Source organism: Nelumbo nucifera, chromosome 4 (genome assembly GCF_055504915.1).
Source record: "Nelumbo nucifera cultivar China Antique chromosome 4, China Antique-T2T, whole genome shotgun sequence".
Lineage (NCBI taxonomy): Eukaryota > Viridiplantae > Streptophyta > Magnoliopsida > Proteales > Nelumbonaceae > Nelumbo > Nelumbo nucifera.
This window is the reverse complement of record NC_142652.1, coordinates 54,704,596-54,776,684: the sequence shown is the minus strand read 5'-3', so window position 1 is coordinate 54,776,684 and position 72,089 is coordinate 54,704,596. Positions and strand designations below refer to the sequence as shown.

Below are 72,089 nucleotides of genomic sequence, written 5' to 3'. Positions count from 1 at the left end.
ACATTAAATATTTGGAATGCATTATGCATAAACATGGGCCATCTTTTTAATTGACTAAATCTAATCATATTGAAGATGGGTCAATGAGCTTGCCTTGATATTGTTTGTTTTAGAAACAAAATGTGGTCACACCAAATTACAACATATTATTAGGTCCCTACATATGGATAACAATTATATTTATCCTTCAAGATGGAGGACCAATTAAAAGGCTTCATAGAACATGTTCTTCATGCAAGTGAAGGACTCTAAGGCACATAGGTATCCTGGTACTGAGTTCATACGTGGAGATACTAATGTGAATAATAAGAGGGAGATTTGGGAGGAAATTATTGCTTTTAATAGAGTAGAGGGATCACCTTGGTACCTAATGGGCAATTTTTAGAAGAAAAATTGAAAGTAACTTGGCGTTTAGGCAGATGGGTAAAAGACTTAAACTTTCATTGAGGTTTGTCATAAGTACTGAAACCTACTGAAACCTCCCCTCAATTTTCAAATTGGAATAAGGCCTCCCCTGTTAAAACTATGTTTAATAGAATCATCAAAACTGTCACCGGTACACACTCTAATTTCAACATCAAGGTATTTGCAAATACACCTGTTCATGGGCTAGGCTTGGGTAAGGCTTTCGACAAAATTTAAATGGAGCTTAGCCCAAGTGGTTAAAATGTTCATGGGCCAAAACCCAAGTGGTGTAAAATGTTCATGGGCCAAAGCCTGAAGTTTGGCCCATGAACAAGTGTATTTGCAAATCAACTTGACCTTTGCACTTTGGTGAAAATTGTTTACTATCAATGTTGAGAGGTAGTCTACAAGCAAGAAACGTTGGGGGCAGGTTGTATTGTTGTTTTGAGTAGTCTTTTATCTTATCATATGGGAAATGGTATGTGGGTATCTAAGGTAGGGGCTATCTATGAGTCTTGTTGTGTTTTTACTTGGTATGAAAGATCTTGGATTAAGCTGTTGAGGAGAGTCTCTATTAATATGCTTCTGGTTTGTGAGAAGATTTTGGTGGGATGGGAAAGGGAAAATGGGTGGAAAATTTTCATGTTCCATTCATTGCAGAAGAGAAAATATTGGGAGAATCAACCCTAGTAACAATTATTAATTAATTAATTAGTAATGTTTTTATTATTTTATATTTTACTATGATTAATTGTTAATATTTTAATAAAATAAATTTAAAATTAATTAATATTGATAATTATCTAATTAATCATTAATTAATAATTAATGCTTTAAAATTTATTTTTTAATATTTACTATGAATTATAAATTTATTTTCATTATTAATTATTTTTATTTTTTTACATTTTTATTATTTAATTATATTTATTGAATCATTAATTAGATTGATATCCTTATTTATTTATTAATTAATTAATTACTTAGTTAATTAATTATTAACTATTTTTTGGTAATCGTTAATTAATTAATAATACTTTTTTATTATTAATTAGTTAAAATCCATAATTAGTTAATTAATATTTTACATCTTATTAGCTTATAAGATATTATTAATACTCATGACTTAATTAAAATTTTGTTATTTTTAATATTAATTATTCATAAATTATTTAATTATTATTTTTGTTATGAAACCCTTGAAGATCTTTCAAACATGCTTATTCTCGTATCTTTCTGTTAAGTGATTGCCATTGTAACAGAGCATATATTTTGAGTCATATATCTAATGTGAATATTGATCATTTTACTATCTGTTAAGTGCATTCTCTGCACAACACGCATGTAAGATTGATCACCTCTCTCTCTTTCTGATTCTCTTATTCTTTATCTTCTTCCTCCTCCTCCTCCTCCTCCTCCTCATCATCATCATCTTCTTCACTTTTAAAGTCGATTCATTGATGTTTTTTTTTGCGATTTTAGGGCATTAATGGCGAAAGGAAACAAACACAGTTGAGGTACAACCGATCTCATTTGTTTTGTTAGGTTTTATTTTGTTTTGTTAAGCTTTGTTCAAAATCATCAAGGGTTTTGTTTTGCTCTGTTTATATAGATAGTGAAGCAAACCTTCCCCGTTCAAAACCATTTGGAGCTTCAACTTGGTCACGGGCCCTATTTTGTTCAAATCTGATATGAACTGTTTTGTTCAAGAAGAATGTCCTTCCTAACAGATACGAGAGGCCCAGTATGGCATTTTTAGACATACCAAGAGAATTTGAACTTCAGCCTTACAGATTAAGTGGTGGAACATGATTAGGTCTTAATAATAGATCTTGGGCTGACAAACATGCCAAATGCAAAGATCACAGTGTTTACAATCCTCACTAGAAGAACCTAGAGTTAGGGGTGGCAATGTTGACCCCAACCCATCTGACCCATCCATTACAACAGTGGGTCAAGATGGGTCAAATGACCCGGGAAGAGGGTCAGGGTGGGGTGGGGTAAAGGGTACCCAGGAGGGTTAGATGGGTTCGGTCGAGGTTTCTTACTTTCATTAGAGGGTCTATACTCTTTTGGGTTCAAAATTTCTAATGTTTCTCAACCAGCCATTCTCAAACGTCTAGGGTTTTGACGTTTTCTCTCTTCTCCCTACCTTTGTTAGTTCTCACTTCTCAGGCTTAGCTTCAGTCAATTGTTGCCTCTCTTCTGCTCACCTTCATCAGTTCTCCTTGAAGCATTATTCGATCGTTGCCTTTCTTCTCCTCTCTTCTACTCGCCTTCGTTAGTTAGGGATTGATCAAGGATTGAAGTTGTTAAGGGTTAGGATTTGGATGCTCGAAGCTTTACGCTACCCCCTGTTCACCTCTTCTGCCCCTCAGACTTTGGTACACAGCTCTAAAAGATTGAATCTCTCTGCTTTGACCCTTATTTTGAAAGCTTCACGCCGCCCCCTATTCTGCTCCAACCAAGAGAAGATTGAATCTCTCTCCCCATGTATTTGCAGAGAAGACAAGAAATTAGGGTTTGCAAGTTCGAAGCTTCACCAATCACCACCGATGCTTCATCTGCTCTCCTTTTCCACCTTTGTTCACCAATCACCACCAATGTTCGATCACCAATCCATGCTCCGTCTGGTTTCTTTGTAATTTAATTTTTTGTTTTCTCTTTGTTCATTATTCAAAAATTTGAGAAAATAAGTGTATGTGGTTATAGAATTAAGGCTTTTCCATTCTCTGTAATTAAGGCCTTTCAATAGTGGATTTTTGCTTAATAGAAGAACGTCCTCCTCCTCCTCCTCCTCCTCCCAATTTTGTATTTTCTAATTTTTTTTTGCAAACATTTATGCATTTTCTATTTTTTGCATTTCTTAATTTTTGTAATTTTTTACATTTGTGCATTCTTATATTTTTTACTAATTTCTAATAACTTTTTTTCATTTTTTGCCATTTATTTTGCATTTTCTGATTTTTGGCTCAAATATATATTTTTGAATTTTTTATCATTTTATGTTTTTTGCAATTCTAATTTTTATTAGTTTTTTTGTGTATTTTTCTGCAATTTGTGCATCTTTAGATGAAATAAATATATATTTTTTATCTTTTATCATTATGAAATTTTTGATTTTTGGCTGAAATATATATATTTTGATTTTTTTATAATTTTATGTGTTTTCTCAATTTTTATCATTTAATGTATTTTCTGTAATTTCTACTTTTTTGTTATATATAATAAATTTTTATCATTATGTATTTTAGTTAAAATATATAATTTTTTGAGTTTTTATCATTTTATGTACTTTTTGTAATTTCTTTTTTTTTGACTGAAATACATTTAAAAAAAAATGCATTTATAGGTGAGGGTATGGGTGAGTGTCAGTAAGGGTCATAATGGATGGGTAAGTGGGTCAATATGGGTGGGTAAGGGTGGGCTAGGGTCAAGGTGGGTTCTGACCCATAAACAAGGATTAGTGATGAGTCATGGTGGGTTGGTGGGCCAATATTGGTGGATTGGTATTCAACCCTTACCCAACCCAACCCAATCAACCCATTTGCCACCCCTACCTAGAGTGCAATTCTCAAGAGATTTCTTACTCCTTCAATATCCTTTCTGTTCAAAGTTTCAACAGCAGGAATCATAATGTGAGCCATGATTGCTTTGTCAAGCAACATTAGATGGATTTTCCTTCTTGAAGTAGCAAGAAATGATTTTTAGTTGTTGTTTTGATTGCATTTTTCTGGGTTAATTCTTAGTAGAGATTGTATGTTATATCAAAAATCATTTTTTGTTTTGATAAAATTTTCCTTGTCAAAAAAAAAAACAAAAAACATGGAGGATACATATTTTTATAGACATAAAAGTATGCCCTTGTTTTGACTAGGAATGTACCTAGTTTATGGAAAGTAGGATGTGCTATAGTCATTCCCTTAACAGAACTCCATTTATCATAATTTGAATGTTAACTAGAAGTAGAATAAGAGTTATGGCCTATTGGTTTACACCATGTATGACTTTGAATTGTGATTTCTCTATTGTCCAAGAGTCAGGCTTTACTTTGCAAACTGTGCTGATTGATTATCATATCAAATAAATCACCTCTCTTGGATTCAGATAAAAAACTTAAGGCTTTGATTCACCACCTTTGCAAACCATACATGACTGTGTAGGTACCATAATCAACACTTGAATGACTAGAAACAGATATGAGAATGCCTACTAGATGCCACCAAAGGGCCAGAATGACCACAATCCACCAAAGGGCCAGTAGCCAGATACAAGAAGCTTGATTCCCGTAAGTGTACATTAAATTTGTTTGTATTTGTGTTTTATTGGTGTGGGTCTTGCATGATTTCATGATATATATTTACTATTGATTGTTGTATGTATACACTTTATTTTAATTAATGAAAACAATGACGAGAATGAAATTTGTAACCAAATAGTTTAAAATTTTCTTTCATTCTTGCTACAAAAAGAATTCATTTTCTAGGAAAAAAAGCATTTGGTTCATAGCAATATTTTTTAGTTCTTTCCCATTATTCTCATTCTCTTTTATCTTAGAATTTTATCTTGTATAAGAATGAGAGAAAAAATGAAAGTTGAACCAAACATAGCCTTACCATCCTTACTCATCTTTGTGCCTTCTCTCTATGCAAGTTTCAAAACCCTCTTTGAGCAGTGCAATTTGAATGAACCCTCATCTCTTCTATAAGAGGTCCATAACATATTGAGATCTGTTGCAGAGTGATAGGGACTATAATTTCAACCATGCTACTCCATTCGAGCAATCTTCCATCGAGTACCGATCAATGAGTACCAGTTCTATAGACTGTAGCACCTCTACGTGATCAATCATAGCTAGTTAACATAGATTATGAGTAGATTCCATCTTAGATTATTATAGTATTTGATTCATACAGCTGGAGTGTCTAATGTTGTGATTTATGAATCCTATTGGACCAAGAAAGGATCACTTGAATTATTATTCAAATATTTTACCTTGAAAATCCAGCAAAGCAACATTCAAATGGATTCATAGATGCGCTTGTTAATAGATAGTCTTGATAGAAATAGGGTCGGTAGGAGTCAATTGTGTAACTTATATATGAATCTTTTCTGATGAGTGGTGATTTGGCCTGACCTAATAAGTAAAGGACACGTGGATGCGGCCTCCCAGCCAGATGACAAATCAGCATGTGCTGCCACGTCAATAGATCGGGGGACCTTGGGTGCTCGGTCACTTAGGAGTCAGAGCATCTTGGTACCCATGTACGCTGATGTGCCACATAACCAGACCTAGAAACTTGGTAGTTGTCTCCGAACTTCTCGAGATCACGTTGCGTAATTGTAGGCCTTATCCTCACTCTGCTCGAATCAAGGGAAACGGTAAGCCTTATTAACTGGTACATTACCCTCCTTTCAAAGCGGAACGGATTCCTATGTCACGGATCGAGGATTCTAGGAGCATTTCACGAGACCCACAACAGCCTTGTTATAGTCCCGCACGTAGGATCCCGTCACGAGTCGGTCCATGGTGCGAAAGCCCTGCTTCCCCTGGCGTGCAGACCCTATTGCGGAAGCTGAATGGGTGATTTGTCCAAGAGACCACCCGAACTCTCCTTTGGGGTGATTTGTCCAAGAGACCACCCGAACTCTCCTCATTCTTTTCTTGGCTGGAAAACTGAATGCTTTATTTCAATTCGTGGCTCCTTAAATAGGAGCTTACAGAAGGAAATTCCTAATTAAACTCAAACTCCAACTTGAACTCAAACTCCTAATTACCTACTCCTATTGGTAACTCACTCTTACTTAAGATAAGATAAGGATGAGATTAAGATAAAGCTAAGGGATAAGGGATAAGATAATGATAAGGTAAGCTGGCGGCGAGTTGGCTTGATGTGTCCAGATAAGGGTGGGTCCACCCCCATGAGCTGTCGTGTGGGCCCCGCTCTAATGCTGTTGCCGGGTGCGTGCGCGCGGCTCATGGTGCCACTGCCGCGCGGTGCGTGCGCGCAGTGCTATTGCCGCGCAGTGCGTGCGGACGCCTTAGGGTGCCGCTGCCGTGCACATGCCTCATGGTGCTGCTACCGTGCTGTTGCTTGGCGGTGCGTGCTGCGCCATGGTGCTGCTGCCGTGCGGTGCCGGGCGTGTGCATGGTGCGTGCTGCCGTGCGGTGCGTGCGGTGTGCGCTGCTGCCTGGCGATGCGTGCTGCGCGCTATCGGCGGTGCATGCTGCAGTGCTGCCAGGCGGTGCCCACTGTTGTGCGGGCTGCTGCCTATGACTGCGCCGCGGTGCCTTGCCGGATGGTGTGACCATAACAAGCCTAGCTATATAAGGGCATCAACCCCTAAGACTCAGATACGCGCGATTACTTTCTCACTATCTTACTTACGTTCAAGCTTTTAACTCGCAACTAGAATATAATACTAACTTAAGCATCGGAGTGACCTCACCGGGTTAGCCACCCCAGGTTCCAGATCGTACACCATCACTTTCTTAGAAACTTCATTTCTTTCTAATGTTTTGCTCTTATCCTATACATCTTGTCCTCTTGTTTCATTGGTTAAAATTGTTAGCCATGGATCAATTTGATGGCCGAATCCACCTGCCATTAAATTCCATTTTCAAGTACTAGACATGGCGATAAGATGTTTTTCAACAAATCAAATATTGTGCTTTTAGTTGTGTATGGAGAAGAAAGGATAAGAAAGGATTAAGGTGGTACTTGAGTTTAATAAGACAGGTCCTCAAGGTGTTTGTCTGATCTAAGAAAGTAACCATGCGTGCTCATTTGGCCAAGAGTGCATGACTCAAGGAAAGTATTGATCTTATGAATCAAGTTAAGGGAACAAGCAACACCCATGAATCATACAACATATTGGTCAATGTTATTCTATTGAGCAGATAGTGATTGATCATAGACAGATTTTAGTGTTGGTAAAGGTTGGCTCAAGAGACCATGTATCAAAAGCATTTGCAATTGCTTTATATAAATTGTTGACTCATCACATCAAATTGGCCAGGCTGAATGGGTTGGTTTGTGAGCCACCAATTTGAGTCCATGTACAACACTTAATAAGCTTATAAAGTTTGATTTGGTAAAATCTTACAAATGAACAGATTCACAAGTTCCCGATCTATAGTATACAAGGGTATTAAGTTTACATAAGATTTTATCTAATTACTGTATTAATGTTTTATAATATGGAGATTAGGCATCTTATTTAATTACAATATTAATTTTTTATTTATGGCCCCGTTCGTTTTTTGTTAAGTTACTTACTCGGGTAAATGTAGTTATCTGGGTAAGTTTTTCCTAGTAAACACTTACCCGGGTAAGTGAATTTACCCATATTCTTTTATTTCCCTGGTCCTCACATAAATATGAAAAAAGAACATGGGATTCTTGGTCAATAGGAACCAAAATCCCATTGACCAACTTTCCCCCCTCTCAAAATCTAAAAAAAGAACATGCCCTATATGTTATAATATGGACATTAAGCATTTGTATCCTCCAATTTTACTTATATTTTTCTTTTTGTCTTTTCCCCACCGCATAACCATTCATTATAGTCCCCTTTTATCCTCTCTCAATTCTAATTCCTAAACCCACTTTCTCTTCTCCAGCCCAAAATCATAATCCATTGATGCGGCACGATCCGGGCACTCCTAGATGGCTGCTAACTGGCTCCTTGCTGGCAACGAGCGGCACCTGAGAAGATGAAATGAAGGATTCCCGGGGATTTGCCCGGTGGGAATACTCTGATGCTTAAGTTAGTACTGTGTATGGGAAGTAAAGAGAGAAACGAAGGCTAAGAGTGGAGGTCGCGCTTTATCACTATACTCGAGAGATTAGAAGTCTCAAGAAGAAGTTTCTCCTCTGCCCTGAGGGCTTTTATAGGAACGCTCTTGCGAGATCGGGCATAACCGCCACTGGGTCCCTGCCACAGCCGTTACCTGCTAGGGCTGCGCAGGTGGCCGTTGGGACGTACTCCTTACTTGGGCGAGTGACACGTCATCAAAGTGACAGGCACGCCTCCGCCTACTGAGAGACGTGGGTGCAGACTGTTGAAAGGACAGGGACTGCGCCGTCAGTTAAGGACGTGGCCCAGTTTGACTGGTACGACTTGTTAAATAGAAGCTTCTTGAGGAATGCTCGTGCGGCCCATTCGCGAGCCACTTTGCAACGAGCTTCAAATACTTTAGAAGTACCCCTAGTAGAATTGGTCCTCGGGATTACTTGTCTTGTTCGGGAGCTCGGGCGAGCTGGTTTTCGTAGCTCGCAAGTTAAAGTTTGCCTCAGAATATCCCTTTAGAGGTAGCTCGGGGAACCCGGAGCTCGCGTTGTGGCGAACCCCTCCTTAAGCCCGCTACCATGTAGCGAGCTGCTTTATGGGCCCACCACTTAGCTGTACTGGACCACAATGCTGAGCTGCCGCTTACGTTGGGTCAGCATCCACGTGTCGCCGTTTCATAGGTCGGGTCAAATCATCCTTCATCAATTGCCCCCCACTCCTCGGGCTAAGAGTACCGCCTTAGCGCGGGGAGTTTATGAAGCGTGATGGACTGATTTGACCAAAATTCAAACTTGATTGACTATCCCCGTTAAATGCATTTGCGGGAATCAAGAGATCTTCTGACTTCTCTGACTTTTCGGATTCCGAAAACGTGCTGAGGTGGCCTTTAATTCCGAATGTCGTGCGGCTGCGACTACCTTGATCGTGGAAGATGTGCCGCCAATCGCCTTCAGTTTTCAGAAGGCATGCGGTCAGGGCGCCCACGGACCGTTGGATCTGCTTTGATCCGGGCCATCGGTTTGAAAGGGTGAGGGCTATAAATAGGGAGCCCCCTCGGCCCTATCTCCTTCCACACCATCTTGCTTTGGACTCTGAGGTCACGTACTTTGCCTAGTCTACTCGAGTTTCTCAGTCCGCTCCGTTTCGTCTACTCTGGTGAGTCACAATCGTCGTCAGCCATGTCTGGGTACCACGCCATTCCTATCACAGGGGCGATAGCCGGGATGATGATGCTCCCTCAAGTTCGGGGGGAGCTTGGGAGCAGATCCTGGTGGCTCGGGAGGCCTTTGGCGACATGGCGTCCACTTCTAGGGGGAGGGAGCCTGATACCTTTGGTCCTTCCTTAATGACAACGGAGAGACTCAGGTCTCTGATCCGCTACTTTCGCCTTCCTGGGGACCTGGTTTACAGCCTCCTTACTGGCAACTTCCCCTGGGAATATGGTCCCAATGACATAGTAATCTTTCAGGAACAGCTCGAGGCTGGCCTGCGTCTTCCCTTGCACCCTTTGATAGTGGAGGTGCTCAATCACTTCAACGTCACTATTGACCAGCTTCATCCCAACGCTGTTCGAAACATGGTTGGGACTATATCCCTGTGCCACAAGTACTGCCTCCCTTTGGACCTTGACATTTTCGTCTCTATCCTTTGTATAAAGAATGCTGCTCCTGGTGTTCCTCCGGAGAGGCACTTTTATTACCTCTCTCCCCGTTGTGGCTATAAGCTCCTGTACGAGCTGCCGAATAAGATTCCCGCCTGGAAGCGGGACTACTTTGTGGTCTGTAACCCCGAGGGGTGGCCCTTTCCCACCACTTGGAGGGGCGCCATCCAGGACCCCGGGGCTGAGCTGAACCCTGAGATTCAGAAGACGATGCTGTCCTGGGCATCGGTGGGCTTCCTTTGCTCGGACTACTTGGTCGAGGAGAAGTTCGTGCAGGCAGGCTTGAGCCCGGGTAGGTCGGCCTTTTAGGTCGCGTAGTGTCTTGTGACTATTGTGTACACATGCATTTTGCTTCCTGTTGGACTAATATCTTGTGGTCTTTTGGCAGCCATCATGTCTAGTGCCGATTCGTGCCGCCTTCTCTCGGGTAGCCAGAGACGCCAGGTGAAGAGGACGTGCCCCAACCGGACCCCTCCTTCGGGAAGCACTGAGTTCGGGTCTGTCGAGCCAGTCCTGCCCTCTCCTCCGCCCGAGGTTCCGATGCCCCCTCCTAAGGGGACTAGTGGGGTTAACCCAGGGGGAAGCGAGCCCCCTCAACCCGGGGAGGCCCCCTTTAACCCCCTTCAGCCCCGTCCTTACCCCCGGTTCCCAGTGGGAAACTGGGAAGGGGTAAACGATTATTTGGTAGCCCATCGGAGGAGTCGGAAGGCAATCAATAACGACGAGATCGCTTAGTGGGGAAACATGGAGCCCGGGGATCTCTCTACGTTTGCCTTTGCCCACTGCATGGTGGTAAGTGGCCTTTGCCCACTACCAAAGGAGTGTTTGCGGGCTTCATGTCGCTTCTCTGCAACTGAAGCTGGTCAAACGCAGCTTTGAAGAGTATGTCGGCCGAGTTGCCTGAGTCGAAAAGTATGCGCCTGACCTCAAAGTCGTTGATTCTGAGTTTTATTACGAGCGCATCGTCGTGGGGGTAATGAACCCCTCGCGCATCGTCTTCTGTGAAGAAAATTGGCTCTTCCGTTCTCGACTGCTTTGGGGGGTTCTGCTCCTCCCGGGTGACCTCGCGAACCGACGTCCGAACTGCTGCTGAGGTGCAACCCGCAACGATCGAACCTCCCACTATCATGTGGATGGTCCTCCAAACTGGCCTCTCCTCCGGAGGCTGCCTCTGCGGTTGTTCGGCCAGCCTGCTACTGGACTCGGGAGCGTCTTTACCATGCTCCCTTTGCCGACCTGTTCTATTACTATTATTATTGTTATTATTATTTTGTACAAAGTTTCTCAAATATCCGCGACGGATGAGCTCCTCTATCTCGTCGCGGAGGTTTTTACAACTCTCGGTACTGTGACCGTGGTCTTGGTGAAAACTGCAGTATAGACTCTTATTCCTTTCATTGGGATTCCCCCTTAGACGGGGTGGCCACTTCACGTATGGAGCGTCCTTGATTGCCATCAGGATTTCGGCCCGCTTTGCCTTCAGTGGGGTGTAATCAGCTCGGTCTGGTGCAGGAGCTCGGAACAACTGACCCGGCTTTACACCCCGAGCTGTTTCCTTTTTTCTTCGGGTGTCCTCTTGACTGGAAGTCTCTCCTTCTCTCTTTCTTTTTTCGGGTGCGCCCTCACCCTTCTGGTTGATCTCCTCTTCCGTGGCTATGAACTTATCTGCAAGCTTTAGAAATTCCGTTATGGTCGCAGGTTGGTTGACGACCATGTGCCACTTGAACTCTTTGTGTTTCACGCCCTTCTTGGCTGCTACAAGGCGTACGGCGGGGTCCAGGCGTGGTATCTGCATACAAGCGTCATTGAACCGCTTGATATAGCTTCGGATGGACTCTCCCTCTCTTTGTGCTACATTGAAGATGCTTTCTTTAGTCCGCGGGCACCGTTTGCTGGTGACAAAGTGGGACGTGAAGGCTTGTGCGAACTGCGCCCAACTTCTTATCGACCCGGGTGCCAAGTTTCGGTACCACGTGCAGGCTGCTCCCCTAAAAGTAGTGGAGAAGGCCACGCACATGCACAACTCACTGGCTCGCGCCAGGTGCATCTGTGACTGAAAGGCATCTACATGATCATTCGGGTCGAACAACCCGTCATACTTGTCAAGAGGGGGGGAGCTTGAAATCCTTGGGCATCGGGGCTGCCAAGAGTTTGGAAGACAGGGGGGACGGAACCGAGAGGAGTGGAGCCTTGGCTTCGGCCGAGCCTACCTCTTCTTTGCCCATGAGCTCGGGCAAATCGCGGGTGACAGATCGGCGAGCTTGGCGGCGGCGTCTCTGCTTCTTGGTGGGCTCGGCGTTCATGCTGCTCACCTCCGCGCTGTCCAGAATGGTTTGCGCCGGGAGTAGCCCGGTCTGCTGGTGATGGCTACGGATAGAAGGGGCCTGTTTGGAGTCTGCTACCCGGATCTCGAATCGGTTTTCAAGGATTGGGGTTCCGAACTTCGACTATCGAGGCAACGTTGACCTGCCGAGACGGGGTCCTCCCGACCTGTCCACCCGCGGCGAGATCTGGGTAGCCGGTCTCTCCCGTCTGCCGTGGGGGGAGGTCTGGTTTTTTGGGAGATTTTGGGGGGCCTCTCCTCGGCTGGAGTGCTCGCTCTGGCGGCGAGATTTGGCTTGCTGCGAGGCCAGGTGCTGAGGTTAGAGCTGAGGCTGTTGAAGCTGGGGTTGGGGCAGCTAGGGGAACTGCTGCTGATACTGGTACTGGGAGACCTGGTGCCGCACGTGCTGTTGATAGAGCTGAAGTTGTTGGAACTGTTGCATTTGGGCCTGCATGGCCTTCATGCACTGCATCAGGTCCTCCAGCTGGTTCGGGCTGGCCGCTGGGGGCACGACCGAGGGTTCGGTGAACGTCGTTCCGACTGTAGCGGGGAATGGGGCGATGACAGGTGCCATTGTGAGAGGCACATTCAAGCTGGGGATTCCGTCCGCTGAGAGGGGGACGGTGAACTGTCCGATACAGACAGTAGGAAGCTGGGGTTGTTCCCTGGAGTTACCCATTTCCGTGCTTCGTCCGACGTTGCTAGAGGAAGCCATGAGCGTTGGATTGTTTCTAGGAAGAAGAAGGAACTGAAAGAGTTTAGAGGGAAAGGCCTTTTGAAGCATTCCCACAGACGGCGCCAAATGATGCGGCACGATCCGGGCACTCCTAGATGGCTGCTAACTGGCTCCTTGCTGGCAACGAGCGGCACCTGAGAAGATGAAATGAAGGATTCCCGGGGATTTGTCCGGTGGGAATACTCTGATGCTTAAGTTAGTACTGTGTATGGGAAGTAAAGAGAGAAACGAAGGCTAAGAGTGGAGGTCGCACTTTATCACTATACTCGAGAGATTAGAAGTCTCAAGAAGAAGTTTCTCCTCTGCCCTGAGGGCTTTTATAGGAGCGCTTTTGCGAGATCGGGCATAACCGCCACTGGGTCCCTGCCACAGCCGTTACCTGCCAGGTTTGCGTAGGTGGCCGTTGGGACGTACTCCTTACTCGGGCGAGTGACATGTCCTCAAAGTGACAGGCACGCCTCCGCCTACGGAGAGACGTGGGCGCAGACTGTCGAAAGGACAGGGATTGCGTTGTCAGTTAAGGACGTGGCCTAGTCTGACTGGTACGACTTGTTAAATAGAAGCTTCCTGAGGAATGCTCGTGCGGCCCATTCGCGAGCCACTTTGCAACGAGCTTCGAATACTTTAGAAGTACCCCTAGTAGAATTGGTCCTCGGGATTACTTGTCTTGTTCGGGAGCTCGGGCGAGCTGGTTTTCTTAGCTCGCAAGTTAAAGTTTGCCTCGGAATATCCCTTTAGAGGTAGCTCGGGGAACCCGAAGCTCGCGTTGTGGCAAACCCCTCCTTAAGCCCGCTACCATGTAGCGAGCTGCTTTATGGGCCCATCACTTAGCTGTACTGGACCACAATGCTGAGTTGTCGCTTACATTGGGTCAGCATCCACGTGTCACCGTTTCATAAGTCGGGTCAAATCATCCTTCATCGTCCACTATGTATCTTAAATCAAGCATTTCCTCTAGTGGAACATGAGTATTAATTTATACAATTGAACCAAGGTTTACAATTTTTGATGCCCTTATTCAAATACAATAGACCAAAATACCCTTGTAAGAACATTGCATGGACAAATGTAATTATTTGCTCAATTGAATGCCCCCTTTCTGTGTTGTATACTCATCTTTCTTAATACAAAATATTCTTTATGCAATATATATGCTCTATATTAATAAAGTTACATTTTGACTATAAAATAAATTAACTTCAATTACAAAACTAAAAGTGGGGATTAAGTATGTCTTTAAGAAGTAGTTGGGAGGGGTGGATCTAACATGTTTTGGGATTTTGATGTGAATGGGCAGGCAAGTTATGGTTTGGAAATTTTGTTTTTTATATAATGGTTTGGATAGGTTAATGAATTGTCATGTTGTTATTACTTCATATATAGTGAATATGAATGGAGAAGTTTCTCATTGAATTGCTTTTTCTATAATGAATCGATGGGTAGGTTATATTGGTTGATTTTTTTAATGAATGGACTTGTTAGCAGCTCTTGGAACCCACCTGAACAAGTAGTTCAAATTTGTAGCCAAAACTCTTGCTTCCCTAATAAAAAATCTTAGTACAATAGTGTTTCTTCCCTTGAAATAGTCCAATTAATCATAATTTGACAGTCCCCTTCAACCTGTAAATCTAATCTGCCTTCATAGAATTTTCATTACCAAAAATCCTTAAGAAATTAAGCAAGATATTTCCCCTATCATCCCTAACTAAACCATCAATACTTGAACCCCCCTCCCCCCCCTCCCCAACCAAACAAAGTTGCCTAAGTTACACCCATCAAAATTTCATTTACTTCTTCCTTATAGTTCGGAGTTCCTTAATCTACTATTCCTTGTTGTCTTGTATTAGAGTATCACCAACCTTGCTTTAACATGTAAGGGTGAAGACCATAAGAACATCAACAAAGGGCCACTAGAAGAGAAAGGGTATTTGCTCTAGAGTCCCTTGACCAAGCTGGTCCTCGAAACATCAGATGTACAACTTACCTAACATATGCTCATGTTTCCCTCTTGAGAACATTTGTCTCATCATTGGTTCAAACATGGTTTTGAAAAATGGACCTAAAATAGAACTGTTTTGACCATCGGTTCCTAGGTTAAATGATCCAACCTCCAATCCAAACCCCAATCAGGAATTTTGGAGTCCAAAACTGGACCCAAAACCATAACCATTCCTGAGTCAACCAATCCGATCATCCAGTTTTCAAAACTATGGTTTGATATGTGTTTAAGAGTACTGGAATGCAAGTTAAGAGTTGTATTCAAATTAAACAAACTAGTGAATCAGGTAGTCATAGTAGAGATTCGAATGGTTCAATTTGACCACACTTCTGTTGGTCCAAGTGCATGTAGAATCGAACGGCTGAAGTCTCTAGCGGTTTTACCTGCATGCAAATAGAATGAGAGCAGCTTCACAGTATCGGACCCGAGACACCATCCTCTCAGACAATATGTAAGAGAGAGTAGCTTAATCTGATTAGAGCTAAAGCTGAGAGGATAATTTTCCTTTCTCAGTAAATGGCTTTTCTCATTGGGTTGAAGCACTTGGGAGAGATCCCTTAAATAGTTGCTCCTCCAACGTTAAATTCCTTGACATTAGGAACAACATTTACCAGAATAACCAAGAGATAAGCATTAGAATTTATGCTCCATCAGATTTGAGACAAGTGTCTCAAGTTGACCAAGGATCTAACCACTTGGTCACTCAGTCTACACTGGGTCAAATGAATATCCATTGACCCAATAAGAGCTGGAATATGGATCCAAATAATCCAACAACATTGGTATCTCCATGCATAAAAATGTTTTCAAATAAACAATCAAATAAATTTGTTTTTATAGAAAATAAATAAATAAGTAATTATTTAAAATGAATGATTGTGTGTGAGAGTGTTGCATGTAGACAACCATCAACCATCAACCATCAACATGTGGCTTGTCACATGGCCATTGGATATTCCAACATGTTGATGATTAAATGAGGGCCTATGGCCACTCTACCATCATCTCCCACTTGGCCAGTTAGGCCCGAGATGAATGGGTGTCGACCAACCCCATTGCTTCAATGTGCCTTACATAATCTATAATTGCAATGGGTTTAGTCAAAGGGTCAGCAATCATATCTTTTATAGGCACATATTCTACTAGGATCTCACTCCATTGGTAGACATCATACAAATACCGGTAATGGAGATCTATGTGTTTCCCTTTAGGGCCGATCTCACCATTTTTAATTGTCTTAATGGTAGCTTGGTTGTCATTGAAAATCTTCACAGCTCCTATTGGTACATCAGGAATTCGAAGTTTTTCCAAGAATCTCCTAATCCAAACTGCTTCAGATGCCACGGAGCTACAAGAGATGTACTCAGCTTCCATGGTGAATTTGGCTACACAGCTTTGTTTCTTGCTTGTCCATGAGACAACACCTCCTCCTAAGAGGAATAAGTACCCGATTGTGGATTTTCTATCATCCGGGTCACCTGCAAAATCAGCATCACAATAACCCAGTAACTCCAGATCGTTTGCATGATAGGTTAATTTGAAGTGTTTTGTTAAATTCAAATATCTAAATATTCTTTTAACAGTCTTCCAACGTATTTTACCTGGGTTACTTTGGTATCTATTAACAAGACCTACTGCATATGAGATATCTGGTCTTGTGCAAAGCATGGCATACATCAAGCTACCAATAGCTTGAGCATAGGGTCTATACTTCATTTTCTCTATTTCTTCATCATTAGTGGGTGCCATATCTCTACTTAATTTGGTTCCTTTACAAATTGGAGTTCCAACTCCATTACAATCTTTCATATTAAATTTCTTTAGGATTTTCTCTAAATAATGCTCTTGTGAAAGAGTTAAGGTTTTAGTGTTCCTATCTCTTTCTATTTTAATTCCAAGTACATAACTTGCATCACCCATGTCTTTCATTTCAAAGTTGGTTTTTAACCAATCTTTGGTGTCATTAATCATGGATACATTATTTCCAGTAATAAGAATATCATCTACATATAATGAAAAAACAACAAAACTGCTCCCACTATTCGAAGAGTAAACACAATGATCAAATGGATTAGGTATAAATCTAAGTTTAGAGATTGCTTCATGGAAGGTATGGTACCACATCCTAGAGGACTGTTTTAAACCATATAATGATTTCTTTCATTTATACACCTTATTTTCTTGTCCCTCTATTACATAACCTTTGGGTTGAGTCTTGTATATTTCTTCATTCAGCTTTTCATTAAAAAAAGCTGTTTTGACATCTAACTGGCATAACTCCAAGTCCAAAAAGGCAACTAAGGACATTATGATTCTAATAGAGGTAAACTTGGCAACTAGAGAGTAAGTCTCCTCATAATCAATCCCTTCTACTTGGGTGTATCCTTTTGCTACTAATCTTGCCTTATATTTTTCTATAGACCCATCAGCATTGAATTTTTTCTTTAATATCCATTTACACCCTATGGGTTTCCTATTCTTGGGTAAATCAACTAATTCCCAAACCTGATTTTTGTTTATTGAGTCTAACTCATCTTATATAGCTTCACACCACTTTTCTTTATCAGGTGCATCCATAGCATCTTCAAAGTCAATTGGATCATCAAGAGACTCTTCATTCAAGTAGGTATAATAATCTTTTAATCTTGATGAAGGGAATCTTTCTCTTTGAATTCTACCTAAGGTGTCATTATTAGGTGAAGCTTGTCTATCAGGTGCAGTCTCGGCTTTTATAATTTCTCTGTTTAATTCAAATAAGCTAGGTAAATGTTTATTATCTTTAATTTGATCTTCTTGAAAAACAGCATCCCTGCTCTCTATTAATTCAACTGTTCCATCAGATTTATGATTAACAAACCTATACCCTTTGCTATTATCACTATACCCTATAAAGGTATATCTTAGACTCTTGTTATCTAACTTGCTTCTTTGCTGATTTGGCACTCTTACATAGGCACTTGCCCCCCAAATTTTGATGTCAGTCAGGTTCGGTTTTTTCCAGCCCACATTTCATGGGGTGTTAAGCTATTAGCTTTAGTTGGAACCTTATTTAGGATATACACAGCAATACCTAAGGCCTCTCCCCAAAAGTGTGTTCCTAGACTTGAATGAGACAACATTGATCTCACCATATCCAACAAAGTTCTATTTCTCCGTTCAGCCACTCCATTCTGTTGTGGCATGAAGGACATGGTTAACTGGTGTATGATTCCATTTTGTGTACAAAAGTCACTAAATAGGTTAGATATATCCTCCACCTCTATCACTCCTAAGAGTTTTTCTTTTTCTACCTAATTGGTTTTCTACAAGTGTTTTATACTCTTTAAATTTTTCTAAGACTTCTGATTTTCTTTTAATCAGATACACAAAACCAAATCTGGAGAAATCATCTATAAAAGTTACATAATATTCCATACCCCTATGTGTTTTTACATTCAAAGGGCCACAAACATCAAAGTGTATTATAGCCAATAATTCCTCTGATTTCTTTTCCTTCTTAAAAGGGATCTTAGTCATTTTTCCACTAAGGCATGGTTCACAATAATTAAAATTCATTTCTATTTTGGGAATTAAGCCATTGGTGCTCATCCTCATTATTTTATCTTTGTTTATGTGACAAAGTCTCATGTGCCATATGTATGCATTTTCATTCACATGATAAGCACAATCATAACTAAAAAGAGCATTAACTTTATTGATAGTCAAATGATACAATCCATCAGACTTATTCCCAAACATCAAAACTCTACCATGCTTCCCTACGGTCACTTTTCCTCCTCTGAAACGTACATCAAAACCCTTCTCATCTAACAGAGGTACAAACAACAAGTTTCTCCTAAAATTAGGTGCATACAACACATCATTAAGGATTAAATTTGTGTTCTCATTTATGGGGATCTTCACTTTTCCGGTTCCAAGCACATCAGTGTAGGTGTTGTTTCCCATAAAAATTATGTGTTCTCCTGTCTTCATTTCCTTCAATTCTAAGAACTTTCTTTAGTTTTGCAAATATGGTCAGAGGAGCCAAAATCTATGCACCAATCAGAAAAAACAGAATCAGTAAGTAGGATTTAGAGACAACACACATTATGTATTTCTTTTCAGTTTTCCATTTTCATTATTTGATTTATTCTTCTTGCATTCTGGGCAATTATATTTTGTATAGCTTTGTTTTCCACAATTAAAGCAATGCTTACCCTTAGTCTTCTTGAATCCTTTTGAGAATTTAAATTTCTTGTTAAATTTCTTCCCATTAGTATTTTTGAAAAACTTGCCCTTAGGTTTTTCGACCATTTGGGAAGTCTCAGTTGGTTTGGGAGTAACCATTAAGGATGAAGGTTGGGAATTCTTCCTCTTCCTCTCAGCCTCTAATCCTAACAAGGTAGGTAAGTTTCTTATGCTAACTTCTCTTCCAGATAGGTTTAAAGTTGTCACTACAGAATTCCAAGAAGATGGGAGGCTATTAGGAATGGTGGAGACCTGAATTTTCTCAGGAATAGGGTTCCCAGTGGCTGCCAATTCTTTGGCAATCACGTTCATTTTACTAACATGATCTACTACAGAATCCTCTTCTCTCATTTCACAGCCATAATATTTTTCACATAACAATTGAACATAGGTTTTGGTTATTTTTCCATATGTTTCTTTAATGGATTCAAATATGTCTTTAGCATTATTGTGTTCTTCAAACACAACTTCTATGTCAGGCTCCATAAAGGTTAATAAACAATTTCTTGCCTTCCTATTATCCCTTTCCCATTTTTGATATTCACGAATTACAGTCAAAGAATCATCATCAGCAGGTTTAGCAGGAATAGATTTATCTAAAACATAATCAACGTTTTCTTCATCAAGTATCCTTTTAATTCTACGTTTTCAGAGAGCAAAATTGGTGTCATTCAGTTTTACTAAGTTCTTGGGATAAGGCAGTACCAAACATGATTCAAAAAAAATAGCAACAGTATTCCAGATATAAGCAAAGCAAGTGCAATATCAGTTGGCTGCATTTTACGAGACTGTCATTCAATTTCAAAGGCCAAAAATAAATAAATAAAGCAAGCGTAAATGGAGTACTTAGCTGTTTAAGCAAAGTATACTAATCGGCAGCTGAGTTATTCAGTAGACTTAATTTCTCCAGTTCATACTGCCCCCTTTTTAATTCAGCAACAACATTGGTATTCGGCAATGATGCTTCAATCCGATTGGAAATATCCCGGTTTGAGCCTTGTACTGCTTGGGTATGATTTACTGCTCGAATCGACCTTATCCGACTAAATGAATCCTGTAGAGATAGCCAACAGCAAAAGCCCTGAATTTATTTAGGATTCATTCGGCTCAGATATCAGATGTGATATGTAGCCTTTGAATGAACAGCTTCAGTCGATGAAGATGGCAGAAAAAATGTGTTTTCTTTGTCAAATCTCTAATGGCACCGAAGAGTCAATCTCTCTATTGCTGATGCGCAAAAAATAGAATCTGCAACTTGGTTTCTTTGGTGTTGATCTATTAGCAGTGATTTTCTCAAGCGATCAAAGATGCTTATAACGCTCGAACCGGTCGGAGAAGGAGCTTCAAACTCAGTTTAACAGGGGATTCACAGTCACCCAGTGATGCTTTCCAGGTTGCAATAACGTAGGAGTGAAGCCGAGGGTTTTGTTGTCTCAGAGTTGCCGGAGCCGCTGGAGATGGGCAATCGAACAGGGTTTTCGAAGATTAGATGAAAACCTTCATTGCCGTTCTGTCCTTGCCGTGAAGAGTGCGCAGACGGGAGAAACGAGCAGATGGGAGAGATGAGCAGAGAGGCAGAGATGTAGAGAGGAAACCCTCGAAGTGGGTTTGTTTTCTCTCTCCTCTCCTTCGGATATTAAAAGATGAGACACAATTTGGTGAAGTGCGACTATGCTTTGAACACTATGCCAGTCGTTGCTGTGCTCTGATACCAGTGTTGGTCCAAGTGCATGTAGAATCGAACGGATAAAGTCTCTGGCGGTTTTACCTGCATGCAAATAGAATGAGAGCAGTTTCACAGTATCGGACCCGAGACACCAACCTCTCAAACAATATGTAAGAGAGAGTAGCTTAATTTGATTAGAGCTAAAGCTGAGAGGATAATTTTCCTTGCTCAATAAAGGGCTTTTCTCATTGTGTTGAAGCACTTGGGAGAGATCCCTTAAATAGTTGCTCCTCCAACGTTAAGTTCCTTGACATTAGGAACAACATTTACCAGAATAACCATTTGAGATAAGAATTAGAATTTATGTTTGGGTTCTAGTGGGGCCCATGCCCACATATCTCTTTTGTATAAGTTCTATGTGTGGGTGGGTCTCAAATATCTACTTTTTTATAGGTTTTATGTATTGGTGGAGCTCACATATATGTTTTGTACAAGTTCTATGTACTAGTGGGGGCCACATATCTATGTTCATGTTTTTGTATTGGTGGAGACCACAAACAAAATTCTTAGGTTCTTTTCATATCTTTAAGTAATATTTAAACATATAAACTCTAGGTGTTTATAAAATGTCTTGTTTTAGCACCACCATTTTGAATTTAATATATAATTTGATGTATACAATGCAAAATCTTTTTTTATTTGTTTTTCTTATTTTTTAGGTTGAACCATAAAAGGTATGGTTGAAAATATTAGAGATGTGCCTTTATTTTTAATTAATTAACTTTTGTTAAAGTGGCATTCTGATGTATCTCTATTTTTAATTAATATACTAACTTTTGTTAAAATTTTATTTGCAATCTTGGTATTATGTTAAAATTGAGCAAGTTTCCTATATAATTATGCTATACAGAGTGGATAAATTTTAATCTATAGCAGTGGATATATTCATTGCTAATTCATGTAAATTTACTCTGAGTGGTAGGTATATATTAAAATGCAGTGTTGTACTCGTAGATATATCTGCCACAATTTGTCACAAATTGCTTGTAGCGGCAGATATACCTATCGCTATATATTAAACCGTAGACCCATAGCGAGGGATATAAGCATTTGTGGTAATTGGACAAAGTTTTAGCGGCGGATATATCAATTACTATCTTAAAACACAAACCTATAGTGGCGGACATACATATCTATAACAGTGGGTGTTGCAATTGGACATCCTTTAGTAGAGGACGTAAATAAATGCCTTGACAACAAAATTTGTCCACCACTGTAGGATATTTATTGCGGCGTTTTTTGTATTCGCCACTATAACCTATAGTGGCACATACAATAGTGAAAAAAAAATGCTAGGAATCCATCACTATATCATCACATCAACCGCACTTTTAGTTCCATGGCTGATGCATTCGTATTTTATTGGGGTAATTAAATGTGTTTGTTGACACAAATTTTGTGTATTTCAATTAACACAAAATATGGAGACAAATTGTAAAAATAATTTTTGTAATAAAGGAAAATACAATGGCTTTGAACTCTCTTTGATTTCTGTTCAATGACATGAGCAACCTCTGATTAACGGTCGAATTCGGTGAAGATGAGGGCTGTCGGCGTGTTTCGCGTACTTCTTGAAGTGTTGATGTAGATTTCCTTAGTTTTAGTGCTTTCGGAGATTTGATGTAAATTTCTTCACTTCGGGCTTCACGCTTGATCGACTGTGAATGATGCTTTTCTAAGAAGGGCTCTTTTGTGATGGTTTGATCTTTTTGGGAGAGCTTGAATCCAAGTGTGTTGTAAAGAATGAAGAAGTTTTTCCCTTCTTACTTTTCTCTTGATCGTGTAGTTACTAAAGTTTGCAGGAGCTTGTGGTTGTTTGCATTCTTCGGTATTGTTGTCTGAGAGATTCTTGCAGTGTGCTTTTGAAAAAGAGGAAAATGACTATTTCTCTTCCTAGGCAAGGCTATTTATAGCTAAGGATTAGGATTGCCCCCTCAGCCCATTTTGCTAACCAATCCCATGTGAGTGGGGTATTGGGTTGGGGTTAACTCCCATACATGCACCATGATGTAGGAATTAGTGGTTTTGCCAATGGGACCACCCTATTACAATAGGAGATGGGCCATATTAAACTTAATACACTTGGATCCTTAAGCCACCAAGACATATTTATATAGACTTGGGCCTTGGGCCCATGAAGGCTCATATTAATTCAGAGGTTGTCATATAAATTAAACCCTTTTATTTAGCTAAAAAATTCACATTTTTACAAATGCCCCCTCGAATTAATGGAGCTCGGTACGGTGCTGATGTCCTCGACGATGTCGACATTCATATTGGATGGTAGCTTGAATTGTCTATTGAAGAAGTTCTCTACATAGCTTGTGAACCTTGAGGAGATGTCTGGCTTGCATGGCATGCAGTTGACCTTGATAAAAAATTTCCAAGTCACATGACATGTACCTATGTCTTTGGCATGAAAGTCCACACATGTGGATAGCTGCATTATTTTTTTCATGCTTTGTGAAGTAAGATGGATGGCCAAACATCCAAAGCTTGAATGGTTCATTTGATAATCCAGACACAAGACTCGTATTCCAAGAGGATAAGTAAGTCAAATGCATATGTATCATGACTCTTCTTGATCACAACAAATGGATTAACATATTCTGTTGAAGACCCAATTTGGGCGTGTTGATGATGTAACAGCTCCGAACTTTGCTTGAAAAAGTGATTATCAGGAATATCTCACCGGTTAGTAGCAAAGCCAAAATCCACTAGAACCCATTTATCTTGTCATTCGTGGAGTGGGTCTCACAATGTGAGACTCCTACCATAACACAAATACCCCTTTTTCTATTTTCCTCTATAAATATATCTTGTAGGGGTTTTGACGTATCCAAAGCAATTTTCTCTTTTTACTTTCACTGCAAATCATGGGGGCGATTCTTGAGGCCCCAAAATCTTCTTCCTGAACCATCTCCACTGTCATCACAAGTATTAAATCCCGTAGCAGTCGTTTCAACTATAGCTTGCTATTGATAAAAGTGGGAGACTCACAGACTTGTAGCTGTTGGGTGAGCGTAGGAGGTGCTTCTTTCCTCTACACAAATGGAAACCTACCACATAATTCTTTGGACTTGAGAAGAACTTGTATTGATCAACTCCTGGTTAAACATGCTTACACATTTGTTGTAGAGGCATGTAAGAAGCATTGTGTTGTACCTTGATAGCATGAGTCAGTGGGTCTATATAGCAATTCTTTTAATGGATGTTGCCATGCACTTTGTCCCAATACAAAGCTATAACTAGTGGATGACACAACCAACTTAATGTAGTTGATTAGTGAGGGTAGGTCTCACGTAGATCGATATTTGTACCATAAACTCTTCTAAAGTGATTATATCCTTTAATTTCTTGTAATTTGAGAAAGCAATATGTCCTTTTGATTTATGTTCTCTTTTAGTTCATTAACTTTCCTTTGCATGTAGACACTTGCCTCGATCATATTACTGCCCCTAGAGTCTATAAGTTCAAGGTACCGTGAAAGCTTCCTTCGTCAATGGATTCAATCGAACCTATTAGGTGATTGCGAAACTTGGACCCAGGATTTTCTCCGAGAAGACGTTTGTCGCTGGCTTTGATTATTTTACTTTGTAATCTTTCTATGGGAGACGAAATTTCATGGTCGGTAGTTGTTTATGCAAAACTACATACATTCGATGCATAGTGTCATCTATTGTCAAGTTATCATGAGTTCCATTTATTTCTACTGAACATGTCGAGTTAGGGCTTCACCACTTGGCACATTTGTATGAATTCATCAGCATCGATCAGGCCCTCACAGACCTTCAATGGTTCGGGGTCCCTAGGTCAGGAGCTTCGTAGATTTTCGGGTCTGAAGTCTCTTGGGTCTAGGGGTTAGCTTGCACAGAGCTTCTTCACCAGTAAGCATGATACACAAAGCTTCCTCACCAAAGAGCCCAACATGCAGAGCTTCATCAGTATTAGGCCCTCGTAGATCTTTATTGGTTCGGGGTCCCTAGGTCTGGAGCTTCGTAGACTTTTGGGTCCGAAGTCTCTTGGGTTTAGGGATGAACTTGCAAAGAGCTTCTTCACCAGCAAGCATGATACACAAAGCTTCCTTCCTCACCAAAGAGCCCGACATGTAGAGCTTCATCAGCAGCAGGCCCTTGTAGACCTTTAATGGGCCGGGGTCCCTACGTCTGGAGCTTCGTAGACTTTTGGGTCTGAAGTCTCTTGGGTTTAGGGATTAGCTTGCATAGAGCTTCTTTACCAGCAAGCATGATACACAAAGCTTCCTTCCTCACCAAAGAGCCCAACATGCAGAGCTTCATCAACAACAGGCCCTCACAAACCTTTAATGGTTTGGGGTCCCTAGGTCTGGAGCTTCGTAGACTTTCAGGTCTGAAGTCTCTTGGGTTAAGGGATTAGCTTGCACAGAGCTTCTTCACCAGCAAGCATGATACACAAAGCTTCCTTCTTCACCAAATAGCCCAACATGCAGAGCATCATTAGCAGCAGGCCCTCGCAGACCTTTAATGGTCCAGGGTCCCTAGGTCCGGAGCTTTGTGGACTTTCAGGTCTGAAGTATCTTGGGTTTAGGGATTAGCTTGTATAGAGCTTCTTCACCAGAGAGTCACATCTTGTGCATATCAGCAGTAGGCCCTCACAGACCTTCAATGGTCTGAGGTCTCTATGTCTAGAGCTTCATAGACTTTTGGGTCTGAGGTCTCTTGGATTTAGGGATTACTCTGCATAGAGTTTCTTCACCAGAGAGTCATAGCATGGAGCTTCATAAGTTGCAGGCCCTCATAGACCTTCAATGGTCTGGAGTCTCTAGGTCAGAGCTTCGTAGACTTTTGGGTCCAAGGTCTCTTGGGTTTAGGGATTAACTTGCATAAAATTTCTTCACCAGATAGTCATAGCATGCAGAGCTTCATCACCAGAGAGCATGATGCGTAGAGCTTCCTTCTTCACTAGAAAGCATAGAATGCAGCTTCATCAACAACAAGCCCTCGCAAACCTTCAATTGTTTGGGGTTCCTAGGTTCAGAGCCTCATAGTGCTTCAAGTATAAGGTCTCTTGAATCTAAGGATTAGCTTGCAAAGAGCTTCTTCCCTAGAGGACTTGATGCACAAAGCTTTCTTCTCTTTGATTTTGTTGTCATCTTTTATACCTCCTCCATCAAAGAAGAAATTGCCTCAAGGTGGAAGGTTAACAAACCCTAAAGACCTAACTTTGAAGGCATGATCTCTCTGCTTTCCTTGTAGAATGCTAAACACACTAGTGATTATTATTGAATAACTTTTGACAAGTCCTTGTTGTTAACATAGAGTTGAGTAGAAGGAGCTCTTTGAACCTCTCCAACCAAAAGGAGTTGTCATAGTTCATGCAATGCTAGAGTCTTCTATTTCTTTTACGAGTCTACAGGTCTTCTGGAAGTTCATATAGAATGATCACTCATTTAAAATGAAATGGATAAGATTGCTCTTGACTTCTTTAAGGGAGCTTGTTGCAAAGATTTCTATAGACATGAGTGGATGTCTATGACTAAACTGCCCATGGTGAGAAGTTTCTTGAAGAGGTCTACCATCTTGACATGTTGTTGTTTGTCCAAGAGGTTGGTTCCTTGTCATCATGTGGAGAAGAGTACCTTGGTTATAGAGATAGAGTTTAACATGCTCCAACTAAGAAACAGAAGGAGGCGAAAATTGGTAGATCTAGTTATTGAAGTGATGCATATGAATTGAACAAGTCCTTTTCCAGTAACCAAAGGATTCAAATCACAATTGACATGACTTCTGCTGACAACAAGAAACCCCAAATTGATGTAATGTCTTGTACACGAGGAGGAACGACAAGGGATAGAAGAACAATAATAAAAGCAAGTGGAGCAACACTTTTCCTTAACCTCCAAAGACAATACTCTAGCAAGAAGTAGTAGAAAGATAGTGAAGCACTTGTAGTGGAAAAGCTCAGCATGGCAAATTAAAATAATTGAAGGAAACCAACAAGCAAGAGATGCAAGTCAATGTTAAGTGACAACACAACCTGTAGAAGCATCCATTACTCTTTGTAAAAGTATATGTAAAACTCCAAGAAGTGGTCTTTCTCTTGTAAATTAAACAACTTCTACATTGTAGTCAAATGATGTTGAAAATGGACTTGATATTTCCTTGTTTTTCTTTTAAGAGAGAAATTCTCATATTTGACATTTGTTTTGCCGTTCACAGTTTAGGCTCATGTGGGCCAGGAGCGTTACACTGCAAAAGACTTTTTTTTTACCGTTCACAGTTTAGGCTCATGTGGGCCAGGAGCGTTACACTGCAAAAGACTTTTTTTTTACCGTTCACAGTTTAGGCTCATGTCGTAGCTTCTTCATTAGTGTAGACTTCTTTCACCACATGAGGCCCATCTCATTTAGGGTCAAATTTCCTCCCTGAACAGTGTGAGAGAACAATAAGTCATCGAACAGTAAGGACAAGATCTCCTTTCTGAAAGAAGAGAAGATGACCCATCTTGTTGAATGCACGAGCCAAACGAGCTTGGTAGTACTCTATTCTTTGTTGAGCTTCTAGCCTCTTCTCGTCTAGCGCTTCGAGCTCAACTAGTCATAGATTTGCATTCTCATCTTTTGTAATCCCCACTTAGATATCCATCCTTAGGAGTTCATTTGTCTCTCTAGGGGGAGTACAACTTCTACACCAAATACTAAAGCAAAAGGAGTTGCATTTGTAGTGGTGCGGTAAGATGTCCGATATGCCCATAAGGCCCTATCCAAGCGTTCATGCCAATCTTTTTTAGATTTGGGCACAATCTTCTCAAGTAATTTACAAAGGGTTTTGTTATAGGCCTCTACAAGTCCATTGGTCGCTGCATCATACATGGTTAAAAGCCTCTGCTTAATGCTAAACTAGTCACAAAATTGTGTCACCAATGCTATTGAGAATGGCTTCCTGTTATCTATGATTATATAACGTGGAACACCGTAACGGTGGACAATGTGAGTCTGGAGGAAGTTAACAAGATCTTCTTTCTTTACTTCTCAAAGAGGAACTACTTCAGCCCATTTGGAAAAGTAATCTGCTAATGCTAGGATGAAGAGATGTTGGCAAGAAGACTTAGGTAAAGGACCAACCACATCAAGTCCCGATGCATCAAATGGCCACGATGCAACTGTAGGGTGTAGAGGTTCTGGTGGTTAGCGAATAAAATCCCCATGAAATTGACATGTCTGACATCTTTTGGCATATTCAATTGAGTCTTGTATCATTGTTGGCCAATGGAAGCCCATCCGCTTAAGGCGATCGTGGAGCGTAGGTCCTGATTGATAAGCACCACAAGCTCATCCAAGCGTTCATGCCAATCTTTCTTAGATTTGGACACAATCTTCTCAAGTAATTTACAAAGGGTTTTGTTAAAGGCCTCTACAAGTCCATTGGTCGTTGCACCGTACATGGTTAAAAGCCTCTGCTTAATGCCAAACTTGTCACAAAATTGTGTCACCAATGCTATTGAGAATGGCTTCTCGTTATCTGTGATTATGTAATGTGGAACACCGTAACGGTAGACAATGTGAGTCTGGAGGAAGTTAACAAGATCTTCTTTCTTTACTTCTCAAAGAGGAACTACTTCTGCCCATTTGGAAAAGTAATCTGCTAATGCTAGGATGAAGAGGTGTTGGCAAGAAGACTTAGGTAAAGGACCAACCACGTCAAGTCCCGATGCATCAAATGGCCACGATGCAACTGTAGGGTGTAGAGGTTCTGGTGGTTAGCGAATAAAATCCCCATGAAATTGACATGTCTGACATCTTTTGGCATATTCAATTGAGTCTTGTATCATTGTTGGCCAATAGAAGCCCATCCGCTTAAGGCAATCGTAGAGCTTAGGTCCTGATTAATGAGCACCACAAACTCCAGAGTGTGCTTAGTCGAGTGCGCTTTGGATTTAATCTCCGCGGATACACCTCATGTGGACATCATTGAAGGAGTGTCTGTAGAGGTTGTCATTGTAGTATAGGAAACAGGGTGCTCAACACCATATCTCAGCTATATGCTTGGGATCTTCGGGCAACTTCCTATGCTGCAAGTAGTTAATGAAAGGTCATCTCTAGTCCTCAACCTCCATAGTAAATACAAAAAACACATAACTTTCCTGTTCTATCTCTTCTTGGGATCTTCGTTGCAAAGTGTACGTTTAGCACGCTGGCCCCAGGACTAACTGAGCCCGCTAACACATTGGAGGCATCAACTAGTGCGGCACTGGTCCCGGTCGGGGTAGGATCGACTTGGGATGAGGAGCCCTGGATCCTCCACGTAAACGGCTTGTCTAACCTGTGAGGAAGCAGTGCTGGACTAATACTATATGGCCCGAGCGAGGTGAAGCTGGAGTATGCTTTCCGGTTCGGATTCGAGGCATTGAACAACGAGGTGGAGTACAAAGCACTAATTGCTGGGCTCAACTTAGTGAAGGAGATGGGTGTTAACCACCTTATAGTGTGCAATGACTCGCAGTTGGTAGTAAACCAGGTCAACGGCGATTACAAAGCTTACGATACAACTATGGCGGCCTACTTAGCCAAAGTTAGAGAAATCCTACCAGGCTTTCGCTCTTACTTCATTAGGCAGATTACCAAGGTCCGAGAACATTGAGGCCGATGCCCTGTCATGATTGGCAAGTACCAACGACAACACCATACAAACTGTGTACATAGAAGACCTGCCTCAGCCCAGCATTCTCGGGGGGCAGAAGAGCTCGCTCCTGTGTTGCAAGCGGAACCGAGCTGGACTGACCTACTTGTTGATTATCTGCTCTACAGGACCCTACCAACAGAACGCATCGCATCTCGGAGGGTAGAGCATCAATCAGCTCGGTACGTTCTTGTAGACGGACGACTGTATAGGAGGTCCTTCACGTTCCCCTACCTACGTTGCTTGCGACCCTCAGAAGCTGAGCTCGTACTTTGCGACATCCATGAAGGGTTATGCAGAGGGCACTTAGGGGGAAGAGTGCTCGCCCAAAAAGCACTAAGGCAGGGTTACTACTGGCCCACTATGAAGGCAGACACACTCGAACTCGTCAAGAAATGTGACAAATGCCAGAGGCATGCCAACATCCTCCATCAGCCCGCCACCGATCTGAAGTACCTAACTAGCCCGTGGTCCTTTGCACAGTGGGGAATCGACATCCTTAGTCCATTTCCATCAGCAACCGGGAAAAGGAAGTTCTTTGTCGTAGTAGTGGACTATTTCACGAAGTGGGTGGAGGCCGAGCCATTGGTGAACATTACAGCCCCGAACATCCAAAACTTCTTTTGGAAGAACATTGTGTGTCATTTCGAACTACTCAAGGTGCTGATATCGTACAACGGGAAGTAGTTTGAAGACATCAAGTTCCAAATTTGGTGTGTTGAGATGAGGATTCAGCAAAACTTCACTTCGGTGGCACACCCACAGGCAAACAAACATACCAAAGTGACAAACAGGGCTATCCTCCACGGATTGAAAGCTCACCTTGCGCGAGCAAAGGGTTGTGGGTGGATGAGCTACCCAGTGTCCTTTGGGCCTACCAGACAACCATCAAGACTACGACCAGCAAAACACCCTTCAACCTCACATAAGGAACAAAAGTTGTGATTCCAACGGAGATTGAAGTACCGATGTTGCGACTCGAACCATACGACAAATAGGCGAACGACGACGAGCTCTAGACCAACTTAGACTTGATTGAAGAGGTACGCGACCTGGCCTACATCCGGACTACGACTTACTAACAGCGGGTAGCTCAGTATTATAATGCCCAGGTGAGATGGGTGTTCGGAGAAGGCACCTACGAGCTTGAGACCATGGAAGGAAAATGAGTACCTTGAGCTTGGAACGTTGACAACCTAAGAAGATACTATCTGTGAATTCACAACTCCAACGCAACTGAAACCCTACTAAGTCCACACGATCATCACACTGATCAAAAGGACGACGGACTGGAGAGAGGACCCTGAGTCACTCCCATAGCCTAAGGGTATTGATGTTGAGCAGATAAAAGACCTCGGCACAATATAAGACCCAGTCGCCTCTTCGTCATCGGCAGAGAAGTCCTAGTTGCCTCTTCGACATAGGCAGCCTAAGACCCAGTCGCCTCTTCGGTATGGGCATACTAAGACCTAGTCGCTTCGGCATAGGCAGCCAAAAACCCCAGTCGCTTTGGCATGGGTAAGTCAAAAGTAGCCCATGCACAGACAGGTCAGGCATATACCCGACATTGTCTGTTCACCCCGACGTACAATGACATCGGATTATTCCTACTTGGATCTAGCTCGTCAGCTCGGTGCTTTGGGAGTAATCTATACTTAGAAAAATTTTGTGCACAAGAGTTTTTGAACTATAGTATTTTATTAATGGGGAGATACTTCGAGTACATGGCAAAAAAAAATTGAAACTACAACTACTTCACTGAGCTTGGAGGCTTAGGGCATCCCTTATATACAGAAGGTCTAAGAAAAGAGGCAAGTTACATTAGTTGACTTGGGGTTCCTCATCTCCAATGGAAGCATCAGCAGGTTGGTCAGTCTCCATACGATCCTTGGCATCACCATCTCCTTCTCCCTCCCCTGTCGTCTCATCACCGATGAGGTCATTGTCGTTCTCCTCTTCGGAGTTTGGGTAATTAGCGGCCTCAACGGCCATCTCCTTGGTGACTTTGGACGTCGTTATGGCACTAAGGTCGAGGTTGGGGAATTCGCACTGGGTCAACCACCTGTTGAGTTTGAAGCCCTTGCTGTAGCCATCCGCCCTGGCTTCGACCAACAACTCAAGCTACTCTACCGAAGACTTATACTCCTTGACGGCCTTGACCTTGGCCTCCTCCATCACTCTGAGCAGGATATCAGTTCACTCCTTTACAAGTGCTTCGAGGTTATCATTCTCCCTCTTGAGGGCCTCCTTTTGCTCCTCCAGCTCCTTCTTCTCCGCCATCATTAGATTCAACAACTCCTTTTTAGCTCACGCGTCCTTCTGTAGTTTGTTGATTTCGCTGCGAGCTAAGTTCAAATCAGCATGAACACTCCAAGAGGACTCCTCGGCCTCCAGAGCCCGCTTCAGGTTCCTTCGGACTGATAAGCCAGAGCATGGATCATGGAGTTCACCTGCCAAAAGAAGAAATAAAATCTAAGTATCGAGAAAAAAGTTGCGAATAATATAGTCCACGGGTCAGGTACGTACGACCATGCAATGAATCGCCGCTCTGGCCCCGAGTTGAGCTACCGGTAGATCAGCCCAATGAGCAACCTCCTCGGAGAAGACCGCGTCCTTACTCTTGAGGAGACCGAACTTCAGAGTCAAGATGCTTTGAGCTGCCCCGGACATGTCTCCTCTCGAAGGGGTGGTTGCCTGAGTGTGTTGAGGCTCGAACACCGGGGCCTCCTCAGGTAAGTGAGATGGAGAAGCTTTGCCTTCGTCTTTCTCGACCAAGTCGATAACTGGCGGCTGCTGGGAAACTAGGGGATGCTAAGGGATGGCGGTGTCGACGCTGGAAGTGGTTGTGGCCTCGTGGAGACGAGCCTTTTTGGAGGCCCTCGTCTTCTTCCCCTTCTTCATACTCCCGAAGAGCTTGACAACAGGAATATCAGCCATGGCTACTGTAAAAAGTAACGAATAAGGTAAGTCACAAGATCAAAATAAATGAAGAAGAAGAAAACAAGTACGACAATTGTGATGGTGACCAACCAGGAGGACTTAGCCCAGCTTGTATGAGTTTCTCTTTGGTCACGAAGTTTTTGAACTTCAGCCCGAGCTGTGCCCAAGATCGAACTTCCTCCCGTGTTTGTTTGTCCAACCTGACGCCAGGGTCCTAAATGGCAGGCCTCCAGGGAGTTGGAAATGGCCACCCCGTATTGTTACGAATTACGAAGTAGTGCCTCTTCTAGGCCGGGACTTTATTCGGGAGTTCGTGCAAGAGTTTGTACCTAAGACGAGGAGACATGTAATAACTTTACCTATGCTCGGGTAGAACACAGACTGAATTCTTTTTTATGGATAAGATCGAAGAAAAGGTATCGAGGTCCAAAGGCCGGTTATAGTCGTGGAAAAGATGGTACCTACAATATTGTGGATTGAGTTGGGATGGAGCTGGTCTATGGCGATGTTGAAGAATTTGATGACCTCAACTATGAAACGGTGAAGTGGGAAACACAGCCCAGCTATGAGCTTCTCCTCGAAGACCACCATCTCGTCATGACTGTGATCCCAAGGAAAATTACCTAAGGGAATGCTATAACAAGGTTATCGGGCAGCCTATGCCGAGCTACCACGGATAGAAGCCTATTAGCCGTCATCGTAGATGGGCCAAAGCTGTCTGGTGCCCGATCCCGACGCGAAGTGAAGGTTGACTTGCCAGAAGCCTCGCGTTCTTGCCGAGGTGAGTCCGCCTCGGACGGGTTAGAGTCCATATCCTGCACTGAGGTATCCACCTCGGTAGGGTGTGACTCCGCGACCTGCACCGAGGTGCCCACCTCGGCCCTAGCAGACTCGCCACTTTCATCAAGAAGGATATCTAAACTAACACTAAACATGTCGAGCTAAAGGAATAGGACAACGAAAATTGGAAACAAGGAAAGTCGAACTCACCAAGAAGACCGAAGAAAGCGGGATGACCTCGGTCATGGGGATAGTTGACACCGAGCTGTGAAACTTGAACGCGATCTCAAGGAACTCAATCACGCAGTTTGTGGTGAGAAAAATGGGCCCTTCGGCCCCTATTTATAGCCACCTTAACCGTAGTTCAATGGCCAAGATCTGCATGATCCAACCACTCCTATGAAAATTGGTTGCACGCCACCTGAGGTTGAAATCGGTTGAGCGTGCGCTTTGACGTCCGCGAAATTTATAAATGGCGTGACGTTCGCGTGTACATGATACGTGATCTGGGTCATTTCCTGGTCGAGCCAGGTGGTCATATAGATCCGACTGAAGAACCGCCCTCCCTACCATCTAAGCATCGTGTCAAATCCACCTGGGCTCGTCATGAACTCCCCGCATCGGGTCAGGACCCCTGGCACGAGGAGTGGGGGGCAATTGATGAGGGGTGATTTGACCCGACCTAGTATGTGAAGGACACGTGGACACGACCTTCCAGTAGGATGACAACTCAGCAAGGAGAGCCTCGTCAGTATTCAGGAGCTCAGGTGTTTGGGCACCTCGATACCAAAGCCACCTTGGCACCCGAGTATCAAAGTGACACGTAATCGACTCTAGAAGCTTCTCATCCGACTCCGACCCTCCCAGGATCACACCGCGTAATAGCAGGCCTTATCCTTTCCCCGCTCGGATCGGAAGGTAACAATAAACTTCATTGACTAACACGTTACTCTCCTTCTAAAGCATAACGGATCCCAACTACGCGGGCCAAGGATCTCGTAGCCGTTTCATGAGACCCGTGGCAGCTCAACTATATAAGGTCATCGACCCCCAAGACCCAAGTACATGCGATTAAGTGCATTCTAGCTCTCCTATTTCTTAAACTCTCAGCTCACATACCACAATTATTGACTTAAGCATCAGAGCGACCTCGTCGGGTTCTCTGATGCCCTTTTTCTTTGTAGTTCGAGCAATCTATTCGTCAACAAACATCCGAGCTGCCCTACAGCTAGGAGCATCCAGATCGCGCACCATCAAAACCCATTTTGCACATACGGGTATTATTGTTGCTTCATCACCCATGAGTGCTAAGATTGTCGCTAGATTAGCAAGGGCATCTACTTGCTTTTTTTTTTGCTTCTAGGTACGTGTTTAATGGTAGCATGCTCGAACTCCTTTAGTAATTGAATTGCATAATGGTGGTTGGGAACTAGGTTGTCCTTGCACACCTCATACTCTATCTTCAATTGGTGGATTACCAATTTCGAATCCCCATATACTGTGAGGTGGTGTATTTCCAAGTCAATGGCGATTTCTAAACCAATGATTAAAGCTTGGTACTCTGCCATGTTGTTGGAGCAAAGCTCAGTTAAGGCAAATGAGTATGTGAAGGCTTCTCTTTGTGGCGAGACAAATACAACACCGACACCTGCACCATCTTTGCGTGCTGCTCCATCGAAAAACATCATCCATGCTAGAATAGGGTGATCTATAAGGAAGTCTGCTAGTGTTTCTCCTTTCACAGCCTTCTATGGGACATAGGTGATGTTAAATTTTGACAAGAGGAGAGCCCATTTAGGCAGTCTCCTTGAAAGTACAGCTCGTGTCATGATGTACTTGAGAGGGTCTACCCTTGAGATAAGGTGGACAATATGTGCCAACATGTAATGCCGTAGCTTCTTCATGACAAAGATGAGAGGGTTTGAGGTGAGGAGCCCTACCCCACCCCTCATCATGATCATATCTTAGAACTACCAGTAGGAGACTTGGTAGTTCAACATCTAAAAGCCATCTATGGGTAGTTCAACATCTAAAAGCCATCTATGGGGTCCCCAGTCCAAATATAACCTTTTATCTCTAAGACTAAGGCTTCAGAGTCAAAATCTATCAAGATTATAGAATCATTGGGTCTAGTTAAAAGCCATGTGATTCCGGTAGATGGAAAATCTGGTGACCTTTGGCTAATTTGATGCCCTTTCATCAACTTGGAGATCATATCATCCTCTAATAATGTCATCGTAACTTTAATTTCTTCTTTTCCTCCAACAGAGGTCTGGCATATTGTTTGTGTAGATAATGAACCTTCTATGATGAACAAAGAATACTTTTGGAAACATCTTAAAATGATTCCTAGCTCGATCTCTTTCCCTTGGTGTTTGGTTAGAGAACTCAAATGTCATTTGCACTGCGAAAGATATAAAGATGAAGTTGTCACTTGCTCTTTGGAATACACTAGACTAGACTACTCATGGATATTGTCAATTAACTATGTTAGACCAGCCTAAACTTGGTCTAACAAGAGGGAACCACCCTAGTTCATCAAAGAAAGACTAAATAGAGTCTTGGCTTCAAACTATTGGAGAGTTTTTCTTTCCCGAATGCTATGATGAAACATCTCCCCTCTGTGGGAAGAAAACCCACTCCCATCTTATTAATTTTGACAAGAAGTATCAAGAGAACTTGTAAACTTCTTCACCTAGAAGCTTATTGGTTGAAAGAAGGTTTTCTGAAAGAAATAGAACACAACTAGGGCTCTATTCCTTAGGGTCCTTTACACTCCAAGTGCAACAAGGCATGCAAGTTTCAGTTCACAAATTGGGGGAGAGCCACCGCAGGAAACTGGGTGTAGAAATTGAAAACCATTACTGAAAGAGTTGAATAGTTACTCCTTAATTCTCCTACTAAGAATACCTTTGAAGAAGAGAGAAAATTGGTGGCTGAATATAAAAGATTGTTTACCCAATGCTGAACTTTATTGGAGATAGAGAGCGAAGGGTGCCCAAAATTAGCTGGCTTAGGTGTAAAGATGGAGAGTGGAGCTTAGATCCCTTAGTGATCCAGAATTCACTGGTGAATTTTATAAAGAGATCTTATCCTCTTATCATCTTGTTACTTCAGATATGGATAACCTTTTCCTTTCCCATGTGGTTACACAGGGGGTAAATAAATTAGTTTCAATGGTAGCTACGAGGAAGTAAAAAAAGAGCATATTTAATATAGTTCCATTAAAATCCCCAAGACCTATGGCTTATTAGCTACTTTTTACCAAAAATATTAGGAGGTAATTGGTAATGAGTTAGTGGATTTTATCCAACCTGTGTTCAAATAGAAGAAGATGTCTTATGTTGTTAATACTATATATATTTCTTTAATTCATAAGAAAGAGGCTCCGGAAGTGGTAATTGATTTCTGTCCGATTGGATTATGCAATATTACTCATTTTCTAGTCACAAACAATTAATATTCATTAGATTTGAAGGGCTAAAAGTCCCTTTTACCCTTAGAGAGCAAAGAGGAAGCATCCTCGACCAAAACCCTAAATTCACCAAAAGCACTAGAAAACATATTGGTTCTATGGTACCAATGTGCCGATAATGGCACCATGAAACCAATACTTCTATATTTAGCTAACTCCCTAATGTAATCAACAACAAACAATAACCCACTAGCCTTCAAAAACCTATAGATTAGTGGGTGCTCCAAGATCCAACTTACCCATTTGTTGTAATAAGTGGAACTAGATTTTCAACAATGAATAATTATGTCCCTGGCACACTTGTCAGCACCAATTTTTCTCAGTCCCTTCACCCTACATTTTTCGTACCCTCCTCTTAGACCTCAGAAACTTAGAAACATAACCAGATCAACTTGAGACTTTTCAAAACTCAAAATAATCTTGAGATCAATATCAATGTTCGATCAAACATCACCCTTAAACTTGGAAAACTATAACTTAGTTACACATTTGCTTTCATGACTAAACTGCAAAGATCCACCGTTCATTACACCAACTTCCTTTCTAATGGCCCCGATCTATGTGATATTCAAACTCCAACTCCTCAAAATCAAATCCAACACACTCATCATCTCAAGATCACCAGGAATCAATCAACCAACAAATCCCACCACAAATCTACGAATATCAACCACAAAACACCAACATCTCATTTTGATGCCCCAAAATGATTTCTAAGATCGACCATATCTTTCTCAAATCCGAACTATCCACTTGACTCCTCACCCTAATCCATGCCTACCTACCAAATTGTTGGTTAAAATTCCCCCGTTTGACCCCCCCCATCAAGCCTAGATTCTATTTCAACAAATCTCATTAATTAGAGTTTACCATCCGTCATCCCAATTTCATGATTAATCAGACCTTATTCAATGACCGATAAAACCCCAACACATCAAATTTCATGACCAAACACCTCCATTTGACTCTTGAGAAAATAAGATTATATTTTGGGCTCTCTCGTTGATTGGAAAACCATAAGCTAAGACCATGATCTGAACTAAATCAGTCAATATACACCTTTATTCAAAGATTCATCGTTTTCATCAGATTCGAGACGATAAAAAATGCCTACCCACCAAATTTCATCCCAAAATTCCCCCATTTGACCCTTCATCAAATAAAGATTCTATTTCAATAAATCTTGTTGATCCGAACTTGTCAACCATAGGTCTTAATCATCTTGACCCTATTTGTCCGGTTAGACCTCACCATTGTGTTTAGAGACCCAAAAAAACCCAACATGCCAAGTTTCATGATCAGATTTAGACCCGGGTAGCCTGACAGCCCGACCCAGCCCAGTCCGCACCCCTGTCGGGCTTGGACATGTACTTAGGCCCGCGGGCCCAAAACACCAAGCACGATTATGTGTCGGGCCAGGCTTGGGATTTGTCAAAAAAGCCCGGCCCGACTCATTTATATAATATTTATTATAATATATTATTAATTTAATATATATATATTATTCTTTTTCTTTATAATTTCTTTTTCTCTCTTTATTTAGCCGCTTTAGTAGTGGCATGAGCTATATACTTTGGGCTCGGGCCCAAGCCCGGGCTTCAGGCTTTTTATGAGGGTCAAGCTTGGGCCCAAGTTATAGGCCCGATACTCGGGCTGGGCTCGGGCTCAGGCCTTAAAAAAATCTGTTAATGCAGACTGAAAGCCCAACCCATGAACAGGTCTAATCAGATTCATCTGTTTGACCGTTAAACTATAAAGATACCATTTTGTCATACCAGATTAAATTGTCACGTGATCCATCCCAACCTAAAGCCTCAAAAGGGTGATCTGATGTCAAACCCATTCTTGACTCATTTGAACACCTAGACTAATGAATTTGAGCCTAATAGACCCAAAAAGCCCTAAAACCCAAAGATACGCCCACTTAAAACAAAAAAAAAGACAAAACCACATTTAAAAGTTTATCAAATTTACATTTTCTACCACTGACAACCCTAAATACGAGACTGCCATGATAGGTACGCCCCAAGCTCCCATTGGATGCACAAAACCTATAAAAACCACCCCCAAATCAAAGACATTCTTTCACCAAAGAGGAAAAGTTTACTAATCACCATTTTCTTTGAAAAATCCTTGCATATTCTCTTGTAAAAGTTTTCTTGAAGCCCAAGCTTTGTGATTGGATGAATTTTAGACCTCTTCCTCTCATTTCCTCTATAAATACAAACCCAACTCAAGCTTTGAGAAAGGAGGAAACCTAAGAGAGACCCCTAGAGAGAGAGAGAGAGAGAAAGAGAGAGGGGGGAGAAACTAGAAAAAAAGAGATCTAAAAGAGAAGAAGATGAGAAAAGATCATTTTTTCCAACCTCTATAATCCCAAAGTCCTTGAAGATCAAACTTCAAATCTGTCCATTTACTTTCAGCTACAAGACTTGAAATTGAAAAGCATACCATCCATCCAAGTATCTCAATCCGAATTCTTTGAACTTGTTCTCATTGCTAGAAAACTCCAGTCAAGGTACATATGAAAGGTAAGTCTTTCATTTTAGCTTTTAAATATGATTTCTTAATCTCTATTTTTTTTTTAGTTTTTTTGGATTGCTTGAGGTTCTAAAATGTTGGAAAACTATTATTTGCAATTTCTTCCTGACTAAGAATAGAGGCAAGGAGGCGAGGGCCTTAGGGAAATCAGTGCCTAAGACCCGATAACATCTCCTCAAAATCGGTCTTAGGAGAAGTTGAAAGCATGTTCCTCCAGATTTAAGAAATTCCTACAACCATTTCTTTTTTTTTTCTTCATTTGAAATTGAGCTTGAAAAACTCCAGTATTGGGTTGCTACAGCAGTTTGGAGAGAGGGGTGCCTAATACCTTCCCTCTCCCAATTCTTGGGGACCCGAAATCTCTCAATTTTGCGCCTTTTCCCATGGAGAATGGGGTCACTATTGAAGGCAAATCAATTTTTTTTTCGAATCTGAAAATGAGGGCCCGTTCTCTCTAAACATATGTGGCAACTCCATCTTTTTGAGCCAGCCATGAGCTTCCCGGAGCTCACAACACTCATTGTTGTAGACCAGTGCGAGCTCCGAGAAGATCATGGCCACCTCAAACAAAAGGAGTCGCCACACATTTTTTAAAGGAAATGAGCCATTGTTTTCAACTTTGGAAGTTTATTTTGTTTCTTTGACAGTGACTTCATTCTCTATGGGAAAAGCATTTAACTAAGAAATTTTGGATTTTAAGGATTGGGAGAGGGAAGGTGTTAGACACCCCTCTCTCTAAGCTATTGTATCAACCAAATAAAGGAGTTATTTAGGCTCAATTTATGGCAAAATAACTAACATAATGATTATTAGAATATTTTAAATATGGAGAAAAGCATTCCCGCCTTCTCTTAAAATTGATTTTGAGGTGATGTTATTCGGTCTTTGGTAGTAATTTCCCTAAGACTCTTGCCTCTTTGTCCATTTATCTTAGTCCAAAAGAAGTTGTGAATACTAGTTCTCCAAGATCCTAAAACTTTTAGCAATCATCACCTAAAAATTACAAATTTGAGCTAAAGATGCAATGAGAGGCTTACCTCTCTTGTGTAATTTTGTTAATGAGGTTTCAACAATTAGAATAAGTTGGAGTGGAGGTTGGATGAAATGTTGAGTTGGGAGTGCTTCTGGTTGCTAATCTTCAATCAAGAAACCGGGGAAGCAAATTTAAAATTTAGGGCTCGAGTTGGGTCTTTATTTATACAGAAAAGGAAGGAAAATAGGTCTGACTCTTGTTAGGGGTGTCAACGGTATTCGAAAATCCGATTTCGAATTCGAGATTTAACATAATCTAATTGAATTCATATAATTTGAATATCTAATTGGTCGAATTTAGGTATCCTATTCATACCGAATAACTAATCAAATTCGAATTTGGATATGACCTGATTCGATTCAATAAATATCCGAATTTGACCAATTAATTAATTCTTATATATTATATATAAAATGTTTAATTGTTTTATATAATTTATATATATAACTAAATTATATAAATCATTTATATATTTATATACTTTATATAAATAAAATGTTTATTAATTACCTAAAATAATTAATGGTCAAGTTAAAATCAAATCAAATTCAAATATCAAATTTTCTAATCTGATTCGAATTCAGATATTTCTTTATTCAATTTGAATTTGATCCATTTACACCCCTAACTCTCACCCAATCATAAAGCCTAAGCTTTAAGAACATGTAAATTTCAAAAAAGGTGCTCAATCAAGCTTACCTCTTTGGTGAAATGATTATCCTTGATTTGGGGTTGATTTTCATGTGTTTTGTACATCCATTGAGGTTTTGGGGCATGTATATCATTGTCATTTTGTATTTAGGGCAGTTAGCAGCCTAAAATGTAAATTTGACACTTTAACAACAACAATTTTGTCTTTTGTTATCTTTAAGTGGAGGTATCTTTGGGTTTTTGTGTTTTTTAAGTTTAATTGGCTTAATTTTATTAGTCCAACTGTTTTAGTAAGTCAATTAAGGGGTTGATATCAACCCCAAACCTCTTGAGTTCTTATTTTGGGACAACAGATGTATTGATTTAACCTAATAAATTAAAATGGAATCTATTTAGTTTAACGGTTAAATGGATGAATTAGGCTATTAAATTTGAAGTACAAGGGGTTTTTGAATATTGTGGTGAAGTTTGATTGGTCAAATAATGTTAGGATGATGGAGATCCACGGCTGCATGCTCCAATCAACGAGATTTGCTGAAATATTATATTAACTTGATGGTAGATTAAATTGGGGAATTTTAATATGAAATTTAGTGGGTAGACATTTTTGAACATCGTAAATATGATGAAAGTGATGGATCTTTGATCGGAGAGGTGGATTAAAGGATTTGGTTCAAATCAAGGTTTTGTCTTATGGCTCATAAGCTGGTGGATCTTTTGATGTGTTGGGGTTGTTTTGGTTTTAAAAATAGTGGTAAGTTCTGTTTGGTCAAATAAGACTTGGATGATAGGGATCTATGGTTGTTACACTATATTCAATGAGATTTGCTAAAATGAAATCTTGGGTTGATGAAGGGTCAAAAGATGGAATTTTTTTATGAAATTTGGTGGGTAGGAATTTTTAACATCCAAAATCTAATGGAAATGACGGATATATGGTTAAAGATGTGGATTAAAGGATTTGGTTCATATTAAGGTTTTAGCTTATGGTTTGTGAACTAATGAGAAGGGTTGAGTTGAAATCTTTCTCGTTTTGGGAGGAATTTGGGGATCCAGACAGGAGAAGGTTTTGGACTTAATGAGAACTGCTTTGTTGTTTGGGGCTACATTTTCTTATGTAATTTAATCGTAATCATCATATTGGAATCTTTATTGATCGGGCGATTAAACAAGGGAATCTTGAGTTGAAATTTGGCATGTGTGCAAGGATTAAGATAAGAAGTTAGGTGAATGGTTCAGATTTGAGAAAGAATTTGTTGATTAAACATCACAAAGATAGAGACCATCAGAGAGGAGGTTATTTTGATGAATGGTGGATTTTTGTAGTTTGGTCATAAAATGCATCATGCAACTAAACTTTAGTTTCTTAAGTCTAGGGATCGTGTCTAATTGGATGTTTGATGTTGATCTCAATGTTCTCATTTGTTGTATGGGTTCCATCAAAAGTAGAAATTTTGGGTTTTGGAAAAGTCTCAAGTTAATATGGTAGTGTTTTCAAGTTTTAGGTTTTATAATTAGGTATAAAGAGGTAGAGTGAAGGGACCGAGCAAAAATTAGATATTGACAACCAACATATCATACCCTCGAATAACGTTAAAATGTCCCTTGTGATCCACAGATCCCATAACCAATGGCCTAAATGCTTGTCCAATTTCTTATGCCCCCAATGACGTTGTTTCAGAGTCTAAATAGGCGAGGTTAATATGCTTCAAGTAAGATATGAATGGTAATTCAATGATGGCATCATAGGAAGAGGAATGAGCACTAAAAGAGGACTACAATATTTTCATACAAGCAACATCAATAAGAGCAAAAACAATATCAATAAACAAAAGACGAGAACATAGAGAATTGTGAAGAAGATGAATAATATCCTAGAATGAAGTTTGACACTTTCATACTTAGGTGCAATTTAATGTTGTAACATGACACTTCCCTTCCATTGTATATGCTTGTTGACAAAAATACTTTTGTGAATAAGTAGAGGGGCTATCTTTGGACTAGAAAAAAAAAAAAAAAAAAAACGACAAGGCCCATTTCACCAGCGTAGAAACAAATTTTGTTTATGTAGGTACATGGATTTAGACCCTATGGAGACTATATTGTAAATACCCATGATAGTTATAAATATAACCCTAGCAAGTGCACTAGTTATCAAGAACTACTGAAATTAAAAACTAGAAAAGGAAAATAGAAGCAAGGATCACTAATCGAATATGCAATGGTTGAAATCGCTAGGACTTTAGGTCCACCTAACCAATGTAATGAATATTAATGGATTCGATTTACCAAGATTATTTGCCATTCCCATAAGCTGAGGTCTTTCCAAATTTATTTAATATTTTCTCTCGAGATATATTAAAACTACGTTCATCAGGTAACCCTTCGATCTCTCGAGTAGAATTCTCAAGATGGAAATGCATTAAGTCCAAGAAAAACCATTAAATTCAGATGAATCATGTATATATATCTCTATATACCATTCAATTTACACTATGAATTATTCAGTCGATTATGTGAATTTCTCTCTCGTTTCATTCACATAACACAAATCAATTAAGAGGTGGCCAAGCTCTTAATTGCATTAAGCACAATAATTCATAGAATATATGGAAATCACAATTTTGGAAAAATCATAAAGATAAAAATATATTTATTAACATGGTTAGGCTTTCCACAGCCGTAGAAAAAAAAATCAGTTCATGATAAGAGAATTAAAGCAAATAAAGGGAAAGAAAGAACTCTTGAATTCGCCCATGGTGCTGAGATCTCCTCTTCTTGCCACCACCTTTTTCTTGGTGATTTCTTAAATTCTTGATATCCTTCCTCTGTTTCTTGACTTCTTTTCTCCTCTCTTGACTGATAGCTTAATGCAATTCGTAATCCTCTCCAGAGATTGAGTGCTCCAAGGCTGGTCTGCCCCCTCCTTTATATAGCTTAAAGGGGAGGTGGTGGTCTCCTACTTCCTCTTGAAGTTTATCTTACAAGAATAGAAAGTCATATTCTAATCATACTCTTATCTTTTTATCTATTGAACTCAATCCCTTTATCTTTCTAAGATTACATCAAGAATTTAGATCTGGAAGGACTCTTCTCAGTTTCTTGTTCTTGGATTTGTATTAGACCTCCTCTACGAATTGGGCTTCAGCCAGGCTTTTCTGCAAGTTGGGCTTCAGCTGCGGATTGGGCCTTCCTATGAATTTTTCCTAATTTCGGTCCCGGATTTGACTTCGATGCAGGTCGAATCTACGAAAACCCAAAACATGAAAGTTGTGGCTTCTTCTCTTATCTTTCCAGTGGGTCTTGAATCAGCCCAATCAGAATTCGGATACGCGAATTATGCCCAGATTACTGAACGCTGCCAAAACTGTGAAAAATCATCCGATTTGCCTTTCTTTGCTCCTGATACCTTCTTTCATGCCCTGAACCGAAATACAAGAGATATGAGTCCAATTAAGTACTAATTAGGTATGAAAGACAAAATATTTGGGGATAAAAATGTGATAAATTCTACTCTCATCAACCCAAATAAGTGACCACAACACAATCACATTGTACTGCAAACCCAAAACCCCACACTCAAATAACAATTGCATTGAAAAATACTTAGCCATGATTGACCTTGGAGAAGGCCCATACAATGTAGTTGTTCGACAATCTACAAACCAACACCCTTGTAGTAAGATGCAACGAACCATTTCCCCAACACAAGATTAATAGAACTCCAAATGTCAACACATCTGTGGTTCAATACACCAACACAGTAACCCTCTCCGCTTACACTTTGATATCCCTATCTAGGGAAAAAGTTCCCATGGAGTTATCAAACTTACTAATGTGCTTGTGGTGGGGTTGCCACGTTGGCCATCATTTAGGTTCTACTACTAAGGAGGATTGTATACTATTAGGTGTGGTTTATTAAGAATTTAGTTAGAATATGGCTTTTAAAGGGGGACATAGGTCTGAGTTCAATAAGTCTTTGAACATATTCTTAGATCTCTATCCAGCTTACTAGTTATTCAGAAGGGCCACCGATCTTTTCAATTATGAGGATTGGTTATGAAGGTGTTGGGAACACGGATGGTTGTTCAATGAGCATAATTTTTTTTCATGCGAATTTGAAAAAAAAAGTGTTTGGTCATTTTGTGATTTGCTCAATCTAAGGTAGCCCCTACTTATTGATGGAAATATTTTACTATATTGTGTTTAAACTGTGTAAAGATGGAATAGCTTTTGAATGTAGTAATGGATTTGAGCTAATTCCTAGTTGTTGTAATCTCCATAACTGTAAGATAATAAGTTCCACAACTTTTCTTAGCTAGAAAAATGATGGATCCATACATCATGTGCAATTGAAGCCCAAGGAATTTTTTCCATGGTTGCTTAGATGAAAATTAATTTGAAGTTTGCCTACTTCTTAATTATATCCCAACTCATTAGAGAATTATGATGGAATAATGAGATTTTGACAAAAAAAAAATTTATGAGGAAGGTAAAATCATTGTAGTGATAGTGATGATATCTGAATTTCTTATATTACAACAAAGAGAGAGAGAGAGAGAGAGAGAGAGAGAGAGAGAGAGAGAGAAAGAGAGTCTGAATTGTTGGAAATAGAGAATTCAAAAGAGAATCGCAGGATATGATGGAGGCAGAAAATACATATTCGTTTGGGTCTGAAATAGACGTAATTCCCTCTTATCTTTAGTATGGGCATTGACCTTCATGTTTTGAAGTTTGTGCTTGGTAATACATTTTGTTTAGATTTAAAACTCTTTTGTATGTATTCGTATATGTAGTTATGTTCTCTGGTCAACGTAATTATTCTATTTCAAAAATTCATAGAATTAGTTGGGCAAAAATGATTGATGATTTTGATATTCATAGTTGTGACAAGGGAGGTCTTTGTCTAATTTAAAAGGGTAAAATACAAAAACCTCCCCTGAAGTTTCTGACAATCATAAAAACCTTCCCTATATTTTGGCAAAAATATCCCCTTTATTTTTGAAAAATTCAACAAATACCTCGTTTCTGTCAATGACCAAGACGGAAAACGTTAAAGAGATGATCATTTTTTTTCAAAATACCTATTTTACCTTTATACGAATTAATGTGCATCTGGAACACTATTCATCTTCTTCCTCACCACGCACAATGACAGAATGGCAATGCACTCCCCCCTCCAACCTTCCCTCTTCTTGAATTTCCCTCTGATTCTCTCTCTCCACCAACACGGAATAGCACTATTCATCACTCCCCTCTCTCTATCATTCTTCAATATTCATCAATGGCACCTTTACGTCTCCTTTTGCTCTCCTTATTCTTCTTCTTTCTATCTGAGGCTTCCCCGCCACTTTGTTTCCTCCTCATCACGAAAGATGGTGTAACCCACCGATATCTGACAATGTCCTGCTACCGGTAATGGAGATAGTCCGAGGTGATGATATGGGACTATTGCTTAAACTCAATGGTTTCTTGGATGAAATAAGTTTTGGTGGAGCAGTCATCCTTGAACTAGTGTTCGTCGACCAGGGTCTTGTAAATGCCGCAACCGGCTATTTGTTTCCTGCCAAAACCTAGCAGGGACACTGATTCCATGAAGTTCAATCCGAGCTTGAGAAACCCCATTGCACTCTTGTACTCCAGAAGTTCTACCATAGGAGCCACTCTCAGTATCAGATGCAGTGAGATCGGAGGGAACTGATGACCCGTTTTTGGATTGGCATCCATTGCAAACTGGTTCCTGTAAGCCAAAGCAGTGGTAAGGAGATCAACAAAAGGTTTGAATCGGCAAAGAGAAATGAAGGAATAGAGAGTGACCCGAAGAACTACGGAAATGGCAAGAGTGAGATCGAACACTATTACTGTCTTCAATTTTTCTTACGTCCTTTCCCTAAGGGCTCGTACAAGAAAAGCAACTCATTTGTATAATACAAACTTTGCAAGGGAAAAAAAGGGGATGCAAGGACCCTAGACCAAATTCTCAAAAAAACAATTTTTTTCCAGACAAATCAAAAGAGAAAATTCAAGACCAAGAATGCACCTATGTTCTCCTCCCAGAAAAAGAAATCAACTCAAGGTCTTAAAGGACCTAATTTAGCTAGAAATAGAATATTGGAATGAAAACAAAAGGAGAGTCAAAGAAAGATTGCCGAGAAAAGAATGAACTATGATTTTAATTTAACAAACCCCTATGTAATTTTGAAAAAATCGTATGGTTACAAACCTCAATGGGAGGCTTGTGGAATTGGCATCCATTGCATGTTGAATAGTCTTTACAAAGTCAGCAATGCTTGAATCCTGATGTAATCTACCATCAAACGATGCCCTCATACCTTCATCAATCATTGATTGCTGTAATGCACGACCCACGGTTCCAGATCCAATGAGTTTTTTTCTTGTCAATAGTGTAATCTGAACTTCTTGTTAAAGGATTTTCCGTTCTAGTTCTGCCTGGCCAATATTGCTGATCAATGGGTTTTGAGTTCTCCATCTGATCTATTCCTCCAGGACCATTAATCTTCCCTCTCAATGGAGTTGTCCTCCTCTGCTCTGGTGTAGCCTTTCTCGTATTACTCAAATTGGGCATTGGAGCGGCCTTCATCTTATTAATCGGAAGTGAGAATGATTCCCCATGAAACGAAACTGATAAATTCCATGTAGAAGTGAACAACATTTTTGAAGCTATTGAAACTTCAGCAACATTGCTCGTCCTCGTCGAATCGGGCAAGTGGCGTGGTGGGTTGATGAGCGACTGGACGCCTTTGCTCGGCAGACTAAGACCATTTGATAAAAGATGACAATGGTGTTGAAGCGGTTGTCGAGGTAGTGGGCCTCGAAACAAGAGGAGGTGGGCATCGTCTAGAAGAAGAGGATAAAATAGAAGAGGTGGAAGTGGAAGGAGACATATACTTAGAAGTGATTTCTTTGGATTTCGGTCTCCGAGAACCAACGCCGCTATTGTCCTTTTCAAAAGGTAATAGGGGAAGCCTTTTTGGATTTCGATGAATCTATTCTTGTTGTGAGGAGGTAAGCGGAGTGCCTTGATGGAGAGGTCTATTGCAATCTTCTAGAGGGGGGAGTGCACCGCCATTCTACTACAATGCGTGTGAGGAAGAAGATGAATAGTGTTCGAGCAGATCATAGAGAGATGGGTAAAATAGGTATTTTGAAAAAAAATGATAATCTCTTTATCGTTTTCCATCTTGGTCATTGACGAAAGAGAGGTATTTGTTGAATTTTTTCAAAAATAGAGAGGAGGTTTTTGTTAAAATGAAACTATAGGGGAGGTTTTTATGATTGCCAAAAACTTCAGGGGAGATTTTTGTATTTTACCCAATTTAAAAAGTGAAAGAGTGTTTCAATATTTAAGAGAAACATTGAAAGAGTTTTAATTAATTTACCCTATGTTTTGAAATGAAAGATATGTGGCAAAATATGACTGGATGGTCCAATAAATTTCTTATACTAAGGGTTAGAGGATATGAGCCTATAGAACTCATGATCGGTTTGGACTGATCTCGACTATACCTAATTTGTAATGATTGGTACAGTATCACCCCTTAATCCAGTTACTGGTTAGCTTGTTTCTGTTATTCCTCTTATTCTAAGAGAAGGCTCCTTTTGACGATAAATAAAAAAAGCCTATTTCACTATTTCGTAGAATCTCAAACATTTACGTGATAAAATGTTAAGCTCCATTTGGTTTGTGGGATGGGAAGAGGAATTATGGAATAAATACATATATATTTTTTTAATTTTATTATACTAATTTATTTATTTATTGTATATTTAAGCAATTGTATAGACAAAATTCGTATAAAATTAAAATTTTAAGTTTTATGTCAATTTTTTTTAATAAATAGCTTTGGCCCGATGCACGGCCCGGCCTGGCCCAAGACTCGACCCACGGGCTTGGGTTGTGGGCTGTGTTGGGCTGACCCCCAAAATTTTCGTTGGGGAGGGCAGCACAGCCCGTAACGGATCACGGGCTAACACGGCACGACCCACACTTTGCACAGACCACAGACCACACTTTACACCTCTACCCACAACACATCCCAGCTGCCATGTATTGGGAACATCTCCTGATGATAGTACAAGAAATGACAAGGAATCATCAGGAGATGTTCCCAATACACGGCGGTTGGGATGTGTTGTGGGACATTGTGGGGCGCTGATTTGAACTAGTGGCGGCATGAGTTCTACTTGTGCTTCCATGATTCCATCTCATCTCTGAAGAGAAGAAAAGAATTGATGTGATGCAAATAGTCAAAGTGAACAAATACCTCATTGATCTATTCTCTTTGTAGAAATATTGTACTTCGCCTCTTTATGTTATGATAATTGATATGAATCAGTTCATTCTCATTAAACTGAGTAGTTAGCTTTTATAAACGGTTACAAAACCAAAACTCACTCACAACCTCTTTTCTTATGAGTCATGGCAGACATGACCTCCTATATGTTTCTGTATTTCAAGTCCACCTTCAATAGGTGATCTTGTCTTCTAGGGTTCCTAAAATGAGCTAGATACCCATCTCAGGTCCCTCTATGAAAAACTCAATTGTTAGATTGCGTAAGCCATTACTACCTTCAACTGTGTGATTGATTCAGGTCTCAGGCCTTACAGAGTAACCTTTAAATGATCTATAATTTCTTCTTGTGCTCTCATGAAAGTCTATGGTTTGTTGAATGCTGTCTCTCTTATTGATTCAATGGAGTTTCAGGGGAAAGTCTACGGTGGTTGAATATTGCTTCTCTTCTTGACTCAATGGAGTTTCAGGGGTGGGAGATTGAAAGAGAAGAAAGAGGATGACAAATGGTGATTTAGGTTAAAGATTCTTTTAGGCTAACCTATACCTTTCCCTTCCTCCACCTACTTTTTCCTTCAAACCAAACATAGCCTTAGTATTATTTTAGTAAAGGATTTGACTATGATATGGAAAAGATATGGTATCGGAAAAACTATATCCAAAAAACTATCATATCTTATGTGAAATCATATACAAAAAGGAGGTATGTATTGGGTTTTTTAAAAGTTCAGGGATGTTTTTGTTGAAGTGACAGTTCATGGGAGTTTTTTATATTTTACCCTTAATAATTAATTATATATTTATCGGTATTATTTAATTAATTATATATTTATATTTTACCCTTAATAATTAATTTTTTCAATTTTTTTGAAATTTTTATTTTTTTATTCCATGTCATTTTTTAAAGAACCAATGAGATGCTTTCCTTCCCAAACAATCTATTCTCCTAAAATTTATCCTAAATTACCTCCCCCACTTTCTGCTAAATCATCTCCAATTCCTATTTATCTCCTAACTTATCTCCACTGTTTTCAAAACCGGACTAGACCGGACGGTCTCCTAACTTATAAACCAGGTTGTGATCAACACTCCTAATTTCATCTAAATTAATATTTTAATCTCTAATAAATAAAAGTAGTTTAATCAACAATAATTATTAAAAATTTATAGCAAAAATGCATAATAATTGAAAATATATTGATAATGAAAATAAAATAGATAACTGATAAAAATAAAATAATTACAAAAATTACAAAAATAATAAAAATACTAAAAATATATTAAGTTAGTCATAAATATTGTAATCTTAGAAATACAATAAAAATAATAAGTATAATATATTAAATTTAAAAAGTTATATAACAATAGTTTAATATCCAGTAATTATTAAAAATTTTCTGTTAAATAACAAAACAAATATAGATTTATACATAATTATCGACAATATATTTATAAAAACTATAAATAATTGCTGAAAATACAAAAATTATTAATTTTAGTATATTAAATATATAATAAATATAGATTAAGATCTTAAAATCATTATTAATGAATATTATTTTTTCAAAGTTATTTTTCTAGAACTATTAATTGATACAAGTGAAATTGTTTATTTAAAATATTATTTAGTTATTTAAATAATATCCTTATTTAAATTTTGTAATTTTAATTATTAATTGAATTTAATAATCTATAAAACTATAATTTATTCTATTATTACATAATTTCATTATTAATTTTGTAAAAATTTTAAATTATTATTAATTATAATGTTATGTTATGATTTTTTATTTTTTATTTTTCAATTTATTACATAATTTCTTATTTTAACTATTTAAAATATAGTTATCTTTAATTTTTTGTTCTTTAAAATATTTAGTTATTTACACTTTTAAATAGTATATAAAATATTTAAAAATACTCATTATTTGATATTTAAGATATTTAGCTATTGAAATATTGAAATAATATTTTATTATTTTAATGTTAAATTTCTGTTATTGAAATAATAAATTTTGCACTAGCAATATAAATTATGATTTTCCATATTATTCAAATTAAATGTTATTCAAATAACAGAAATGTAACATTAAAATTATTTAAATATTTCAATAACTAAATATATTAAATCTAAAATAATGAGTGTTTTTAAATATTTTATTTACTATTTAAATATTTAATTAACTCTATATTTTAAAGAACGAAAAATTTAATGTAACTATATTTTAAATAGTTAAAATAACGAAATTATGTAATAAATTAAAAAAAAATAAATCATGACATAATATTATAATTAATAATAATTTATAATGTTTGCAAAATTAATAATGAAATTATGTAATAATAGATTAAATTGTAATTTTATAGATTATTAAATTCAATTAATAATTAAAATTACAAAATTTAAATAAGGGTATTATTTAAATAACTAAATAATATTTTAAATAACCAATTTCACTTATATAAATTAATATTTCTAGAAAAATAACTGTTAAAAAATAATATTCATTAATAATGATATTAAGATCTTAATCTATATTTGTTATATATTTAATATAATACAATTAATAATTTTTGTATTTTCAGCAATTATTTATAGTTTTTATAAATATATTGTCAATAATTATGTATAAATCCACTCCTAATTACTGGATATTAAACTACTGTTATTTTACTTTTAAATTTGATATATTATACTTATTGTATTTTTGAGATTACAATATTTATGACCAACTTAATATATTTTCAGTATATTTGTTATTTTTGTAATTATTTTATTTTTATTAGTTATCTATTTTATTTTCATTACCAATATATTTTCAATTATTATGAATTTTTGCTATAAATTTTTAATAATTATTGTTGATTAAACTAATTTTATTTATTAGAGATTAAAATATTAATTTAGATGAAATTCAGAGTGTTGATCATAACCTGGTTTAGTTCAGTTGTAGGCTATTTGGCCAAGCAAATCGACATGGTCAGGTTGGTTTGTTGGTTACCCGAAATCTATTGACCATTAGTGAAAACCAACTAAATTGGGTTGTATTGGTTTGGGTTAATTTTTGGTTTGCTCAATTGGTTTAAAAGATTATATTGAAAACTTAATTTTAAATTTTAAAAATTACATTAACATTATTAAAAAATAAACTTATAATATAACATATTTGAGACTAATAAATATGGAAATTTCACCCCTTTTTCATATTAAAAATTATATTTAAAATAAAAAAATATTAATATATATCTGTGATTGGGTCATTTGATTTTGGTCAATTTACAAATGGCCACAACGAAACTGATCCCAATCAATCGGAAATATTAGAATCTGGGCAACTCGGGTTGGGTTGGTTGGTTAAATCAGTTCGACGAACAAGCTTAGCTGAAATAAATTATTTCTATTTTTGTATTTTAAAAAGTTATTAAAATTATTATAAATATAAATAATTAATCATTTTTTAAAAAAGTTAGAAATATAAAACAATTGTATACTCTTATGTGTTTTATTGTTTAGCTTTCCTTAACAAATCCTGTGCATTGCACGGGTCCTCGCTAGTTAATTAATTAATAAATGTTATTAGAATTGATTTTCCCACTATTTTTCCTTTTTAATAAAAACCGGAAGTCTGGAACATAAAAATTATCTACTCATTTTTTCTTTTTTTCCATCCCTTTCTAACCTTTCCCATTCCGTCAAAATCTTTCCACAAATCAAACTCAGCCTAAGGTAGGAATGGCAACGGGGCGAGTTCGAGGTGGGGATTACATTTCCCATCCTCGACCTCGACCCCCAAATCACTCTCTGTCCCCATGCTTGATCCCCGGCAGGGAAAGGAATCTCCCCTCCATCCCCGACCCTGATGGGGTCGAAGACCCAAATCCCCGATGGACTGAGAGGTTGAGATAGAGAGATTGAGATGGAGAGAGAGAAAGAGAGAGAGAGAAATAGAGAGAAAGGACCTTTGGGATGGTTAAGATCGGCGAGGAGAGAGAGTTCGATGGGTGATGACATCAAGATGACGGCGGTCAACGACGATAGGCGAAGGTTAATATTTTAAAAAGGTAGGGGCTTTGATGGGTCGGGGTTAATATTTTAAAAGGTTAATATTTTAAAAAAGTAGGGGTTAATATTTTAATAATTAATATTTTAAAACGAATAATATTGTATAAATATATAAATTTATAATATATTCTAATATTATATATATTATATATATAAATATTAATCGGAGACAGGGCGGGGGGGATTGCATTCCCCGTCCCCGATCGGGGATTCAGGGGTAGCCTCATCTCAACCCCGACTCGGACCCTGCTAAGGTAACCCATCCCCGATCCCATTGGGTCGGGGAGCCGGCTACCCGTCAGGGGATGGGGAAAATTGTCACCCCTAACCTAAGGTTTTAAAAATGACATATTCCTAAACCGTGGATAATCTGTTTGTCTTTGATGTGGCAACCAAATCTTAATTCTTTGATTTTGGTTGGGTTTCTTCGCAAAAATCTAATTGCCGAAACTTGTCCGTTGCTTTTCAAACATCTCATTAATTATGAACACTTGTCCGTTCTTCTTGACTTCATGAAGTACCATAACTTCGATTTAGCACAGACCTCGTTGGTCGTCCATAGCTTCATACTGTAGATCTCAGAATGCTCATCTATATCGCAGGGAAGAGCCCTCTCCATAGCTTCATAGCTTCATACTGGTGAAACCTGAAAGTCACCGTTTCTGCGAGAGGAAGGCAATATTAAAACCCTAGAAGCTTCTTTTTCTCTCCCTACTTGTTTACTGAGTCTTGTTGAGATGACTCTCAAGTCTCAATGGCAACTTAGAGCTTGTAACGGCGACCATCAACTCTTCCGATCTCTTATCTCTTTGCACCGGCAACCACCACTACGCGATTCTGCAATACTCCATATCTCTTGTAACCGCGACCTTAGGCTTGCAGCGGCAACTTCCATCCACCTGAGCGGCAGCTGAATTGGGGTAGGCTCTCTTGGATCTTGCAAATTCCATTGAAACCGAATATGTATTAGTGAGGTTTCTGTTTTGAGTCTCAGTGAATAGCGCAATCCCTTGCCCGTGGAAGTTATGCCGCATGAAATCTCTTGGGGTTTAGGGTTTTTCTACATAAACATCTTTTAAATTCTGAGTCTAGAAATTTGAAAGTAGAGAGTAGATGTATGGTATGGACTGTTAAAGAAGTCAGAAGGAGATCCAAAGACATTACTTGGAGAAAATTAGTTTTGTTTTTGTGTAGCACTGAAGGCATCAAGGGAAAGAACCGTTGGTTATCTCCTGGAAACGATTCTGATCGTGTGAGAGTGCAGAAGAGTGGGGCGAGACTTCTTCTACAAAGAAACTGAAGAGCTTTGGGACGAAGAAGGCCGTCGCTCTTAAGCCTGGGGTACATTATAAATCCTTACTCTATCTTTTTCTCTTTCCTACTAAACCCTAGTTTCTACTTTCTATTTCGCCCTCTTTTGGTTTTATTGTTTCATTTTCTTGGGTACTAGTAATCTAAATCTGCTGTTTGAATGTGGTAGATATCATTGTGGGAATGTGCAATTTGTTAGGAATCACATCATGGATCTCTGTGAGTAAAATATCTTGAGCTTCAGTGTTCTTCTTCGATCTCTTTTCGTGATTTGTTTTGTGATTATTTTTTTGGTTTTGCTTGATCAGGCAGCGAGCGCCAGGTGAAACAAGCAGGCGCATTGACAGAGTGTACCCTTGCTTGAGGTATGTATGAATATGTCAATGTCTATTTCTTTGATTTCTATAACCATAGATCGTAAGGAAAAAACCACAAAAACAAAATAACGAACAAAATATTCACACAGGGCGGCATTCAGTGAGTTATTTTTTTCTTTTTTTTTGATTGGCAACACAAAATAAATCTTTTCATAATTTTAATCCAGAATGTATGATTTTAAAGAAAATATCTGGATGGTGGTCAATAGTTCTGTTTGAACTCTCTAAAAAAATGATCCATGAATGAAATGGTCTAAAGACATTGGATCATGCAAGCTTTTGCTGTAAGCCCTCTTATGTAGGAGCCATCAAATTATGGGTACTGATATTTTAGTATTTGCTATATGGTAAATATTCAAGGTCCCAGTCAACAACTTTGGGTCCCTTGTCTCCATATACGAGTCAATCTGTTCATCCTAGTCTTCTTTAATGGAAAACAAGGATGATGTGCCTAAAGGAGATAAGCTTCTTGTAGGCTCCTGTTATTGCAAGGTGCCTCTCCACCTGCCAAGTATCTCTCTCACTGATTAGTTGGCTTCCATGCATTGCCTCATTGGATTTGTTGGCTTTTGTGGAAGTTGTTACCATGGGGTTCTTATATGTGGTGCATAATTCATTTAGGGAAGGTTTCCCCTAAGTCAATTATATGGTTAATGTAATCCTTTCCTCCTTTTGGTGTTTGATCATAAACTACTTTGTAGCAAGCTAAGTGGATTAAACTAGATTTTCATGGATCATAGATTCAGTGTGCTTGGGTTTGTGGGGTTGTCTTCCTAGGGAATTAAACATTGGTCTTAGGATTGTTAACTTTTCAATTGCTTGACCCTCATCAACCTGGCTCTTTTAGAAGAAATGGATGAAAAAGAAAACAAAATTGATGCTACTTATGAGTTATGGCTTAGAATATTACCGGTTGATTTTATCTTCCCCCAAGAACTCCATTTCTATTTCCATAGATGCTTAAGAGAGGGATGATATTCAGATCTCACACTAATATCACAAAATATATATAGAAAAATAGGAGAACGAGAGATAGTTGATTCCTAACTCCTAAGTTTTATTCAAAACTAATTTGTAAGCTTTTATTAATGGCTTAGTTGCTTACCCCTGCATAAAGACACGAATATGAAACTTGTACTTCTTTCTATATATGGATAGAACCCACAACTCCTTTTATGTGGTAGTAAAAGAAGCTTGCCTTGGAGTTTTAAAGAACATGAGGATCAAAGGCTGATTTTTTCTAATACTAAACAAACCACAATCAATGGAATTCCTAAAGTTGTTTTTTGAAGATAAATAAAAGGGAAAATTCTCGATTAGTACCCTGTACTTTGGGCCTAGTGCCACTTTGGTCCCTGAACTTTAAAATGTGACAATTTAGTACTCGAACTTTCGAAATGTGCCAATCCAGTACCTGCCGTTGGTCAGCTGTTAAGTGGCATGCAAAAGGACACAAATGCCCTTCGAGTGTCATTCAGTTTTCTTTATCAACCATTAGAACTAGTTTTCCTCCTTCTCCCACCACTCCAACAACCATCGATAAATCTAACTCATTCAACCATATCCACCATCCCCACATGCTCGGAAAATGCACCGAAATGCACCTAACGTTTTTTCATCTCCATTAGAGCCACTCAATTCCAGCCCTTTCACCTATAAAACTTAACCCACCCCAACTCCCTTTACAACGATGGATCTCCTCTTGGAATAGCCCTCTTCTTTGCCATTACTCTAGCTATGTGGGCCATTGGTCCATGGAGCTTGTTAATAATGGTGGATAGGATCCACCTATTTGCAATCATTCAGTTACTACCAAATGGTACAACACTAAGCGATTATTTTGTAGCTTGCGGACCCCCACTCCCGTTAAGCAGCAGTGTGTAGGGCCCAAAGCCCGTAAAACGTCCACGAAATGTGTTGCATGCCCCATCAAAAGTGGGCTGGACTGGACACAAGGTTCAGAGGCAATTACACTTCAGTATCGAACCAGCAGTGGGATGGGATAGTCATCACTCAGGCTGATTTTCAAGCTCTTCAAGCCTCCAAACGTGAATTTGTGGATCCTCTAGGAATGTTACGAAGCTGGAATGGCAGTGGCTTCGAAGCTTGTTGAGGAGGATGGGCAGGGATCAAGTGCGTTGAAGGCTAGGTTATAGCGATCCAGCTCCCTTGGAAGGGATTGAGCAGCCATATCACTGAGAAGATCGCCCAACTTCAAGCTCTTAGAAAGATTAGCCTGCACAACAATGCTATTACATGCATGATTCCTACATCTCTTGGGTTCCTCCCCAATCTGAGAGGTGTTTATCTCTTCAACAACCAACTTTCAGGTTCAATTCCTCCTTTGATTGGTTCCTGTCCATTGCTTTAGACTCTTGACGTTAGACTTTCAGGTTCAGCGGACTTGTAGAAATCCCCTGTAGCTCCAAAACTAGAGACCCCTAAGTATTGCCCGTATCCTTCTACCAATGCTGAATGCTCCTGTTTCTGCTAAATCTTCACCCAAGCCTCATTCCTTTGGCGTCTACTTTCCTTGCTCTTGGAACCGTAAAACGTTGAGGTCATTGAGGGACACTGCAAATGAGACACAACCCTCCAACAGTGTCTATTATGGTTCAATATTAAGGTAGAAGACAATCTTCTTGAGGAAGCAGTTGCAGTTCATAATGAGCAGGATACTTATTTCTGTAGAAGAAGATGATGAACAGCGTTTTGAAGGGTAATTTTTTCATTTTCAAAATATTTAATACACACATGCCATCACATGATACACATAGTTGACGGTCTGTTAACGGCAGGATTGGCACATTTTAAAGTTCGGGGACCAAAGTGGCACTAGACCCAAAGTACAGGGTACTAATCGAGAATCCTAAATAAAATATAAAATTTATTCAAAGAAGAATAACAAAGTATAGAAAAGGTGATGAGAAATCACCTATACCCAAAAAACAGAAAAAACCAACCCAAAGCTGGTGTAGATTAAACCCCAGCCATCCTTTCTAAAATAAAAGAGGGTAAAACACCCACCCAAGTGTAAACAACACACCAGAAAAAACCATCGAACACCTTCAGTTCACCTACACCTAGTTGGGTCTAGACCTGATCTAGTCACACTCCCAATCCTTATTTTTTGAAAATAAAACTCTTATGATTTAAAAAATATAAATAAAAAAAAACATGCAACAAAGATTTTCTTGTTGTGGTCCATCTCATGTAACCCAGTCAAAGCCCCTACCTTTTTGAGAGAAGAATAAGTCAGCTGAAGACAATCACTTAAGAACTTCTTTTTTGAGTCCTTAAGATGACCTTGCTAGTCGGGATATTTAACACACTTTGTAAGGCTAGTCCTCTCTCCACTCTTTCCATTGTTTTTAATCACACCTTGGACCATTCAATTGAGCCAATCCCTTTTGTTTTGTTGTACTTTGGTTATATTTAGTCATTCACCCATGTCGACCGTTTTGAGTTAGTAGATGAACTTTTTTTATTATTGCCTCCCATATGCTATGATTTCTGTACACAGATATGGATATGGGAAATGGGGATATGATATGGTATTTACAAAACACTATGCAAGTACAAATGTCATAGGATACTATACGATACAATGCAGTACGACCTATTTTTTAGGTCTAGTAATTTTAGTCATGAGCAATGTTTTGAAACGCGGAGGCGTGATGCAAGGTGTTCCACTACCTAGAGGTGTTAGGCATAGTTCAGAACGTAAGATGCACAAGACTCCTGAACACATTGAGGCGTAAGCCTCCTTAAGAGGAGGGGGGTCAAGAGGAAGAAGGAAGAGGAAGGGGAGGAGGAAGAAGAAGAAGGGGGGATCTCATTTTTTCTTTATTTTTAATAAAAATCTTTTATATTAAGAAGAATAAAGATGCACAACACTAGTTGAAAGGGCCCCAGCTGAAGGGGCTAGGGGCAGGCAACCACTTTCTTTCCTCATATCTTTTCTTCCCTTCCCTTTCCTTTTCTCTTTTTTTTTTCTTCTCTTTCTTTCTTTTTCTTTCCCTTCCCTTTCTTTTCTTTTCCTTTCCTTTCTTTTCCTTTTTTTATTTTTATTTTTTAGTCTTTTTATATGAGGTGTGCATGAGTACGCCTCAGAGCTGTCAGCGCCTCTAGCATACACCTTGGGGTATTCTGGGAGCGCCTCACCTGTGGGCATACACCTCCCACACCTTTTAAAACACTGGTCATGAGTAATTTTCATAATTTGTTGTATATATTTCTGATAAATAATAGAAACATTTTATTTATAGATTAAATGTAGATACAATAGAATAGGGGAGGGATAAGCTCTCTTTACCTTCCCCAACAAAATCACAAACATACAATAAAGTTCAAAACAAGTTTCCCCTTCCTACCCCCTGTTTAGCAAGTACTACAACAAAGGAGTTAGCACTTCTCCTCACCCATTGGAATCTCACTTCCATATTCTGGTTCAGCCATTTAAATATCCTTTTTTCATTTACATAATTCCATAACCTAGTTTCTTCTTTTTGTAGCCAATTAGAAGGGTTGTCTTCAACAATCAGTCTTCTTAAACTTAGGCCTCGTTTGGTTAGCGGGAATAGGGGTATGGAATCGGAATCGAAATGGTCTATTCCGGTTCCAACTGTTTGGTTGTGTGGAATCGGATTCCCATTCCCATTCCAGTTGGAATGGCATTCCCCCATTTGAGGGGCTGGCCATTCCCTTCCCTTCCCTTGGGAATGAGCAATGCTTTAAAAGCGCAAGGGTCAATTTGTGCCTGAGGTGCAAGGCGCAAGGTGAGACATGCGCCTTTTTGAAGCAAGGCGCAAAAATACAAAAAAAATGCTAAAAAATAAAAAAAGTAAAAAAATTCAAAAAAATGCAAAAAAATCAAAAAAATATTAAACATAATATTAATAAAAAATATAAACTTAAATTTAAAAATAAATATTTTAAAAAACCTATTATCTAAAATTAAAATACATAAACATAAGATATAAAGCATATTCAAATGAGAATTTAAAAATAAAGTCAAACATATAAAACATTTTCGAGCATGTAAAACCTCTAGTCTCTTTTTTTCACTCAATTGTAGTACTTCAAGTAGCTAATGTAATGTAAAACATATTACATTCTTGATTCTATGAGCCGCCTTTGTACCACGCCCCTTGAGGCAAGCCCAAACAAGTCCACGTTAGGTTTTAAATTCTTAGTTTTCACACAAAAAATAATGATTTTATAGTTTTAATTGCTTTTTAAGAAGACATTTTATTAGGAAGAATGAGTGAACAACATTACCAAACAAGTCCACGTTAGCTCATTTTGCCCTTTGTGCTCCTTGCAGTATGGCCATAATCTCAACTCTAAGTGCGAGACCTGTATCATTTGGCCTTGAAATTAAAGCAACAACTTTTCCATCATCTTTGAAAACACATCCAATTTGTTGTAATATATTAATAATTTAGGTATCGAAAGTTCTTAATTAATTTGTTGTTCTATTTCTGTGACAATTATGAAAAGATGATAGGTTTGTTGCATGAGATAGTTAATTTATGTGTAGAAATACATTGGCAAACAAGTAGCAACAAAAAAAATTAGATATTATGGAATTATCAATTGACCACCTGTACAATTACGAGAGGACAAGAGGAAAATTAAGGCCATATCCATGAGAGATGGGCTCTCAATAGTCAGTACAATTGTCAATGGTTCTTTATCTTTATTAAGAATCAACCATCACTAAAACATGATATTTAGACCAATATATGTAGTGATATGTAGGTTTGTAATTGGGTTAGATTTATGTCTGATCAAACCACATCGAAATCTAATTCTATTAATGAAACTTCGAATCTGAATCTGGTTTAAAATCTGAAATATAGGACATAGATCTGATTTGGATTTATTCAAATCCACTTTATTATGTTTAAAATAAAGAAAATTTTAATAGATCAGATTTGGAAGATACAGTGGCTGATTGAAATTCAAGTAATTTAATAAATCAAGGGGTGGAAAAGTTTGAGGGAGGCGATGAGAAAAACATTGAGGAGAAGGAAGACGAGGGGGAGAGGGAGGAATGTTTGACCTTGGACCTAACAAGAAAGTAAGGAAATCCAGAAGTGCAGTCAGAAGACAACAAGAAGATTTGTTGAGTCGGCATTCTTTGGGGCTTGTTATGGCATGGGTACCGGGAGGGGGTGGTTTTTGTTTGTTTTGGGTATTGTTTGGGTATTTGGTTTGTGCTCGTTTGCTGTTGTTACATGTAGTTTCTTTCTGCATTGTATGGGGTTTGATTTTGTGGATTTGGTTTTGATGGGATGGTTTGGCATATTTGGGTGTCTTAATTTTATTTATCTTCAAAAGAATAAAGAAAAATTTCAAAAGTGTTTCAAAAGTTAAATACTTTTTAATGCATAAACACATAATAAATTTATGGAAATATAAAATATTGAATTATTAGATATAAAATTTATATAACTACACATAAAGACTTGAAACTCTTTTTACACTTCAAGGTGGAGCACTTCTTTGGGAACTTGGGGGAGGGGGGGCAATAGCAGTGTTTTAAAAGCGCAAGGGCCAATTTGCGCCCGAGGCGCACGCCTTTTTAAGAAAGGTGCAAAATTACAAAAAAAAAGCTAAAAAAGGTCAGAAAATTAAAAAAAAACTAATAATTTTAAAAAATTTCAAAAAATATTAAACGTGATGTTAATAAAAAATATAAACTTAAATTTTAAAATAAATGATTTAAAAAATCTATTATCTAAAATTAAAATACATAACATAGCATATAAAGTGTATTCAAAATGAAAATTTAAAAATAAAAGCAAACATATAAAACATTTTCAAGCATGTAAAACCTACAATCTCTTTTTTTCCTTAACTGCATTACTTCAAGTAGCTAATGTTATGTAAAACATATTGCATTCTTGATTCTATAAGTCGCCTTTGTACCATGCCTCTCGAGGCAAGCCCGAACAAGTCTATGTTAAGGGTTGAAATTCTTATTGAAAACAATAGACGTTGCTTTTCTACTTGTTTTGTTAATAATGCAGCCCCAAGTTCATTGTCCACTATTGTGCTTAATGAAGCTCCCTGAGTGTGAGCTCTTTGAAATTGATGTGTGAAATTTCTCCTACTATAAGGGGCAATCCAAACGCATCATGGGGAAACTGGTCTTCCATCTCTAATCCTATGGTCTCCTTTGAGATGTGGTTTACATGAGAGTAATTCTAACTTGAGAAGGTAGAATTGGTCCTTTGATGTTTTCACTTAATCTTATTGTGTTATGGCTAGATCTAGGCCTAGAGGTGTAAAGAAAATGAAGTAAAGAGAAAAAAAAAAAAAGAGAGTGTGAGTGGAGGTCCCAATCCTCAATCAGGGGTTGGTGTTATTTAAAGAATTGGGGATAGGTTTACCTCATAGACCTTAATTGGGGAAAAGGAGGCCTGAGCCCATTTCCAAAATAATTGGATGTGTTGAAACCCCCAAAATGTGCGCATCAAGGAAGGGAGGCCATCCTTGGCCGTTTGTTTATCTCTCGAAATAACCCAAAGTGTGTAGTCAATTACCTCTAGTTATCCGTTTGAGCCTTACAATGATAAGCCTTGCTTTCATGAACCACATGAACTGTACCTAGGGGTGGGAATGGACTTTGCTTGGAAGAAGCTATGGAGAGGGTCATTACTCTTGAGCCAATAACCCATCAATGCTAGAAAGCAATAGAAATTGTAAATAAGTCTAGAAAGGAGGCCTTCATTTCTACACCACCATTATTCCTTAACCCATGAATCAATTCGTACCTTTGTTAGCCCATTGAGCTGATTTCAGCCTTTGTTTTATTTGCCCACCCCCTTATTCCACCCATGCCTTTGTTAGGAAAATCAAGAAAGTACATCTTCCAATTGTCGAAGGATGCCCACAAGAAGAAAAGAAAGCGACAACCAATGAGAAGGAAGAGAAACAGAATTCGAACAAAGTGCAAGTATTGATAATGGTAGCCCAAAAGAGTGAGAAAGAAGGGGCAAGGAAAAAAGTATGCTATCTGATATCAAGCAAGGAGCAAAAAAAAAAAAAAGAAACTGAAGCGGAAGCAAAAAAAATAGAGTTCCTAGCAAGGAAAAATTCAAAAGAAATCACAGCCAAGGGGCAGAAAAAAGATAGAAAAATGAAAAGTGGCAAGCAGCGGAAAAATCAAAAGGCACAACAATCAAGGGGTAGAAAAAAGGTAAAATAATGACGAAGAATGTCAAGCAAAGGGGAGAAATGAAAAAGCATCGCCAACAAGGGGTTGACGCAAAGAGCCACAGAGAATTTCAAGCAAGGGCAAGAGTTTCGTTTTGGGAGATGACAAAGTAGTTTCCTAACTAAGGCAAGACATGTGCTTTGAGCCAAATATCCTTTTCTTTGGAATCCATAAACCTAAGAACCTCTTTATAACCTATAAAAGTCCTCTTGAGGCCAAAACATGGCTAGACTCTTTGAATTGGCGACGATGGAATTTGACTCTTGAAGTAGGGGAACCCAAGTGTTGTCCATTTGAACTACATATGGCCCGATTCTTGGGACTTAAAACCAAGATATGTAGGTAGCCTAAGGAGGCGATTCAGGTGCGGTCAATTTATTTGGGTTTTGTGCCATTTATCCTTCTTTGATGAAACCCGACCTAAGCCACGTTTCGTCCTATTTATTAAGACCTCCCAGAGGTGTGTACACTAGGGGCATGAAGACATTTCCTTCCATACCAGGGCAAGGGTGCTCAATTACTCATTTTGAGTCCTGGAGGTTTAGAATTTACTTGGGCAAAAAAAAAAAAAATCAAAAAAGGGAAGAAAAAATGGAAAGTAAGGAAAAAATAAGAAAATAAAAGTGAGGTAAAGGGGAAGAGATGGAGTGTTACTTTTGGCTTAGTCTAGAAATGCATGATAAGTGTAATGTTGAGAATGTAATTGACTATTTGTTACCTTTTTAAGGAAGAATGAATCATATCAACCCTCTTGGGCCCGGTCATAGTCAGTCTTCTTTCCTTCATGATTCAAGGGCGCACCCCTATGAGGAGAGGATGGTAATATTAAAAATAAAGGCATGTAGGAGCTTCATTATTCACATGTAAATGGTAACTTGTGGGTGACTTCTTTTAGTTTTTGAAAATAAATTGAGTTTTTCTAGGTCCTTATTTTTTGAAAATAAAATTTTTATGATTTAAAAATACAAAAAACGCAAAACAAAGATTTTCTTGTTGTGGTATCGAAGGTTCTGAATTAATTTATTGTTCTATGCACTACTATAACCTTAAGAAGATAAAGGAATGACAATTATGAAAAGATGATTGGTTGGTTGCATGAGAAAAATAATGTGTGTAGAAATACATTGGCAAACAAGAATATATTTAGTGATATGTAGGTTTGTAATTGGGTCTGATTTTGATCTAACCCAAAACCCACTTTATTATGTTTAAAATAAAGAAAATTTTAAATGCATTTCAAAAGTTAAATGATTTTTAACGCATACTCATCTAATAAATTTATAGAAATATCAAATATTGAATTGTAATTTATAAAAAAAATATAAACAAGGGAGGGGAGGTGGAGTTATGGGTGAAAGGAAATTTCAGAGATTGAAGCAAAGCATTTTCTGTTTGAAAGTAGGGAAGCCACCATGGCGAAGGTGTTTCTGATTGGAGAAGAAGCTATGGGGTGGTTTCACACTTTCATGGAGGATAGGAAAGCTTGTATGTTAAGAATCATTTGAATTTCCTGGGAGGAGGTATGTAGTAGAAAGAAGGGAGAATGTTAAAGGAAGATATGTGGTGCTTATGGAGTATTTTGGGGAAGGAAAAAAGGACTGGTTGGAAAGAGGTCACAAAAATCTTGAAGGAGGAAACTAGAGAAGATTGAAGAGTGGAGACTCTGAACTTGTAGAAGAAACACAGGGGGTTACTGGAGACTCTGAAGTGGGAAAGCAGAAGGAAAAACCCAAAAAAGAAATAGAAATACAAATTATGGCTAAAGCAGCAAAGGATTGCAGAATGGTATGCAATATGCTTGAGAATGATTGGGAGGAGAAATTTATTGTAAGTTTGATTGTACCACCGCAAGATTGGAAGAAGAATTGCTCAATTGTTGAAGTTAACCCCCTTTGAAAAATGTAAAGCCCTTCTAGAGTTTTTTTTTTTTTTTTGTCGAGTAAAGAGATAAGATTCATTAATAGAGAATTAAAGCAATTACAAGCTTCTCATGGAGAGGCACGAGCTGCGTCCTCTCCAAATTAGCAGGAAGAAAGACAAAGGGAGACAGATAACAGAAAACAGAAACCAAAAAACTGAAAACGGGAAACAGATTCAATCTACAATTGAGCCCAATATAAGCTTTCCCTGTTTACCACTTGCTTTGCAAGGCCATCAGCCATAGAGTTAGCAGATCTCCCCACCCATTGTATTCTCACTGTCAAACTTGTCAGGCAGTTGAATTTTTTAGTTTCATTCTTAAAGCACCACACTATAGAGTCCGGGTTTTGTAGCCATCCCAATACCACCTTGGAGTCCCCTTCTATTATCAGATGTTCCACACCTATCTGCACAGTTAGCTGTACTCCTTGGATAGCAGCTGCGAGTTCCGCCCTAACAGATTTTCCAGCTCCTATGGGCCCCGAGTAGATAAGAACCACATTCCTAGCCTCATTCCTCAATACCCCTCACCCCCCTAATGGACCTGGGTTACCAAGACTACTTCCATCGAAATTCAGCTTCAAAAAGTTCTCAGAAGGGGGTTCCCAAGTCAGACTCACTTTAGTCTTTCTAGATGAACAATTAGCCACTGCTACCAATTCCTCCAAATATCACTAAATGAGAAATGATGAAATAAGTCCAGTGATTTTAGCCATAAGATCACCCTATTTAGAATGCATTCCTTCATCTCTTCTAAGTTTCTCTCATTCTCTTGGAAAGTTCTAGTATTCCTTTCTTCCCACACGGACTAGAGCAGCACTACTCTTGCACACCTCCACATAATTCTTCCTCTTCTGTATTGCCAAGGAAGGAAAACCGGATAAAAAATCAAGCTTGCATCCGCTGGCCTGACCAACCTGCACCCAAACAATGAGAAGAGCCACTCCCATAACTCTGCAGTAAATGAACAGGAAATTAGTAGATGGTTACAGTCCTCACCATGTGACTTGCAAAGGAATAGTCTTTTGAACCTAGGAAAAATGCAATTCCTGTTCAGTGTTTGAAGGATCATTCGTTATCTTTATTAGTATTCATATAGTCATACCATGTCCTCTAGTCTCTAGTGTACCCATAGTTGAGTATTCCTCGTCTAGTCTAAGCTTAAACCTAGATCGTATTTGTAGAGTCATCTATTGATTTCCCCAGGCCTAGTTGGGTCTTGACCCGATCTAGTCACACTCCCAACCTCCTTCATTTGTTCAACCCAAACTTGGCATATTTTGACCTTGTTGAGTGATCCTATAGTCACCTTATCCCCTAATTTAACCTAAGATTGGTCTAGTTCAAAACCTGTTTGAGCCATCATTTACAATCCATTTAGGTCATGGGTCATGTACAGCTAATCTTGTCTACACTTGTCCATACCTCGTTAAACCAGTTTCATCTTGTTGAGTCATCTTTGTTAAGCCATTTGGCCTCGTAGGCCCCAGGTTCAAGTCAACCCAATCTAGTAAAGAGGATTTTAGTTTAAAATAAATGATTTAAAAAGTCTATTATCTAAAATTAAAATACATAAACATAACATATAAAGTGTATTCAAAATGAAAATTTAAAAATAAAAGCAAACATATAAAACATTTTCAAGCATGTAAAACCTACAATCTCTTTTTTTTCCACTCAAATAGTATCTTTTGAAAGGTAGTGTTATACAACCATCTCCATCTATCTAATTAATTAACCAAACAAATATATAAAAAGACATCATCAATCTTCTGCTAATCTAGCAGAGAAAATTGGACCTCCAGGGTTAGGCTCTGTAATAATACCCGCCCCATCTCTGGCCTCAACTTATTGTTCCGCCCTCTTGATATCGTCGTCATCATCCCCACTTCGACAAAAAAAGGAGCATGTAATGATAAAAAAGTTGTGGAAACTATATGAATAAAATAGATCCTCAATGACTCGGTCCTTACCTGCGTCACACCTCAATCAGACAAACCCGCCTTGCTTCTCAGATGCTGCTTGAAATCCATAATGTCACCCTCCCACCGGGTTACAGTCTGGTTCTCACATACCCATATCTCTTCAGCTTATCTGGTTGATGAGCCTGAAGTCATGGCTCACCAGTACCATCATGTGTGGTTGTCTCCATGCCAACCACGCAAATATCACTCGTCTCCTTTGTCCATCGGACAGGTTCTTCATTGGCATTACCTGTGCTTTGCCTGTCAGCCCAAACTTCCCAATTGCTGCTCTCATTCTCTCTTCCTCATTTCCAGGATATTCCTTTATCATGAACTGGAGTGCAGACATCTCCAGATCAAGTTTCTCAGCCAAGTGCTGATGGAACTGTGCAGTTCTAAGGTGGTTGTGGTGCCGGACCATTCCATCAAGAGGAACTAGATCCCCTGTCATCAGCTTCAGCAGTGTGCTCTTCCCTGCTGAGTCTAGGTCCACCCCAAAGTCAAGGTTCTTGTAAATAAGATTATCAGGTGTGTATCCAAATGTGACCTCCACAAACTGAAGTACTGGTGGTGGAAGCTTTCCAACATCGGTAAAACGGAAAACCAACACCTTGTCCCTCACCACCTTCTCTGTCAGACCCTCTTTGCTCTGTGCTTGACGTGCCAGCTTTGCAGAACCATGTCCAAACCGTGCAATGTACTCTTTCATTGATGCAATCTGTTCCTGCTCCCACTTGTATTGTTTCATCTGGTTCTCTTCAAGTTCTGCACGTGTTTGAACGTATTGGTCGTAGTTACCAGTATAGAGCTTCAGCTTCTTGTTCTGCATGTGGATAATGTTTGTGCAGACACCGTTCAAGAAATCCTGGGAGTGTGACACCACAACTAGGATACGGTCAAATTTCTTCAGTGTCTCCTCCAACCAGACACAGGCTTCTAGATCAAGATGGTTTGTAGGTTCATCAAGCAACAAAATGGTTGGGTTCATGAACAAGGCTCGTGCTAATGCAATCCTCATTCTCCAACCACCAGAGAAATCCCGAGTTTTCTTTTCTTGCATCTTCTTGTTAAAACCAAGACCATATAAGATCTCTGCAGCACGTTTCTCTGCAGTTGATGCATCTAATGCTTCCAAACGCTCATAAATGCGTTCCAGAGTATCTCCTCCACCACCATCCTCTGCTGCAAGGGTTTCAGCTTCTTTCTCCAATCTCAGCCTTTCCTCATCACAGCTTATTACAGCCTGAAGGGAAGACATGTCAGAAGCTTCAATTTCCCTGGTGAGGTGATAGATATCCATGTGGTCTGGAATAGGAAGCTCCCTGCACCCTATTGCTGCAAGGAGAGTAGATTTCCCACATCCATTCAATCCAAGCAAGCCATAGCGCCTTCCATAGTTGAGCTCCAGTTCAGAATCCACTATGAGATCATGACCGTGGAAAGTAACTGATAAGGACTCAATATTTCTGGACCATTTAATTGAGCCAATCTTCTTTAACCTTGCACTTTCAAATTATTCCTGTCCATTGTGTCTTACTTTGGTTATATTTAGTCATTCACCCATGTCAACCTCCTTGAGTCACTAGATAAACTTTATTAATGGCTTCCATATGCTATGATGTTGGTAGAGGGATATTGATATAGGAAATGGGGATACAATATGGTATTTAACAAAACACCAATGCAAGTACAATTGTCAAAGGGTACTATACGATAGTGCAATAAAGCCTATTTTTTTGGGTCTAATTGTTTCAGTCATGAGTAATATTCTAAATTTGTTGTATTATATTTTTGTGATAAATAATAGTAGCATTTTATTTATAGATTTAATGTAGATACAAGAGAAGAGGGGAGGGAAAAGCTCTCTTATTTTTCCTCAATAAAAGCACACAAACATACAATAAAGACCAAAAGTAGTTTCCCCTTACTGCCCCCCGTTTAGCAAGTACTGCAGCAAAAGAGTTAGCACTTCTCACTTCCATATTATGGGTCAGCCACTTAAATATAAATATCAATTTTTTGATTTACATAAGTCCTTTTTGTAGCCAATTAGAAACGAACTTAGAGTCATCTTCAACAATTAATCTTCTAATATTTTGCTCTTTTGGCTTCTGCATTCCTTGCAGTATCAACTCTAAGTGAGTCACCTGTACCAATTGGCCTCGAAAACAAAGCCAGAACTTTTCCTTCATCTTTGAAAAAACCTCCAATTTGTTGTATTATATTAGTAATTTAGGTATCGAAAGTTCTGAATTAATTTATTGTTCTATGCATTTCTATAACCTTAACATAGTTCTAACTTTAGAAGATGAAGGAGTGACAATTATGAAAAGATGATTGGTTGGTTGCATGAGAAAAATAATATGTGTAGAAATACATTGGCAAACAAGAATATATTTAGTGATATGTAGGTTTGTAATTGGGTCTGATTTTGATCTGATCCAAAATCCACTTTATCATGTTTAAATAAAGAAAATTTTAAATGCATTTCAAAAGTTAAATGCTTTTTAGCGCATACACATATAATAAATTTATAGAAATATAAAATATTGAATTGTTATTTATAAAAAAAATATAAACAAGGGAGGGGAGGTGGAGTTATGGATGAAAGGAAATTTCAGAAGAATGAGGTTCAAAGAAGACCTCTAAGGATTGTTCTGTTTGAAAGTAGGGAAGCCAACATGGCGAAGGTGTTTTTGATTGGAGAAGAAGCTATGGGGTGGTTTCAGACTTTCATGGAGGATGCTATTCAGGTGCATAGGAAGCCAACATGGCGAAGGTGTTTTTGATTGGAGAAGAAGCTATGGGGTGGTTTCAGACTTTCATGGAGGATGCTATTCAGGTGCATAGGAAGCTTGTATGCAAAGAATCATTTGAATATCCTGGTAGGAGGTATGTAGTAGAAAGAATATGTCAGCTGAAGAAATCACTTAAGAACTTTTTTGAGTTAACCCAACCTTTTCTCTATTTTAAATGACTTGCTAGTTGGGATATTTAACACATCTTGTAAAGCTTCCCCTCTCCACTCTTGCCCTCATTTTAAGTCACTCCTAGGACCATTCAGTTTAGTCATTCACCCTTTTCTGTTTAGTCATTCCTTTCTGAGTTAACCCTACCTTTTCTCAGTTTAAAATGACTTGCTAGTTGGGATATTTGACACATCTTGTAAAGCTAATCCCCTCTCCACTCTTGTCCTCATTTTGAGTCACTCCTAGGACCATTCAGTTTAACTTGGCTAGAGCTACTAGAGCCAAACAAAACTACTGAATCCTATTCAATTAAAATGCAAAATCAGTGATCCTAATTTAAGGGCATAGGCTTAATTCTACTCCAACGGGCCGAACAGGCTATAGTTTTCTTCCTTTTTAATTTAGTCCTGATTATGTTTTATGCTTGTGATTAGTAGTTCTTAGTTATGAGACTTCAGTAAGGACATCAGTGATCCCAATATGCTTGTGATTAATTTAGTTCTTTTATTATTGATTTTAGTGCTGGCCACCTTACTAAGGGCATTAATGTAATTGTATTCACTAAATTATACTATTTATTTAATTAGATAATAGCTGCTATCGAACCATATTATGATTCCATTAATACATGCTTACTCATGGTTGGGTCTTGCAACCTGATCCCTTGCCCTTAACTTTATTCAATCATAGAATTTCATGCTCAGCTTGGATATTTATTTATTAAATTATTCAAAAACTTTTATTTATTTGATTTTCCCAATAATAAATGAATATTTATTTCTTTTATTAAATTAAATTATTGATTTATTAATTTTTCAAATTAGTTCTAGTGTCGATAGGTTGTGTCCCAATAATATCTAAAATTTTAGTTCTTTATTTTATTAAATTAAATTATTCATTTATTTGTTTTAATGGCTTAAATACATTATTCTCCATAAATGTTTATTTATTTAATCAACCTATGACCAATATTTGCGGTTGTCAATGGTAATATAAGTTATTGATTTATTTATTTTACAAAATTAAGTAAATTGTTATTTCTCTCTCTCTCTCTCTTCCCCGAGCCTAATATTTAGGGCTATCAATAGGATAGGTATCGATTGGGATTAAACCTTTCCATTGGTCGGGCCCCGTTCGGGCCGGGTTTGCCTTTATATCAACAACACTTATTCAAGCCCAAGTCTAAGCCAGGGCCAAGCATCAAGCCTAGATTTTGAGCTTGTGCCCCACCATCATATAAAGCTTGTATTGCGATAAGGAAATTTTTATTCTTTGTTTCTCTCTCATTTTCTAGTAATCTCTCTTTCTTATTTGTTGTTGAACATGTAACTATTTACAATGATGCCATTAATAAACCACTAACTATTCTGTCTTATACTTATTTTAATAAGTTAAAAGATTTTGTTGATTTGATTTACTAGATTATTTAATTATTTCTCTCTTTTTTATCGCTTTGTGTCTAATATTTAGGGTTTTCAATGGGTGGGGTAGTTTGGATATTTATTTATATTAAATTAAATTATTCATTTATTTATTTGACAAAATTAATTAAATTATCCATGAGGAAATTCTTTTTTTCTATTTTTCTTTCCTAATTATTTATATATTTATGCTATTAAGTTAAAAAATATTTATTGAATTTACTAAATTATTACTTTTATTGACATTATTTCTCTCTCTCTCTCTCCCTCTCCCTCTTCGAGTTAGATATTTAGGGTTGTCAATGGGTTGGGTTTAAATCTAGATAGTTAGTAAATTATTATCCATAGATTTTATTTATTTATTTAACTAAATTATTCAACTAATTAATGATTTAAATTATGAACAAATTATTTCTCTTTCTCTCTCTCTTTATAAAATGGATTATGAACAAATTATTTCTCCCAATAATAACTGAAATTTTATTTTTTTTATTTATTTGTTTTAATAGATTAAATAAATTACTCTCCATAAATTATTATTTAAGCTTGACCAATATTTACGGTTGTCAATGGTTCGG

General features: G+C 38.8%; 1 long non-coding RNA gene and 2 pseudogenes across 3 annotated transcripts; 1 reads left to right on the top strand and 2 right to left on the bottom strand.

Moving 5' to 3' along the window:
- Window positions 1-32,338: 32,338 nt before the first annotated feature.
- On the bottom strand, window positions 32,339-53,941 carry LOC148800524 (QWRF motif-containing protein 2-like; annotated as a pseudogene).
- A 583-nt stretch (window positions 53,942-54,524) lies between these two features.
- Window positions 54,525-60,470, top strand: LOC148800523 (uncharacterized). 2 transcript variants are annotated; one of them, XR_016085521.1, is made up of 4 exons: window positions 54,525-54,663; window positions 54,803-54,852; window positions 54,942-54,998; window positions 60,337-60,470. It is a non-coding gene; the product is annotated as an uncharacterized LOC148800523 (long non-coding RNA). The 2 variants fall into 2 exon arrangements; XR_016085520.1 differs by lacking the exon at window positions 60,337-60,470 and having other exon boundaries at window positions 54,942-59,872.
- Window positions 60,471-67,127: 6,657 nt separating this feature from the next.
- On the bottom strand, window positions 67,128-69,313 carry LOC148800522 (ABC transporter F family member 1 pseudogene; annotated as a pseudogene). Its single transcript, XR_016085656.1, has 2 exons — window positions 69,183-69,313; window positions 67,128-68,626 (listed from the first exon to the last, which is right to left on the bottom strand). The product of XR_016085656.1 is annotated as an ABC transporter F family member 1 pseudogene (transcript).
- Window positions 69,314-72,089: the final 2,776 nt, after the last annotated feature.